We start from the raw sequence: 72089 nt of genomic DNA, 5'->3' as shown, positions 1-72089 counted from the left end.
GAAATAAAAGAATTATGCTTATTTAAACTTCCGTAATCATGATGTTTGACGTGTTGATTTTAGTTTTATGCCCATGGGTTAATTGTCCTTTGTCCTGGATTATTTAATATGTCCGTCTGGTTTTTGTCCATAACAGTCCATCAGTCATAAATATAAAGTGCGAGTGTCCTCGTCAAATTATTCTTATACCCGAAGTTAAATATTCCAACTAATTGGGGATTCGAATTGTAACAAGGTTTTAATACTTTGTTTAATGAATACACCAGGTTATCGACTGCGTGTAAACCAAGGTTTTACTACTTTGTTAACAATTACACCAATTACCCTTGAATGTAATTTCACCCCTGTTTTAATTATTCTAGTGGCTATTAATCCATTCCCGTGTCCGGTTAAATGAACGATTATTCGTACATATAAATACCCCGCCCATCGTGTCCGATTGAGTGTATATGGTAATTTATAGGGACGCCCAATTGTAAATCTTTATATTAACATTAACAAACTTTCATTTAGTTAAACAAATATAAAGCCCATTAATAGCCCATAGTCTAATTTCCACAAGTGTCGTTCTTTTGTCCAAACCCCAATTATGGTACAAAGCCCAATTACCCAATTTTAGTAATTAGCCCAACATCATGATTACTTTGTTTTAAATAAGCATAATAATAACTTAGCTACGAGACATTAATATAAAAAGGTTGAACATAACTTACAATGATTAAAAATAGCGTAGCGTTACACGGACAGAATTTCGACTTACACCCTTACAACATTCGCTAACATACCCTTATTATTAGAATTATAATTAAAATTAAAATTAAAATATAAATTATATATATATATTTTACGTATATATGAGAGAAGAGAGAAATAGAATATGAAAAATGATCAGAATTCGGTTTGCTTTATAGCCAGAGTTGATTTTTGGGGCTCCGCGACTCGCGGTGAAAACCTCTTCAAACTCCGCGAGTCGCGGAGATTACTTTTACAGCTCAGAGGAGTTTGGCTCTTTGTTTACCGACGGTTTATAATATATATATAATATATATATATAATTAATATAATTAATTATATATTATATTATATTTATATACATAGTTAACTTGTAATTTTTAGTCCGTTGCGTCGAGCGTTAAGAGTTGACTTTGGTCCCGGTTCCGGATTTTCGAACGTCCTTGCGTACAATTTTATATTTTGTACTTTGCGTTTTGAATCTTGTACTCTTGTAATTTCGAGACGTTTCTTATCAATAATTGGAACCTCTTTGATTGTCTTTTGTACTTTTGAGCTTTTTGGTCGTTTGCGTCTTCAATTCGTCGAATCTGTCTTTTGTCTTCACCTTTTATTATTTAAACGAATATCACTTGTAAATAGAACAATTGCAACTAAAAGCTTGTCTTTCTTGAGGAATAATGCTATGAAATATATGTTCGTTTTTAGCATTATCAAATATTCCCACACTTGAGTGTTGCTTGTCCTCAAGCAATATCGTCTTGAAATACTAGAATCACTTCTTTATTCTTCACACTTTGTACATCAGTGATTTCTATACGGCGGTATAAACAATGGTAGTAACGATATGGTTTACAGTCCCACATGACTATAAAAATTTAGATCCATTAAGGAAATTGGATCTTTATGAAAACATTTGATCTTTTGAAAATTAAATCTAGTTTTTACCCTAGATAAGTTTTCCGGAATAACCCTTTACCGGTGTTTGCAAAATATTTTTGTGGGTTTGGTGGGTTTCAGATTTGAAAATTTTAGCTCAAAACTTGCGGTTTTGTGTCACCCACTTGCTAACCTTGTATTTGGAAAGCAACACGTCCAGTTTACTTGTTCCGTATATTACCTTTCGGCAAACTACCGTCCGGTTGTAAAGGAAAGCGTTGAACAAGCAACTGTTAAGGCAATGTCCCGTGACATGCTTTTGATTATGGTCTATAACGTGTCGGACGCAATTACTATCCTTGGTAGGAGCAATAGTAAAGCTCACCCTTATAATTTTTCGGTCTGGCACAAGGTCCTGTCTTTGACCACTATGCAACCACCGTTCTTACGGTTGACACCCGATTTGGTTCAGGTGACCTAATGAATTCCAGGTGAATTCCTAGGTTTTTACGTTCAATGGTAATGAACGCATTGAAAATAGGGTTTTCAGAAAACAAATCGGTTTATAATTTTGATCAAAATATTTTCTCGTTCAAGCTCGAGTTTAGATATCATTGAATTCCATGAGTTTGAATTCTCAATCTTTTAGGTCAATCTATAGGATTGAGTAATATCAGTCTTAAAAGCTGATTTTTAATCTTTAAGGAGATTATCCTTTCCGGGGATCTGATTCATTAGTCTTATCCAGCTAATTTGCATGGTGCCCCCCCCATTGTACGAGATAAATCCTTCTCATGGTTAGGATAAATCCGACCACATGGCGACCCTGTTTAATGCTGAGGTCCGTGGATTTCCTGCTGATTTTAGTGATGACTTTTCTAGATTTTTCGTCAACCTACAGCTGGTCTGAACGACAACTTCATGACCTAAATCAAGAAGCGCGTTTCTTTTTCGGAAGACTTTACTTCCTTTTAATGATGGAATTGATTCATCGTGTAGATCCATCTCTTCTTTTCTTTCATCGGGTAAAACAGTTTAGTTTAGTCCAAATCAAAAGTATTTTCAGTTATTTGTTACAGATATGTGTGACATATTTTTAAAATAACTTGGTAAATTTTCCCACACTTGGCTTTTTATTTTTCTTTTTATCGTCCTCTATTCCATTTTAAATGAATTTTGACATTTTAGTTTGTTTCTTAATTTATGTCCTTTCCGAGGTAACAATAATTTCGGTGTTAAAACCTAGTTTTATCGTTCATAAATATGTATAAACATGATTTGAATTCATTTAATTGAAAATTTTGAAAAATTTTACTAGAATTGGGTAGTCAGTATATAAGACTAGGGCTGTTCTTTATTATCAGAGAGCACTAGATTCTAATACAACTACTGCTTTACTAGTATTTTTAATGGTAACCAAATGTATAAAGTAAAAATTTTTAAAATCCGAAAGAATTTAACCCCTTCCCACACTTAAGATCTTGCAATGCCCTCATTTGCAAGAAATCAGTAACAATTTAAATTATTGAGGGTGATTAGTGTGAAAATGATTAAATTTTACCAAAGTTTCCAAATATATTGGCGTTTGTTTGCTGAATGATAAATGGTGCACATCATTTGTTCATTCCGTCTTGTTGTTATTTCACATATATTTTGCATCTTGTCGTCAAAATTAGTTGCTTTTGCTGAACTTAATGCCAGTCTTTGAAAATGCGTTGTTTTACCCTGTTGTGTACATAAGATAAACTGCAAACATATATACATATTTTTGAAGTTTGGTTTATTACCCCACATTCAAAAATTATTAAAATCTAAGAATAAAAGTTAGATAATTATAAAAATGATTACAATATTAACAAAAGTATTAAACGTATCAATAATTACAAATTACAAAATAATAAAAAATAATAAGTAAACTAAGGATGATATTGGTACCAATAGGGGTTCCAGGCATAACCATAAGTGCTATAGAATGCTTCGGCAGGGTCATACGTAGGATATGGTGGCTGCATCTCTATAGACCAAGGAGGGAAGATGGGTTTCGGTGTAGGAATATAGTTTCTACCTATATGTTGGCAATGAGCTATGATCTGGTTCTGATGAACTTGCCAATCTTCAAATGCTCTCTGTCTAGCATTTTCGTATTCCTGAGAAGCTATAAACCTATGCATTTCTTGCATCTCATTCCCCCCTCCTACATTACCTTGTTGCTGGTTTCTCTCCACCTGTGGATGTCTACCATGGTATCGTACTGCGGCGTTATTTCGCCTCTTCAAAACTTTCGCACCATGGTATACATTTAAACCTATAGTATCGCGGGGTTCCGGCTCTTCTAGTAATAATCCCCCCCGACTTATATCCACACCGAGATATTCACCAATCAAAGTAATAAAAATACCACCTCATATTATGCTATGTGGTCGCATCCCCCGAACCATAGCTGATAAATAATAACCTACACAATATGGTATACTTACAGCGCTTTGTGGGTCTCGAATACACATATGGTAAAACAAATCCTGTTCATTTACTTTTTCTTTGTTCTTACCCCTTTGTGTAATCGAATTAGCTAAAAACCTATGTATCACTCTTAATTCGGCTCTATCTATATCCAAATAAGAGTAATTTCCCCCTTTGAAACGGTGATGGCTTGTCATTTGACTCCACACACCGTGTGTATCAAAATTCTCATCTATCTTTCTACCGTTTAGTATCAATCCTCTACAATCGGCAGACGCTAACTCCTCGGGCGTATATATACGTAAAGCCTGAGCCATGTCCAGTAAAGACATGTGGCGCATCGAATTATTCTTAGTTTTATGCCCATGGGTTAATTGTCCTTTGTCCTGGATTATTTAATATGTCCGTCTGGTTTTTGTCCATAACAGTCCATCAGTCATAAATATAAAGTGCGAGTGTCCTCGTCAAATTATTCTTATACCCGAAGTTAAATATTCCAACTAATTGGGGATTCGAATTGTAACAAGGTTTTAATACTTTGTTTAATGAATACACCAGGTTATCGACTGCGTGTAAACCAAGGTTTTACTACTTTGTTAACAATTACACCAATTACCCTTGAATGTAATTTCACCCCTGTTTTAATTATTCTAGTGGCTATTAATCCATTCCCGTGTCCGGTTAAATGAACGATTATTCGTACATATAAATACCCCGCCCATCGTGTCCGATTGAGTGTATATGGTAATTTATAGGGACGCCCAATTGTAAATCTTTATATTAACATTAACAAACTTTCATTTAGTTAAACAAATATAAAGCCCATTAATAGCCCATAGTCTAATTTCCACAAGTGTCGTTCTTTTGTCCAAACCCCAATTATGGTACAAAGCCCAATTACCCAATTTTAGTAATTAGCCCAACATCATGATTACTTTGTTTTAAATAAGCATAATAATAACTTAGCTACGAGACATTAATATAAAAAGGTTGAACATAACTTACAATGATTAAAAATAGCGTAGCGTTACACGGACAGAATTTCGACTTACACCCTTACAACATTCGCTAACATACCCTTATTATTAGAATTATAATTAAAATTAAAATTAAAATATAAATTATATATATATATTTTACGTATATATGAGAGAAGAGAGAAATAGAATATGAAAAATGATCAGAATTCGGTTTGCTTTATAGCCAGAGTTGATTTTTGGGGCTCCGCGACTCGCGGTGAAAACCTCTTCAAACTCCGCGAGTCGCGGAGATTACTTTTACAGCTCAGAGGAGTTTGGCTCTTTGTTTACCGACGGTTTATAATATATATATAATATATATATAATTAATATAATTAATTATATATTATATTATATTTATATACATAGTTAACTTGTAATTTTTAGTCCGTTGCGTCGAGCGTTAAGAGTTGACTTTGGTCCCGATTCCGGATTTTCGAACGTCCTTGCGTACAATTTTATATTTTGTACTTTGCGTTTTGAATCTTGTACTCTTGTAATTTCGAGACGTTTCTTATCAATAATTGGAACCTCTTTGATTATCTTTTGTACTTTTGAGCTTTTTGGTCGTTTGCGTCTTCAATTCGTCGAATCTGTCTTTTGTCTTCACCTTTTATTATTTAAACGAATATCACTTGTAAATAGAACAATTGCAACTAAAAGCTTGTCTTTCTTGAGGAATAATGCTATGAAATATATGTTCGTTTTTAGCATTATCATTAACTCTATCATTACTGCATATAGAGTGTCTTTGGTTATTCCAAATAATATATATAGATGCGTCGATATGATATGTCAAAACCTTGTATACGTGTCCCGATATTTAAAATGCGTAAATAAATAACAGGAATTAAATGACAATAAATAAAGTGCGTAAAGTAAATAACAGAAATTAAATGACGATAAATAAAATTGCGATAATTAAATTGTGATAAATAAACTGCGATAAATAAAATGTAATCAGTTAGCTAGGAACAGTTAGCTAGGATTTTGTTAGCGTGGATTCTTAATAAAATTTTCTCATAGTTAATTTGTCTGTTTCTAACAAATTTTATTTTGTCATATGTTTTCTTCATTATGCCACTTGTTGAATTCTAATAAGTCAAAATCTAATTATGAAATTGAATGAAAATGGTTACTCTGTGGTGAACGGATTCGTATATCTGTGGATGTAAGTACGATAGTAAATGACTGTTGAATCAGATTCGAATAACGTACAGTGTAACTTATTAATGTGAAATCTAAATATTCCTCGGGTATTACCTACCCGTTAAAATATTTTTACCATTATCAGTTTGTACGGAAGAATTTTTAATTACAATCTTTATGAAAATATACTTACATATATATTTTCTTCAGATGTAATCATGGATTAAATGAGTTAATATAATATTAATCTCATTTGATTCACTGTTAGATCTAGAATACATAATCTCTAATACATTAGAGATTACATAATCATCATGAAGAACGAAGGTAATTGATGTAGAACGATACGTAGAACGATGATTATATTCGAGGTACAGAATGTGATGTTGAGGCATGGATTGTTGATGGTACTGATGTTGTTGCTGATGGTATTGTTAGTGCCGATGATGTTGTTGAAGCTGGTAAATTTTGCACCATATTCTCCATATTGATTACTCGAGCGCGAAGTTCGTTGACTACTTCTATTATTTCGGGATGATTGTCGGTCGGAACGTGCGGATGAATAAGGTTTAGAATTTTAGATAGAATATAATCGTGGCGAGATATTCGAAAAATGAGGGTGAAAATGGTGTTTCGGACTAGTTCACCGGTAAGTGCTTCGGGTTCTTCGTCAAGAGGGCAATTTGGTTGGTGGAAAGGATCGCCTTCTTCGTGTCTCCATTGATTAAGTCGACTACGAACCCAGATGATGGCTAACTGATTGATTCATTCTGGTTACACTGCTTTCGGAGCTCGAGTGGAAATCCATATCGGAATAGCTGTCGGAATTACTATCGGAATAGCTATCGAATTCTGAGGGACTCGAACTGGTTGAGAGATTCATCTCGTACAATCAGATGAATTATTTTCGATATGAAATAGATTATAGGATGTAGATTAGTACCCTGCAATACATAATTTATATATGCATATATAATACTAAAATCCCATAAGTTACGGAGGAATCTACAGAAGCTGTCAGGCAAAGGTAACAATAACAAATACGCTAAGATATGAATTTATCTATATACTGTCTATGCAATAGAGGAAGTAGGACGTGTCTAGACTTTAAGGATGATAAGCAATTAATTTTTGACACTAAATGATAAGCAAAACTTTTGACATACAGACACGGTCGAAGTCCAGACCCACTAATGCATCTAAACAACTATCAGTTACACACACTAATACAAGACCTGGTTCGCTAAGACCACCGCTCTGATACCACTTGTAGTAACAGTGGGGACAACCACCGTCCCACCAAGTGCCTTCCCAGCTAACCTCCTGGTGACCACTGAGTGTACCTCAAATACTGATTTAGGGCCTGCCTCTCGGCTACTGCCAACCCTCGTAAGGGATCGCAAGGAGTAAGAGCCAATGCTTCGTCACAGGTAACACTGTGAGAACCTCCTTTACGACTAACCCGCCACACATGGACGGCGTTATACCAGCTCTGATGCCACCTGTAGTGACCCGTCCTAATCCATCTGGACGAATAAATTACATTTAGTTACATCGCGAGGTACTTGACCTCTATATGATACATTTTACAAACATTGCATTCATTTTTAAAAGACAAACTTTCATTTTATCAAAAGTTGACAGCATACACACCATTTCATAATATATCCAACTATAATTGACTTAATACTAATCTTGATGAACCCAAACACTCGAATGCAACGTCTTTTGAAATATGTCATGAATGACTCCACGTAATATCTCTAAAATGAGCAAATGCACAGCGGAAGATTTCTTTCATACCTGAGAATAAACATGCCTTAAAGTGTCAACCAAAAGGTTGGTGAGTTCATTAGTTTATCATAATCATTCATTTTCATCATTTTAATAGACCACAAGAATTTCATTTCCAGTTCTCATAAATATACGTCCCATGCATAGAGACAAAAATAATCATTCATATGGTGAACACCTGCTAACCGACATTAACAAGATGCATATAAGAATATCCCCTATCATTCCGGGAAATCCTTCGAACATTATAAAAACAACATCGAAGTACTAAAGCATCCGCTCCAACGGATGGGGTTCGTTAGGCCCAATAGATCTATCTTTAGAATTCGCGTCAATTAGTAGACTGGTTTACTAATTCTTAGGTTACCAAGTAAAAGGGGCATATTCGGCTTCGATCATTCAACCATATAATGTAGTTTCGATTACTTGTGTCTATTTCGTAAAACATTTATAAAAGCAGCGCATGTATTCTTAGTCCCAAAAATATATATTGCAAAAACATTTAAAAAGGGAGCAAATGAAACTCACAATACTGTATTTTGTAGTAAAAATACATATGACGATAGTGAACAATGCAGGGTTGGCCTCGGATTCACGAACCTATATCATTCATATATATATATATATATATATATATATATATATATATATATATATATATATATATATATATATATATATATATATATTAATACATATACTTGTAATCGAACAACTATGTATATTATTAGTAATATAATTTTTATGTTAATAATCTATATATGTCATCTTTTAATATATATATATATATATATATATATATATATATATATATATATATATATATATTAAGTAAATAACCATATTTATATAGTTAAGTTTGGTATTAAATATATATGTATATATATATTTGTATATCTATATTTATCTTATAAATATCTTGTGTTTGTTAACTTAATGATCATACTAATAACAATAATACTAATAATAATAATGATATTATTGATAATAATTATAATAATAATACTGATAGTTTTATTGATAGCTTTAGTAAAATTGATAGTAATGATAGTAAATTTTAATAATAATAGTACAGATAATGCCAATCATAATAATAATAATAGATATTAATGATGATACTTATAACAATAATAATGATAAATATGATATTAATAATTATAAGTATATTGATAAAACTAATATTTATAAAATTATAACAATCCTAATATTAATGATAATAATAATATATTTTTATTACTTTCATACTAATAATAATAATGATAATCATAATCATAATGATAATAATAATACTAAAATGATAAGTTGCTACTAATAACAATATTACTAATACTTATAATAATAATAATGATAATGATTATAATACTTTCACATAAGATAATAATATTAATAATTTTAACACTAATAGTAATAATAATAGCAATAACAATCATAATAATAATAATAATAATAATAGTAATAATAATAATTAATTTTAAATGAGAAGACTACCTCACAAAGAAAGAGTCCCAAAAAAAAAATATAGCTGCCCTCTCCGTGGATCGAACCCGAGCACTCTTGTTCCTCACACAACACCCTAACCGTCTACTCTACTTGCCTTTTCTGATTTAATCCCCCCGTCCTAAATTATATAACCCGTTATTCTAATCCTTCATCTTCTTCCTAATTTAAAAATCGAACAGACATTTTAGCCATCACCACAATCGATTTCCAAGTAATTTAAATTTGTTAATTGAGACAGAAATGACTAGTTATAAAACATTTGATTTGTTAGCACATAAAGAAGATTTAAAAAAAAAAACATCTTTAACAGACCCGTTTTTGACTGTTATGAACTCAATTCTTGTTTCGATAATCTAGGCTATTTTAGATAATAGTTATAACATGAAAGAAGTTGTAAACAACTACTAGAAACTACCTGGATCCTCAATTGATCCTAAAACGTAAAAACAAATTCGAATTTTGCTGATGAACAATTGTTGACTTTTTGAAAATTAAATTTGACTTTAAAAATTAGAACTTGATACTAAAAATTGGAAGTTCACACTTTCCAGATAGTTTAACTGAACGATTTATGACAGAATTGCATTTACAGAATTTTAAATAAGACTCAAATTCGAAATTGAGTTGAAAATATGAAGAACAGAGGAAACCGACTGTTTTCTTCAAAACTTTAGTTTAATTTTTATGTTTTAATCCAAATTGCAATAACAGAGGGTCAAATAAAGGGTAGTAAGTAGTATTACAGCTAGTGTGACTCGATTAATCTTGTTTTCTAGTTTGATTTGGCTCCACAGAATTTATTCCATCAGGTACACAAATAAAATAAAAATATATAAAGGTGATCACGACTTCTAACAGCTTCTTGTTTGTTTTTAGGGTTGAGATTCGATCATTACAACTTTACAGACAGGATCAACCTTTTAAAACAGTTTGAAATCAACTGGGAACAGAATACGTAATATATCTATATTTAATTTTATAAATTCTGTAGTTATATATATATATATACTGTACGTATTACATATCTGTATATAATACAGATTCTATCTACTGATTCCTAGTGTATCTATATATTTAAATCAGTATATATATATATATATATATATATATATATATATATATATATATATATATATATATATACATCGGTTTTTATATATATCTGCACATATTTTATCTATATACAATATATATAATCGTATTAATTTATAATTGTAATTATAATAATAATACTCTTATAAATAATAAATAATATTTAGCATAATAATAATATTATTTATAATATTAATTGAAGTGATAATAACATTATGATAATATTATTAGTAATAATAATTTTTAGTAATAATGATATAATAATATTATGAATAAAAGTCATGATAAAGTAATGATAATAATAATAATAATATCTAATAATAGTACTAATATTAATAGGTTACATATTTCATTTTTATATAATAATATTAATAATACAAATAATAGTATTAATGTGAAAGTAATCATAATAACAATTTATACATATCAAATCTCATATATATATATATATATATATATATATATATATATATAGATATATATATATATATATATATATATATATATATATATATATATATGTAACGACCCGGCTTTTTCGACTTGCTTTTATGCCTTGTGTTTTTGCGAAACTGCGTATTTGTGCGTACTGTGTTACTTTATACTCGGGAAACTTGATTTACGTGGTTTACTTCCATTTATATGTTAAAACGTGCCTTAGAGTACGTAGGATACATAACTTGATCATTGGAAGCCTTTATAACCGTTAGTGTTATTTGACGTTTTGAATAAACCGCGAACTTGCGCGCCCGTTTAACTTTTGTCATAATCGGAATATTATGACTGCGAAATATTAATTATTATTTTATAATAATAATTACCTGGGTTTTTGGATGCTTAATTACGCGTAGTAATTTAATTATGCACAATAGTTAGTCTTGTTGGACTTTCTACCTTGTTGGGCTCAAGCCCACCCTACTCTAGCTAGTGACTCAATTAATTAGCCCTTGTCCATGTCATCAATCCTTGTCAAATTTCTTGCTTATAAATACTAGCCCTTGTCCATGTCATCAATCCTTGTCAAATTCCTTGCTTATAAATACTAGCCATTTACCTCTCATTCAAATCACTTGCTCATTTGGTTTTCACACACACTTGTTCTTTCTTTCTTCCCTTTCTAGTATTGCTTGTAAGTCTTCTTTTTCTTCTTCTTTTCCTTTCATTTTTGTGGCCATCATCATCATATTATGGAGATCAAAGTTCCTTTTAGCTTTGATCTTGCTTATATCTTGTTGATTCAAGCATGAATCTTTCAAGAACATGGAAGATTCAAGCTTTCTAGCTTTGAATCTTCACCAACTTTGTAGATTCATCTTTCTTTTACTTTAATCTTGTTATTTTGTGATAAAGATTCAAACTTTTGTTTGTTATCTTCATATATCTTAAAGATCCAAGCTTTATGCTTCAAGATCTTCAAGAACACTAAAGGTTCAAGCTTTCTAGCTTTGTGACCTTATAAATTGTGTGAAAGGGATCCAAGCTCTCTAGCTTAGGGTTCCATCACCTCTTTTGACTTGGATCACAGTTGGTATCAGAGCATTGGTTGTAGGGAATTAGGTTGCATTAGTGAGTCTAGGACCGACCCAAGTAGGATTCACTAATAGGACTAATCTACAACTTGCTAGTTTACTTGTTTCTGCGGAACCTGCTGCATGCTACTGTGTTATATTACTACATGTTACTGCTTACTACTACTGCATGCCACTGCTTACTTTTACTACCGTATGAACTTACTGCATGCTACCGTTTCCTTTTACTGCTATGTAAACTCGGTGCATGCTTTTGCTTATTCTAGCTACTGCATGCTACTATCTGCTTTCGATTGCATGTTACTTCTGTTTAGTACTGTTAATATTGCCATGCTATATACTACTGTAAATGAGCTAGGTTGCTGTAGTACCTGATTACGTGCTTGCCTCATGCCTGCTATTCGCTGCACCGACTTGGAAAAACTTACCTTTCCTAGTTCAGATGTTCTTCTGAACCCATTTCCCACACGTCTAACCCTAAGGATTAGTATTGTAATCCACTTGTTACTACTGTTCCACCGTTCCAGAGATCGAAATGATTCTTCACGCAATCTAGGAGGAGTACCCCTCGGATTACACGCCCACTAAAGTCGATCCTCGGAGGAGGAGATATTGGAGGATTTTTCGGAGTAACCGCACCCCGAACTCACTCTAAATAGCCACGTACGACGTGTGAACATTCGAAGGTTATTCAGTTCCTGCAAGATGGCTCGTATCTCGTATGCTTTCATGACCGTCACTTATCAATTTCGTTCTTCACCACTGCTCGACGATCTGACGACATTTCTGGATTTAGTACCCTAACACTCTTAGGCATTGGGGAAGTCAGGAGGACATCTCCTTTCACAAGGTCAGAGTGCCTTCTACTGATGCTCAACCATACCCAAAGACTTGGGAGTCACCTCAAGACATATCGTACTACTACTTGCTACACATACAACTCGAAGCGAGACCCAGATTGAATTTCTAGAAAGGAACCTAACGATGTTACCTGAACCTGAACATTTTAAAGAAATTTCAGGACATTTAGGCATTGGTGCATGACCTACGGAACTTACGCACCCACACCGAGAAACCGTGAGATTAATTATGTAGCTTTTGTTTTGAGATAGCATAGATAAAGCACCGTTGGATGAAATTGAGTAGAACTGAAAGTGATCACGTTACATTGACCATATGGAGTGATATTGGAATGAACGTACGACTTAGTACAATATAATGACGCCAGGCCAGCGTAATTATATTGAAGTGAATTATGCAGAAGTCCCAATGTTACTACATAAGGAATATGAAGCGATTCAAAGGAAATTTTGGTAGGAACCACTTGAGTATACGCATTATGGTCTGATAAAGGCAGGAATAACCACTTAGTCTAGATACTGTACGAGAAGGGCCTGGACTGCAGAATTGATAACCCAAAAATTTGTTATAGATATAGACACCCTGGATACTTAAGGAAAAAGTTCTCAAATAGGAAAAAAAAAACTTTGAACTCACATACGATAGAGCAATCGTTATCTTAGCTATGGAGACTCGCATGGATCCTTATTTTAGTTAGGGTACGTTTCTTCACAACGATTTATCGTCTTGGAATTGTTTAATACTAGAGTGATAGAAACCTTATATCTAAGAATCCTAGTGTGATGACTAATAAGCCATTAAAAATCATGAGAGTTAAGTATTCTATAGGACAAGCTAATGGTAAGTTGGCAGAGATAGAGGAGTAATTTAAGATAGTACCTTAAAAATTAACAGGTGGGTCATTTGGAGATGACCTCATGCCAACAAAACTTGGAAGTTTTATAGTAGTAGTTGGAAAGGATTAGTTACCTGCGCACAAGCAGATGTTATTTGAGAAGGTTGATAAAAATTTTCACGGCAGTATAATAAGATTTGGTTGGAATGGACCTTAAATTAACCTAATACTCATCGAGTTAGAAAGCTTTGAGGAAATAGTTGGAACGGACTGACTTTAAAGGACGAAAGCGAAAGTTATTTATAGTAAGAAGATTATTCGTATACCTCGCGAGAATGGTGAGCCAAAAGCCATCCGGATTACTTCAACAACCCGAGATCCCACAATGGAAATGGGAAGGGATGATGATGGATTTCATTCTGAAACTACCGAAAACAGTCGGCAGTTATGACACTATCGGGGTTATCGTTGATCGCCTCACCAAATCTGCTCACTTTCTAGCCATGAAAGAAACCAATACAATGGACAACGATACATAAAGGAAATTGTATCCCGTCACTTCAGCAATTCAAATACTATACTACCCAAGAATCGTATTTGATACTCATTCTTATGCGACACTGAATCCTAACTTATTCCGAGAGAATTCTTAATCAATGATAATCACACCATCACCCTTCTTACTTCGATATTAGTCATACCAGTTCGGAATTTCCAAAATCAATGGGTAGTTAATCCCCGTCCTCATACTCTCCCTTTCGTTTCTCACTTATAAGCAACAACTTTATACTTAAGCATTTTTGGTCGAAGGACTTATGCCCTACTAATAGTCATCAACCACATTAAAATTCAACAGTTTTCATTACCTCGTAACATTTTTGCTCAAATATCACCCGAGATTTTCAAAAGTCTTTTACTCGATTCTCATCAATCTTTTTTCAACTTGTAACCTCCGAAATATGAAAATTTTGTTTGCCAAAATTTTACTTACACTATTTTACTGTGCGATCCTCTCAAAACTTAATAAAAATAAATTTATTTTATTTGTCATTCGTGCAAATTTTTGAAATCGTATACGTTATATAAAATAAAGTAAATAATTACTTCTTTTTGACAAATACATATGAAATTTTACTTTCACTTTTACAAATCAAATCTTTTATTCAAAGGATATTTTACCTTGAATGGTACGTGTTGTACATAACCCTAGTTTGCTAAGAACTTAATTTCTTTTCTTACATCGTCACCTTAAATGAATTCTATAAAATTTTCGTTGCTTGTCAATATAAAATTTTTCGTTGCTTATTCGTATCCAAGTCATCATGAAGACGGACAACTGTCGAAACTAAGAGATTCATGTGTGTGTATGTGATGAAGGCACTTACTACCACGTCATGCAGAGCCTTCGAGCATCCACAAACACTTAAACCATTCAAAATTACTGCGTTACCCCAGGGATCTTATTCTTCACATCTGTTGGAGCGATGCTCTATCTTACATAACTCAAAGTCCTGACCTATTCCAAGGAAATTCTCATCTAGCGATATTAACATCATTAGTATTCTGACTTTAATATTAGCCATAACCTGTGTGGCATTCTGCAAAGTCAAGAAGCGATTAACTTCTCATCCTCATGCTCTATCCTTCATACCTCACTTTTTAGCAACGGCTTCGGACGTAAACATTTTTGGGCCAAAGACTTAAGTTCGGATAATCATCAAAACTACATTTAATTCATTAGTTTTCATTACCTAGTAACATATCAACCGATGATTCAAAGATTTTTCACTCGACCTTTTTCAACTCGTAACCTCTGAAATACGAAAAACTATGTTTATCAAAATTTTTACACGTTGATTTACACGTTGCTTATTTGTGCGGTCCTCACGAGATTTATGGACAAATGAAAGTACTAAAAACTTTTCTATCACTTACGCGATTTATAAAATCATATATGTATAAATTTACCCTTACTTATTTTGGGTTAGTACATACTAAGTTATACCTTCAAGATGATTAAAAATCGCTCCTTTATTGAGTTGTTTTAAGTCAAATATTTTTGTGCAAATGGTACTCGTTATACATACTTCTAAATTTACCAAGAACTTCGTTCCATTTATGTTGTCGCATCAAACGTTTAAAGGTTTTTCAAAACTTCCTCGGTTGATTTTATTAAAGGTTTCCGTATTAGACTACACCATGTAGGGATCACACTTCTTCTCTCCCTCCGTTAGGGATGAAGCTTACTATTAAAATCCTTGTTAAAAATGCTTGAGCCACTTTGGGTGGCAGATTTATAAAAAAAAATTTGTTAGGAAGTCTTTGTACTCGAAAAATGTTCCTTTTAAGGTTAAACATGGCAAAATCGCGGGCCGATAAATCAGTTTTCTGAGGTACACTCAATGGTCACCCCATTGTAGGAAGGGCACTAGGTGGGTTTCTATTCTCAATATTTCACGGCTAATCGCAACATCCTTGTAAAAATCATCTCTATGAATTAGTAGGTTGAGGTACAAGGAATCGTTTTGAGATTCTTTTCACTTAGAGTAAACCGTTCTTTACGACCAAGGGTCCACGTATCTTCTTGTCCGCGCATCTCCTTAAGTATAAGGATAAATTCAGAACAAACCGCTCGAAGAGTTCACCCTGGTTCAAAGATCACACCTTTCGTGTGATTCTCTTTCAGAAATGTAAAGTAACATACTTTAGGAATCTATGAATCTTGTTATCCTCTTGGAAGGGACTGCATAAAACATCTGTAATACGGATATGGTTACTCTACACATTCCTTTCTTCGTTGGTTGCAACTATATGTTGTTCTAGTTAATGTTAACCCTAACTTCAACATGTAACTGAAAGGATAAAGTTACATTATGAAACTGTTCTTTCATTCCATCTAAGGATAAGTTCACCTGCAGTATGGTAAACTGGGTGATATCCTTCATTGTTCGTTCAGACCGTCCTGAAGGCACTATAGATAATTATGGCTTGCATTGCATATAAGTCCGATTATTCACTTTCAGCAAAAGTTTCAATTCATATAGTTAAATGAAACGTTCTTAAATATCGAGTTCTTTATGCCTATGGTCTCTTTCCGAAATCAAGGGGTTAGTAAAATCCGTGGCTAACACTATCCAGACATCAAATCGCATGGTTATGATCACCATGTTTTCCATCCTACCTGTCAGCTTTGTATTGCGACATAAGCGCTCAATATTTTAGATGAGTTTAGTAACATTCATGATGTATTTCATGCATCCAGCTTACTAAAGATGCCTATAAGGCTAAAAACATCATCTTTTCTTTTGTGGATATATTCAAACAACATACTCTTGTTAACCAGAAACGAAATCAATTTGTTGATCTCCTAAGAGACTTAATTAATAGCATATACCTATTCTTACTTTTATACGCCAGAGTACCTTTCAAGGTAAATAGCTCACTTTTTAGCCCACGAATCTTTCGGAACTTTGATACGCTACTTCTTATTTAAATACGGTACCATTTTTTTTGTCACTCCTCAAATTTCGGGACGAAATTTCCATTAACAGGTGGGTAATGTAACGACCCGGCTTTTTCGACTTGCTTTTGTGCCTTGTGTTTTTGCGAAACTGCGTATTTGTGCGTACTGTGTTACTTTATACTCTGGAAACTTGATTTACGTGGTTTACTTCCATTTATATGTTAAAACGTGCCTTAGAGTACGTAGGATACATAACTTGATCATTGGAAGCCTTTATAACCGTTAGTGTTATTTGACGTTTCGAATAAACCGCGAACTTGCGCGCACGTTTAACTTTTGTCATAATCGGAATATTATGACTGCGAAATATTAATTATTATTTTATAATAATAATTACCTGGGTTTTTGGATGCTTAATTACGCGTAGTAATTTAATTATGCACAATAGTTAGTCGTGTTGGACTTTCTACCTTGTTGGGCTCAAGCTCACCCTACTCTAGCTAGTCACCCAATTAACTAGCCCTTGTCCATGTCATCAATCCTTGTCAAATTCCTTGCTTATAAATACTAGCCCTTGTCCATGTCATCAATCCTTGTCAAATTCCTTGCTTATAAATACTAGCCATTTACCTCTCATTCAAATCACTTGCTCATTTGGTTTTCACACACACTTGTTCTTTCTTTCTTCCCTTTCTAGTATTGCTTGTAAGTCTTATTTTTCTTCTTCTTTTCCTTTCATTTACGTGGCCATCATCATCATATTATGGAGATCAAAGTTCCTTTTAGCTTTGATCTTGCTTATATCTTGTTGATTCAAGCATGAATCTTTCAAGAACATGGAAGATTCAAGCTTTCTAGCTTTGAATCTTCACCAACTTTGTAGATTCATCTTTCTTTTACTTTAATCTTGTTATTTTGTGATAAAGATTCAAACTTTTGTTTGTTATCTTCATATATCTTAAAGATCCAAGCTTTATGCTTCAAGATCTTCAAGAATACTAAAGGTTCAAGCTTTCTAGCTTTGTGACCTTATAAATTGTGTGAAAGGGATCCAAGCTCTCTAGCTTAGGGTTCCATCACCTCTTTTGACTTGGATCATGTTCATACTTGTTTGATTGATGTAAAGTTTGTAACTTTGTTTGTAAATAGGACTTGTAATTGTGTTAAGACTAAGGATATGATGTAACCTTGGTTCATCATCCATCTAAGACTCTTAAATGAGTTGTGTTACCACTTGGTCTTAACATATTGTGTATTGATGGTAGAATCTTGGTCAAAAGTGATGCTAAACCATCAACGAGTTGTACACTTGAAGCTACAAGCATCAAGGATGAGAACCGTGATGAGCATCAAGCACCAAGAACCTCACCGGAGCACTTGTACACTGATTTTCGTATCTGATCAGACCACCTGGGCTACTGGAAAGTTTATTTTCAGTTAGTTCAGTTCGAGTAGATGATTTTCCATTTAAGCCTCGTCTTAATCCGAGTTACGGTTTAGGATTTATGGCCCTCCGAGAGTCACTACACCCTATTAACGTTGTGCTGAAATTTCTGACCTACTCGCACTTAAACCGTCGCCACGGTCAAACGAAGACGAGTTAGGTTCTGAAAATTGGTCAGCGGTTAGGGGACTCACATACGGAGCCATAGCCACTGTCTATGCATCTTTTCGATTTACGTAGAGGTCGCAGCAGCTGACCGAAGTCAGCCTATTGTTTCGATCTCTATTCTTGTCGAACTTACTTAGCTTTTATGATGATGAATGATGATGATGATGACACTTAAACTTATTTTATGCACTATTAGAATTTATAAAAACAACCTACTGACCTAGTAACCCTTGATTTAGGTTGACGACCTTTCGGACCGACTTACTACTTGCGTACTTTCATTACCGACTTTACCGCTTTTATCACTGTGAGTTATAGCATTCCCTTTTTACTTTAACTTATTTTGGGAACTGAGAATACATGCGGATTTTATGTTTTACATACTAGGCACGAGTACTTAAACTTATATATGTGTGGGTTATACAACGGCATAAACATTCCCTTTAGCTCGGTAACGTTTAATCATTGGTTTTTGAACCATGAACGCGAATCTTAGATATGGATCCATAGGGTTTGACATCCCCACTCGGGCTAGTCGCGCTAGCATTTAACGAGTGTTTAATACTTCGTAGACATACGCACTTGCCAAGTGTACTTTCAGGGGGTATAAACGTTAAGTTAGTTACCGAGTGCCCACGGTTATACATATACTTTATCATACTGATTTGAATTACTGATTTGAAACGCTTGTTTGAAGCACTGAAATCTCGTGGCCTACATTACATTACATTACTGAATACAAACAAACTATAGCACACCAACATTCGTGTTGACTTTTTAAGCATGTATTTCTCAGGTGTTTAGACGTTGTTGCTTCTGCTGTTAGCCTTGCTGTTCTAGTCTCGGTGTATAGACTTGCTGTTACAGACTTGCTGTGTTAGACTTCCGCTGCATTACTTAGAGATGTCTCAAGCATGAAACTTTTACTTTGCATTCCCAACTTATGTTATTTTCAAAACAATAGCTTTGTAATGACCTTGGTATCATGTACTCATGTTAATGTTTCCTATTCATCTTTTGTAAAACGTTATCTGTTCATGAATGCAAAACTGGTTTTCAAACAGCATATAGTGTTTGACATTGTAATGATCCTGTTGTTGTTGTACCGTACACGATGATTTTGTACGGGGCGTCACAATATATATATATATATATATATATATATATATATATATATATATATATATATATATATATATATATATATATATATATATACACTATTAATAATGCTGATATCAATATTAATAATTAAAGTAATATAATAACTATATTTTAAATCATAATTAAATTTTATAAAAATATTAAATTTTATTAGTTATGAAATACCTATAATAATACATTTGAATATTTAATATTTATATGCATTAGATATATTACAACATACATATAATATTAGTTGTGTACAGAATTCATATATATATATATATATATATATATATATATATATATATATATATATATATATATATATATATATATATATCTTAATAATATTTTGCATTTTTTGTAAAATACTTTACATGTATAAATCACATGATTAATTGATACTATATTAATACAATTTAATATATACACACATATACATATTTATTTACACACAATTGTTCGTGAATCGTCGGAAATAGTTATAGGGCAAATGCATTCCTGTAAAGTGTTCCAAAGTTCTCGAGACTCAACATTACAAACTTTGCTTATCGTGTCAAAATCATAATAAGATAAGGTTTAAATTTGTTCAGAAATTTTTGGGTCGTCATAATGTACAATATTTGAAGCATTATGTATAATCTTATGATAAAACACCTCCATGACCATATGTACAAACTTTAAACTAAATTTTACAAACCTTTACAAAACACCTCATGAACACATGTACAAACTTTGAAGCATATTGTATAACCTTCATATAATAATTCTATATTAATTTTTTTTTTAAAAGTTCAAGAGGCATTTGTTATTACTAATAATTATTATTAAAAATATAAATACTCAATTTTTAAGCAAACTTTATTATTATTATTATTATTATTATTATTATTATTATTATTATTATTGTTATTATTATTATTATTATTTATTATAATTATAATTATATTATAGTTATAATTATATTGGGAAATATCTAACATGTGCCCTAAGGGCACATGATAAGACCATTATTACATGTCATAATTTATATTCCGACAATAATTTCTAATGTTTCGCCATGTTGTTTTTCATGATTTTCCATATTTGCCCCTAAATTGAGTTAATAAAAGTGATAAGATTAAGGGTAAATTTAAAAAAAAAACATGTAATAATAATTTTAGATGCAATAATGCTCTTATTGTATGCCTTTAGGGCACACATTAGACAATCCCATTATATTATAATTATAATTATATTATTATTAATATTCAAATATGTGTTCACTTTACGAGATTAATTACGTTACATATGTATGCGAAATAAATGTTTCATTGTAAAAAAAAACGACAAGTTTGATAGTCGAAATTCGTGATTTCACGGGTCATTAAACTAAATGACTTTAGCATTTACATTCACTTAATACCTAAAATATATAATTAAACTGTTTCGTTTAAACAATCTGGTGGTTCCACTGGTCATTTCACTAGTTTAGAGTAAATGACAATGTTTATTGGACCATGTTTTTAAGACAAATAAAAATAACAAGGTAAACAGTTTTTTTAGATTGGGAGACTAGTATACACTTGTAACACTAACTTAACTCTTGAAATAATAAGGTTAATTCGCTTATATAAATATTATAAGAAAAATGATAACTATAGTCCCATAAGCTATGGTTAAGCATTAATTATAAAGTTAATATTTTAAATATAAAATTATATATTTCATAAATAAATTGACTACCTAATTAATTAAGTATGAAAAATACGTTATAATATAAAAAATTAACATTTTTTTGCAATAAACCCTTAGACTACATTTAACATTCTTAAAACACATATGAATGATGTTTTCCCTGTCAGAATGATGACTGACGCCTCGAGAGCGTCAGATCTGACGCTGGGTTAGGGGCATCAGGAGCGTCAGAGCCTTGCGCCACTTCATCTAACCTAAACTTTTGACGCCTGGTTATAACCTGTTTTATAAACACATATGAAGTTACTTACATAAACCTATTTCAATTTTTTCAATTACATGGACTTGAAATCTAATCTAATAATTAAACATTTTTGCAAAGTACAATAACATTCCTCATTTAACTCCTGCTTACTACTTTCATGTATTAAAGACTTTTTAGATCAACGATGAAGCAATTTTCAATTTTTTATGTTAAGGGTGCCACAACCAAATTTTAACTTTACACTACCAGCATTATATTTGTTTTTATGTATAATATTAACCTATATACTAAAATTAAAAGGTTTGGTAAACATTTAAGTCTCTAGATATTGTTGTTTTACTACTTTCTTTTCCCTCAAAAGTACTATACATAACAAGTTTGGACTATAACAAACTTATTCATTATATATATTTTGCAGTCTATAATTAGAACAAAGATTTGTGAGTTGTTTGGACTGCGCCTCACACTTTTTCTAGTATAGATATAAATATTTTTATAGTATTTTTGTTGATTTGTAGATGTAAAGATAGATATAAATATAAATGAATTATTTTTATATTATTTTTGTTGACTTATAAATGTAAAGATAATATCTCGTGAATTAATTGGCTTTGAAGTCACAACTGTAATCGTTGTGTGTTTTTTGTTATTTACTAGGTTTTGAGCCCGTGCGTTGCACGGCTACTCAAAAACCGTTTCAAATGAGTCAGTTCTTTTACGACGTTTGATGTTCATTTTTAGATTATGTTTGTGATAGCGTTTAAAGTTGGGCATATATTGAACCAATAGTTTGAAGTATAGTTAATTTGGATAAATATTCTATTTTCAATATGTCATATCAGTTAGTCTTTGAAATGGTAACGGGTTAAAATTGACATTTTTTTGCTATTGTTATATATATTCCTTCAGTTATCGTCTACTATGATCCCAAACAGTATTTTTTTTTTTTTTTGTGTGTGATTTTAGACACTATAAAACTCCACTTATAATAAAAGAGTGTAAGCATGTTTTCAAATACCACATTTTAGGCGTACAGGAGCATAATATGCACATTATGTGCCCTTAGAAATTCAAAGAAAAAAAAAACATATTTTGCATTTTGGTTAATATCACTATGAATTACCTTATTTATTGTAGCGTTACTATCTTAAAGGACGTCTTAAAATCACCTCTATACAAGATACAACGTAAAAACAATTAGATAAGAAGGATGAGTGCTGAACATATACATCTATCACCTATTTTGTTAAACAATAATTAGATAAGAAGGATATGTGTTGACAACAATTAGATAAATGGGGTACATTCGTTTGTTAAAAAAGGTGAAGTTGATTTTGATTTTTCCAAGCATTTTTGATTTTTTAAGCTTTATAAAAGGAATGAATTAAAGCTTAAACTCTATTCAATTTATATACGGTTGTTATTTTAATGAATGGTTTCTCGATTTTGTTTATGGTTCTATATATATATTCTTATTTTCGCCGAAAAAATATACGGTATTATTAATTAATTCCATTTAAGTAATAATTTTAAATTAATAAATATTATTTAGCTCCTTAATTTTTGGATAATTATGGAAGAGATATGTGAATTTTTCACTTGTCACAATTAGCTACAATTAAGGTGCTAATGACATGTCATGTTTTTTAAACTCTATTTTATATAAATATATAGATTGTTTGCTTCTAATTATTTGCTAGAAATCTAATAAAATTGACCGTTCAGAAAAATATAAATTAATTATCAAACTACATTACCTAAATCATATGCATTTCGAAAATATACACTTATAATAAGATCGCTGTAATTCAGGGATTTATACTCCATAAACGCTACTGTATCAAATAGATCCCCACAACAAAGTGCGGTAATCACGTTATAAAATATTTTTGAAAGTATCTTAATAAAAAATTAGTTATATACGAATTTAATATGTTTTTGTAAACCTTCATTTTTACATTATCAGTTACGATAAAAATAAAAATAATATAAAAAGATTATACATTAGATGGTCTCTTAAGCTTATTAAATACTCCGTATGTTTATAGACCACTCATATTTGATACTAATAATTTTATGAGCTACCTAAATTCATACGTTGATACGTTTATTAAAAAGTCGTATAAAAATTCATTCGAGCAAATATAAATGTGCAAAAACTCATTCCATTAATAACACAATTTCAATTATTTAATTTTTCTTCAATTGAAAGAATATTTATATTCTTCTATATTTTTATGATGATTTTTTTATCCATATTTGATATAAGTGAAATAAATTTGAGTACTATTTAGGTGATTGATGAAGTGGCTAGGTGTTTTCATGTTAAACGAGCTCTCCTTAATTAGTGTTTTGTTATACAGAATTGTCGGGTCGAGGCAACGGTCCTACTTCATCTTCAATTGTTGGGAACAAAATTTAACAAGCGATAGAACGGGTGTGTGCGTACTTGTACTTATTTGGAAAAATAGAAATGAGAAAGTGTTTCGGGGTAAAATATGGAATACACCGGTGGCGATAAGTGAAATACAACTAAAGTCGTTTGATTGGATTTCCAAGAGATTGAAAAAGAGAAGTATTGATTGGCAAACTTGGCTACATAATCGTTGTATTTATCTCCATTAGTCGTGTTATCTTTATATTTCCGCGTATCATTATCCGGTTTGCTCCCTTTGCAAACCGGGATTTGTAACATGTAATTGTGTGGCATTGTTTTTTATATAATCAATATACTTGCCTTTTTAAAAAAAATTTGTCGGGTTGTAATGTTGTATCAAGGCTTAAGCCTCCTCTGTTGCATCTATTCTTATTTTTAATAAAGTTGATCTTTTTTAAAAAAATATTAAAAAAGAAAAGAAAAAGGAGGTGGCTTACGGAATCTTTTTACATGTGACTTTGGGACATAAAATGATATATTTTAGTGGTAATAAAAGGAAAAACCTTTACTGTTTCAAAACATGTGTATCGGCAGGGACATGTTAGCCCTGTGTTGACTTTGTCAAATCATCCGGCGGTCCTCTGTAGCTCACTGGAGCTGGCGAAACACTGCATTGTCATTGTTTCAATCTTCGCATGCGTGGGACCAAGGGATCATTTGGGCCTGGTAAAAATGATTTTTTATCCAATTATTTGAAAAATACTCACCTAGTGGGAATCGAACCCTCAGCTCATCTAAGGTAGAGTGAGTCATTTGCCACTAGACTATTGGCCCATTCTTGAAAAAACCTTTACTTACATAGAACTTTCCACACCACCTAGTCAACCACCATTTTTTTAATCTTCTCCGGTAAAAGCTCCGGTCTTTACCCTACACATACATATAATTATTGCGAGTATATCTGATATCTATATATATATAGAGGTTACGTATCTATATCTCACACTCAACTTCCCTTGTTCTTTCTAAACCCATAATCAGTCACATCCATATATAAACCATTTTCAATCCTTCTAACATACCCATCAATCCAATTTATCTAATTTCTACAAAAAACACATAAAGATGACTGCTTGTATTCACTCTTCAAGAACACAATTTCTTGAAAAATATGATTGTAATCATAACAATTATTCCAATTTTTGCAGACCTGATTATCATGATCAGTTTTCTTGCAAACCCATTTCTAAAAATACAATCTTTTCACAGAATCATGAAGAGTATGAAGATGATGATGATGATCTATGGCTGAAAATGAAAGATGAAGCAAGATCCGAAGTTGATCAAGAACCCATTTTGGCAAATTACTATTTTAGCCTTATATTGTCTCATTCTTCACTGGAAAGTGCTTTAGCTAATCAAATTTCAATAAAGTTGAGTAATTTAAGCTTACCAAGTGCAACCCTATACGATCTTATCATGGGTGTGCTCACACAGGATCATGAAGTTGTTATTTCTGTTAAAAATGATTTAAAAGCTGTTAAAGAAAGGGACCCTGCTTGTATAAGCTATGTACACTGCTTTTTAAACTTTAAAGGTTTTGTTGCTTGTCAAGCTCATAGGATAGCTCATAATTTATGGTTACAAGGTAGAACAATTTTAGCACTTTTGATCCAAAGTAGGGTTTCTGAGGTGTTTTCTATTGATATACATCCTGGAGCGAAAATCGGAAGTGGGGTCATGTTTGATCATGGTACCGGAATTGTGATTGGGGAAACCTCAGTTATTGGAAACAACGTTTCGATATTGCATAATGTGACATTAGGTGGTACTGGAAAAAGTTGTGGAGATAGGCATCCTAAAATTGGTGATGGTGTTTTAATTGGTGCAGGGACTTGTGTTTTGGGGAATATAATGATCGGTGAAGGTGCGAAAATTGGGGCTGGTTCGGTTGTGTTGAAAGATGTGCCTGCTAGAACAACTGCAGTTGGTAACCCTGCTAAGTTAATTGGAGGAAAAAAGAATCCAACTAAGCTTGATAAGATTCCTAGTTTTACTATGGATCATATTCAACATGTGAATGAGTGGTCAGATTATGTCATTTAAAAAGAATGAGGTTACAAGGAGTAAAACATACTCTATTTTCCAGGATAACATGAATGGCAAAAAGGAACAAATCGGATTTGTTTAGAAGACATTGAATGTGCCATTAGATTTGCACATGTATGTTCAAAAGTGTTTATTTGTAATATATGTCATAAAGTTTTTTTTTTATCTGAGTGAGAGTTATGGCTCTTCTGGTGGGAAAGAATTTGTAATGTTCTTTTTATTCAAATGAGAGTCAGGGCTCTACTAGCGGGATTATGGTGGTTTAGTGTAATGTAACTCAAAGTTGTACCAATTATATTGGTATGATCAATATCTTGTGATGAATAAAGTTCTCTTTTGTTGTTTTGGGGTTATCTTGCTTTCTTGCCCTTTGTAAGACTTCAATTATATATTACGAGTAATTACTAGTATGTCTTTTTAGCTAGATATATTAATATAATATTGTATGTATATTATGTGCATTTTTGTGTGGTATGTTTTATTTTTTGTGCTGCCAAAATTTTAATTTCTTAGAAATTTTGAATTTTGAGGTAGAGTAATATTAGTCCATAAATTAAGTTGAGATCCAAAGGACCAATGAGAGCGCGACATGTGTCGCGAAAATCTCATGTGATTGAAAAAAAAAATTCAAAATTATTTTTTTTAAAAAAAAAATTTTTAATTTTTTTTTCGAAATTTTTTTTAAATTTTTTTTTTTTACAATCACATGTGATTTACCTGCACAATCACACGTGATTGAATTGTACAATCACATGTGATTGGATTTGCCATGCATAATCACATGTGATTGAGTTTACAATCACATGTGATTAACATGCATAATCACATATGATTTTAAAAAAAAAAAAAATTCGAAAAAAAAAAATTTCGGGAAAAAAATTTCGATAAATTTTTTTTTTTAAAAAATTTTGTTTCGAATTTTTTTTTCCAATCACATGTGATTTTCGCGCCACATGTCACGTTCTCATTGGTCCCTTTGTTTTCAAGCAAATTTATGGATGCAAGTGATTACAACTCTAAAATTATTAGCCCATCAAATCTGATAGAGCTTATTGAGTTAGTAGACTAAAACTGATCAATGTTGATGTTAATAGACTAATTGCTTTGTTGATCAATATTATGCACACTTTTATGTTGGATGATAATGGTTTCCTTGATCCATTCACCGAAACATACATACATCAACATATAGAGATAAATATGCTCCGGATCTCTATACAAACAAAATGGGCCAAGACAAATACCCACTAACATTCTATAGTTCTATACTTCTATGTACTACAATATGCCCAACTGTTATGTGAAGGGAAATTGGCTCAAATACACTTTTTTTTTTTAAGTTTTATTTCAAAATACACTTTTTGTAAAAAAATTGTCTTTTTACACCATTGGGTAGACCAAAGTGTTGGTCGACCACCTCATTTTTCAAGGTGGTCGACCAAGCTTCATTGAGGTCTCGGTCGACTACTGTGTAAACATGGTCGACTACCTCTCATATTTTCATGGTCGACTACCCCCACAAAAAATAACGCGGGCGACCCAAATGGTGGTCGACTACCCATTTGGTAAAAAGACAAACACATTGGGTAGTCGACCACCATTTGGGTCGCCCGCGTTATTTTTTGTGGGGGTAGTCGACCATGAAAATATGAGAGGTAGTCGACCATGAATACACAGTAGTCGACCGAGACCCCAATGAAGCTTGGTCGACCACCTTGAAAAATGAGGTGGTCGACCAAGGTATATGGTGGTCGACCAACACTTTGGTCTACCCAATGGTGTAAAAAGACAATTTTTTTTACAAAAAGTGTATTTTGAAATAAAACTTAAAAAAAATGTATTTGAGCCAATTCCCCTTATGTGAACTGGATCATTCAGCGTTGAGTGCTGAATCAGTAAGCATTAAGCTTGTTTGACTTGCACATCTGAATGAGGGATTGGCACTGAACAAGAAAAAAGAGCGCTGAACTGTTCACCTTTTAAAAGCCTCTCTATAAGACCATCTTTAACAATGATGCACGTGTTGATGGGTAGGAGTGGGATGTTTGATGAGCGTGCTGGTAAACTGGTAAATAATGAGTGGCGTACTGAGGGGCGTGTCGATGGGTAGAGTGGAGTATTTTTATTTTATTTATTTTTTCATTTTTCTTGATTTTTTACATTTCCCTTCAATACCCTTGTACTTGCACTACTCACTTTCTGTTCTCTTTCTTATCACTTCTCTGCTTCATAAGATTTCTTCCACCGATTGATTCTTCACCAAATAATTTCTCTTTCATCTTTAATGATCTTCAATTTTGAAACCCTAATTTTAATTGTCTCTTCCACAATATAATATATAATAAAATAATAAAATAATATAATTATAATATAAATAAATTTATATTTATATAAACAAGGCAATACGAATTGTGCACCTCGTTGATTTTTTTTAATGGCGAATTTGCATCAGCGGATCATTTATATTTATTTCAACGACCCTCATCATTTGCACTCACACACGTTAAAAGTTAACTCCTACCCGGGTTGCTTGGCATCTAACCGCGGGACCTGGGTTGCTTGACAACTAATCGCAGAAAATTGGATAGAAAACTTTCCGCCCCCAGGAATTGAACCCGGATTGCTTGGCAATTAATCGCGGGCCCTTCCACACTGAGGCATGATACCATTGAAGCAAACGTCCGTTGGTAATTGTGCACCTCATTGATTATTGTTTGAATATATGCTCAGTGAATTTTTCATTAGTTTGTATGATTGTTAACATGATTTTGTTGACTTTATATTCTAGGCTATGTATGTTATTGGTTTTTGAACCGGTGAACGCGAATCTTAGATATGGATCCATAGGGTTTGACATCCCCACTCGGGCTAGTAGCGCTAGCATTTAACGAGTGTTTAATACTTCGTAAGCATACGCACTTGCCAAGTGTACTTTCAGGGGGTATAAACGTTAAGTTAGTTACCAAGTGCCCACGGTTAACATATACTTTATCATACTGTTTTGAAACGCTCTTTGTAGCACTGAAATCTCGTGGCATACCTTACATACTGTTATACTTAAACTATAGCTCACCAACCTTTGTGTTGACGTTTTTAAGCATGTTTTTCTCAGGTGCTTAAGGTTATTTGCTTCCGCTGTCGTGCTAGTCTTGCCGTAGACACCCGCTGCTCTAGTGTTATCACCGCATGAACTGTTTATCTTGCATTCAAACTTTAATACATTTGAAACTATGTTTTGTAACGACCTAAGGGTCACATAAAATTTATTCATGCTTGCTATTCGTAGAAGCATACTGTTGGTGTAAAACATTTGATGTCGATTATGACGTCACCTTTCTATCGTGAATGCAACTTCTTTTATTACAGCATATAGTACTTAACCTTGTAATGATCCTGTTGTTGATGATTCGTACACGATGGTTTTGTACGGGGCATCACATCCTTGATTTTTTTTAATGGCGAATTTGCATCAGCGGATCATTTATAACCCTCATCATTTGCACCAACACACGTTAAAAGTTAACTCCTACCCGGGTTGCTTGGCAACTAATCGCGGGACCTGAGTTGATTGACAACTAATCGCAGAAAATTGGAGAGAAAACCTTCCGCCCCCAGGAATTGAACCCGGGTTGCTTGGCAACTAATCGCGGGCCCTTTCACACTGAGGCATAATACCATTAAAGCAAACGTTCGTTGGTAATTGTGCACCTCGTTGATTATTGTTTGAATATATGCTCAGTGATTTTTTCATTAGTTTGTATGATTGTTAACATGATTTTGTTGACTTTATATTCTAGACTTCTTGATGACCCAATCTAGAAATTGCGCATCTCGTTGATTCTTTTGTGAATATATGTCTCTTGATTTTTTTAGTTTGTACGGTGGTTGTAAATGATGATTTTGTTAGCTTTATATCATAGCCTTTGTATATTGGTTGTAAAAAGTTTCAGTTGGTTTTGGGCTTATATCTTTGAAAAAATAGGTGCAAGTACAAATCATTCCGAATACGCTTTGCGCGATGGATACGAGGAGTTTCTTCCTAACGGGTGTGTGGGTGTTAAATGAGATGACTCAAAATTGTCGTTCTAAAAAAATATCATAGCCCTTCTGGTGACATGGCTTGAGATATTGCTTGCATTTTTTTTTTAGGAATTTATTCAATTGCTTCCTACTAACCTAATCTGAGATATTGTTAACATTTTTTGTGTTCTTAATATTCCACTGGTTGAGGGTTCATCCGAAATCAGTAAGGATGGACAAGAAGGAAATACCTTTCAGATGCGTTCATGGAAAAACAAGGGAAAATTATTCTAAAATGGATTGAACTTTCATCAAATCTCTATTACATTCATCCAACTTTACAACTTTAAGATCTCTTATTGTATGCATTCAAATATTTAAATTGTTCTATGGTATGTATTAACTATTAAGTAACTTGTAGAGAAAGTATCAGGTTAATATGTAAAAAAAGTTCGTGGTTGGTCCCTAGACTTAACATCCGTTAAAAATTTCCATTAAGTCTTATCTAATCCTACCATTAGCTTTGTCATCTTCAATCATCTCGTCTTCATCTCCGAAAATACCAAAAATACCTGATTCATCAATTATTTAAAAAACACATTTTTCAGATCTCTTCAAATTTCAATATACATTTATCTTATGAACTGCATCATTCCCAAATTTATATTCATCAACAAAATTAAAACTAGATTAAATATTAACACCTACAAATTAAAATCAAATATTAGTTATAAACCTACAAATCAATTCATTCCCAAATAAATAATTAAATAACTATTAAGGTGTCATTTGTTTTTCATGTTGAAGACCTTATTATGTCTTATGTCTGCGGGCGAGCAGATGTTTCTATTAAAGACGGTTTGTTTTCCTGGAGACATAAGACAAAATAAGATCTTCAAATATCTTCAAATTTGAAGCTTTAAAACACAGCTTCTAACTTCTGAAGACATTTTCATCTGTTCAATATTCTTTTGAAACCATCTCTCTTCTCTCTTCCAACCTTATTGTCTTTTCTCACCATCGTTCCCACCAACCAGGCAACCACCCACCTCCGACGGCATCACCTCCGGCCGCAATAATTGATGAAATTTGTTGTTGTTCCTTTTTGATTTATTTTGAGTAAAATAGATGGATGAAACGACTGTAAAATAAAGTGTTATCAGTAGAATTTAAAGGATTCGTGATTTTGATTTTAGATACCAAATGCATGAAGAAATATTGATATGTAATGAAGTGGGTGATTTTAGATGCAGAGAATGAACTTATGAAAAAGATAGAGTAGACATACAAGTTGGTCATATGTAAAATACGTTTCTCACTAATAACCTCTCACTAATAACCTTGTCAAATAGCTAGGATTTTTTTCTTTATTATGTAAATAATACTAGTGTGTAGTTAGTCGTATATAATACACGGCCCATGAAATAAAAGCTAAACTAATATAGCTAACTAATGTGGATGTCAAACTAACTTCATGAATTGTGTGCAATTTTGTCTACTTAACATATTTTACAATAGTCTTGTGATTCATAAGTCACTTCTAGAAAAATAAAAAGACTACACCAATAGCAAAACTACACAGAGATCAGTTAGCCTAAAATTTCATTGGCAAAGACAGCTACGATGAGGCTGCCTTCACAAAGAAGATCTTCACAAGAAGATGCCCTCGAGGCTGCCTTCACAAAGAAGATCTTCACAAGAACATGCCCTCGCATGATCAAAACACGCAGTGTGTAAATGGCAGAAGGTGGATTAAGAGAGTATTTGTACGAAGCGGCTTATATAGTTGATCAGAGGTCACCCCTACCTTGGTATAAATATACATACAGCAGGTCATCAGTAGTTGATGCAACAACAATAAATGATTTGACTTGGCCGTGCATATGCACGGCTCATGAAACGCTATTATAAATGCATGTATCACAGCTGTTACCATTCTAGCTGCTGCTTGTAACAACTATAACACCAGAAATATATATAGGAAAATAGAACATCCATAACTCACACACATTAATCAGGTCCTGCATTACACTAACCTCTAATATCACCCGGCCACAACATCATTAGAATGTAAATAATATATATATTCTTTGCGAATAAATGTCTACAAGGGCAAGACTTAAAAGGAACGTTATATTTAGTTCTTTCCACTGCACCCTAGTAAAATGAAATAGCAAAACAACAATAGCTCCATGAAAATTAATTCAACACTATATACACTCCTGCTTTCATGAGAAGCGTTCACTCGTGATGCTGCCAAGTTTGAGTTGGAAGAATAACTGTATATTACTTCCGCAAAAGTTACCAGCTACCTAGCTTCTTATGGATAGGAAGATATTTAGCTGGAGGGACTTCTCTTTTTTGCTGGGTTCTCACGAATCAAACATGTGGTGTCTTGTTTCCTCACCAAAGCTTTCTCCCCTGTCCATTTCATGAATATTAATGAAATACTCCCAAAAATGGGGAGCTTTTTTTATTAGTGTTTTAGGTTGACAAAAGATCTGGCTTCTAGTTATCAATAAAAAAAAAAAAATACTTAAAATAAATCACATAATTTTATCTTAAACAAAATATGCAACACATCTTTTGCCCAAAGGAAAACAATAAATATAAGGAAAGTGGAACATATCCATTTACCCTCATGAACACCGAGATTGTCATCATCTAAATCATATTTATCAATTTTGCAGACAGAGTTAAACCACGTTTCACAAGTTGTGAATGAGTCTGCCTATATAATATATGGTAATCTTTAAATGAAATAAAGTTGAATATATCAAAAGTAAGGTAAAATAGGAACAACCGTTAGTGTCAGATAGGTTATGATTCCAGTCCATCCAAGTGAGGTTAAAAGTGAATTGAGAAGATGTGTTTCTACAAGCAATGGTAGTATGAACAAAAACATTTTGTCTTGCACTGCTGCGCCGTCTTCTTTTCTCAACCTTGTGATTCTTTTTGAGATGGTAAACTAAAATGTACACAAAAATCCTATTATCAAGACGTTAACAAAATTCGAAAATGAAGCATAAAAGGGAACAAATTTAAGCTTTACCGACGCTTTTCTCTCAGAATTAGATCTCACTAATAATGTTCAAAACACAAATCAATAAAGGAAGTTTAGCTCATATTTGTTGGGACTAATCGATTATTTAAAGTGTTTGGCTAAAATGTTTGAATAATATCCTCGTTGTAATTATATTGGCTAAAATGTTTGAATAATATCTAGCTATTTTAGTTGTAATCCTCGTTGTATCATTTCCTTATCAATAAAATTATATTGCTTTTCAAAAAAAAAAAAAAATTTTAGTTATGCTAAATAGTTAGTCGTAGGTTTTATATAATTAATTAGTTTAGCTTTAATTCATGTTTTTTAATTAGTTTTGAATCGGTAAGTTGTTTGACCGAGTTTGGTGTGCTAGTTGGAGAGTGGTAGAAGTCTAGTGCTATTATTTAGGTGAGGATATGGGTGTGATCTGCTATTTTCAACCACACACGTTGTGGTAGTTTAAAGCTATTTATATAGCTATCTGATATCAATAAAAATGTGCAGTAGTTTTTTTGTTTCCATTATGTTCTTTTACGCCGTATTTGCATACCACAAATATAATAAAGAGTCACCTTTTGTAAAAACTTCACTTTTGAATTAAAAGTCACTTGATCCTACGATATTATGCTACCAAGACACCAGAGACGACATTGAAATCTTTCACCAGTCATATAAGACCACTCCCAACCATGACGCACTTCCTCCCAAGACACACCGTCACATCAGCGCCACATCAGCTTTCTCTCTCCATTTGTTTTTCACTTCCTCCCCATCACATACCCACTACATATTTCCTCCCCCGTCACATACCCACTACATTAATTAATTAATTAATGTATAAGTTGTTAATGGTATGGTACAAGTGAATAAAGGGGAGAGAGAGAGAACAACCTTCCTCAAAATTTCTGGGGAAGAAATGAGGCAGGGCGGACCTCTTGAGGAAGTTTGAGGAAGCTCGAGGGCGGAGTGAATGCCAACGGCGCCCTCGAGGGAGGAGGTGAGGAAGCTCGAGGAGGACGGGGCCGTTGGGAGTGGTCTAAAAGCGCACATACAAACATAAAACAATTTAAAGAGTAGTGGTGAGATGTACCTGAAAGGATCATTAACAACAACAAAATCTAATTAAAACACAAAATTCAATGTAAATCAACTGATGACGCCTTTAAAAAGGTAAAAAGTAATAAGAATTGAAATAAATAAATAGGTAACCTGTGGTTTCCTTTATTGACGAAGAAGGCGACCGTCAGAAAGTATTGTGAGAAACAAAGAATACGAGTCGACAGTATTTTGTATACAATTGCATCAAAATTAGATATGAAAGGTGGATAGGGAGGGTGAGTGAGATAGGAATGAGATAAAGAAGAGATGAATCATCAATATTTGAATAGGGCGTGGCATGTTTCAAGAAAGCTGTCAAGCCAAGGGGTAGACGTCGACTGCGGAACAAGTATCTGCGTACGCGTGTGTCATGCAAGTTAGGGCTGTTGACACGTATCCCATCAAATATATGGATTGCAAGGATACGAATTAGGTTAAAAGAAAACTTCCTAGACTAAAGCATTTATGTTGGGCCTTTGTAATGTTTTTGTAATGGGTTGGGCCTACATATGAATAAGCAATGGTTGGTTGTTACCACTTACCATGGACTGAAAGCGGATGTGTTTAAATAATGGCAGTGACCAACAAAAGGGTGACACGTGGAGCAAGGCCAGCAGTGGTCGGTGAAAACCTCCTTTTCTTACAAGTATAAGATAAGATACATACATGTACATATATACATATGATGGATCGCCTAAATAATTGTGATAATAACAGTTACGGAGTAACTTAAATGTTATATTAAATATAAATATAAATTGATTTTACTTAATAGTTAAGTATTCGATTAAACATCAAAATTACATTAATAATTTACAGACAAAAAAACAAACAGTCTTTTATTTTCAGTCTACAGACCTTCAGGTCACATTTTTTTTTACCGACATGGTTCGCAGATGACAAAAACATTGTAAAAAACAAATAGCAAAGTGATGCTAGTACCATTGTGCTTCATCACTTTGAGATTTCGTATACAACAATAAATAAATGAATAAATACGAACTACAAAATGATGGACGACACGGGCGAAGGATTTGCAATTTAAAGTGTAAAATTTTTTATTTTTTCAACTTTGACCCCGGTAAATTTTTTTGTGTGTCCCAAAACCTACATATTTTGCCCAAAAATCTTTAAATATTGGCCAAAATTCTACAACTTTTGCTCCAAAATCTTCAAATTTTGCTCAAAAACCTCCATAATTTGCCTAAAAATCTCAATTTTTTCCCCCCAAAACCTCCATATTTTGCCTAAAAAAATTACTACGGTTTTAAATTTTTTTTTGGCCCAGGTAAAAAAAATGCTAGTTCCGCCCCCGGACGGCAATCTTTTCCACCTGCTTCCGCCCTGTAATCGCCTTTGATAAAAGTTGCAAAACCGAACAACTTAGGTTACAAAATCGAACCACTAAATCGGATTTGAAACTATGGACAACAATAGAGCTACATTTGACAATGGTGGATAAAACGGCGACGTCGAACCTAAAATTCCAACCGGTGGTTGATTTTGACGAACACCATATCTGTTGGAGATCGGTATTAGAGCACCAAACCTGTTGGAGATCGGTATTGGAGCACCAGATCTGTTGGTGACGAACTTATGATGATACGTTTCCCTTCACCGCTGCTTCCGATTCAGCCATAAAAATATCGGTATTTTCTTCATAAGCCGCAAACCACCGTCGCCTCCGTCCAAAGAACCCTTCTGTTGGTGACGGTCTATGAGTATTGTTTCAGATTTGTAAGTTTGATGTCTGATTAAAAAAAGTTTGAATATTTATGCATCGAGTATTTGAGTACTGTTTATTATGCTAATAATGAATTTTAAAGATGTCAAACAAATTAAGTAGTATAGTTTTGATGTATGTTGAATGGAAATAGATCCATGTTTTCCATTGTTTATAAACTGGTAGAAGAAATCACATGAAAGAAGACGTAAATTAAAGTTTGTGTTTTGTTATAAGAGCACCGCGACCGAAGTCACTTGGTATGTCAGGCCTGACTTGCTGAGTCAGAAAAAGTGGGGAGTGGTGACCTATGTCAGTTGGGGTATGTCACTTATTAAAATAATATTATTTTTATATATGAATATGCCTCAAAACACGTCGCGGGAGAGACTGACATGAGGTAAATGGAGGTGACTGACATGGGGTAAACGGATGTGGGGAGTGGAAAATTTGGTGACTGGGCGTGGGACGGAGGTGGGACGAGCCTCCACTCCCCTTGCTCTAATTGTTTTTGAGGGATCAATGGCATCAAAAATTAACATAAGTGACTAGCCTGCAATGTATGAGAAATATGAGGGACCAATGATGTAAGTTTGTCTAGCAGGTGACCTGAAGTTTACCTATTATAACAGGTTAACTACATACAGTAGAACAATTTAAATAGTTGAATTCATACAATAGAAAATCTAAAAGTTGAATGCATACAATAAGAATTTGGTGAAAATTCATTGCATTTTCAAACAATTTCCCCTAAAAAAAATTGGAGAAAAGCTTAAAGAAGAACATGCTTTTATTGCGGATTAACGAAAAATGAAGAATTGTTTTGACTATCTTAAAGAAAATTTTAAGTGTAGACAAAGTTACAAAAATCAGAAATGTTTATGATCCAGTAACAAAGACGTTCATCAATGTGCATAATTATTGGGGTTGATGTTACAAAAGAAAACGATTGATGTATCATGATCTTATGCTCAACTATTCGATGGAGCAACTGTTACTGGGCTTGATGGTGTGGGACCGACATCTACCCTATCTAATCTACAAGAAGTCCATGATGATCTCGATCTAAATGATGTCGATAGTCACAATGTAAAAGAACAACTGTCTTCAACAAGTGCTTACTTTAGGAGACTTTGGTTGGTATTAAAGGTTGCGAGTTGCGAGAGTCGGATTATGAATGTTGGGAAAAAATATTGTTAGTTTGATTTGATAAGTTGTATTAGGAATGGGGCACTTTTACTTTTTGATTCTCTGAATGCAATTGCTAGGCGTTTTGGGTCTTTGTTTTATTTTAGAAACCTGGTTGATTTGAATGTACTATATTGAGTTTTATGTTAAGGAAAATTCCCCAAAATACACTTTTTAAAAAAGTTTTATTTCAAAATACACTTTTAGAAAAAAAATTGTCTATTTACACCATTAAGTCGACCACCCTTTGGGTCGACTACCCCTATACCCGGTCGACCACATCAAATTTAAATGTGGTCGACCACCGTTTATAACTGGCAAGGTCGAATTCTGTTGGCTATCGGTCGACCACTATATTCGACCCCAAAAAACACGGGCGACCTTAATGATGGTTGAGTATACAAAACGACACTGAAATAGCGAGTTGGGATAACAAAATTCAAATTTCAACTCTAACATTGCAGATTCAAACCTGATTCATCAACCCTCATTCATTGCAGATTCAATCAAGAGATCACTTCAATAGTTTGTAGATAAACCCTAATTCCATCGTCAGTGTATCTATTTCGTCCCTAGATTCAATCAAGAGTTCCCTTCAAAGATGACAGATATTGAGGTAAAACCTATTTCGTTGTTGTATGTATATGTTAGTTTATCTGTATGTGTATATATGTGTATATATGTATATCTATGTATGGGTCCCTGTATTTATATATATGTGTGTATGGATGTATTTGTATGTGTGTACATGTCAGTATATGATAAGTATCTGTAATTGTATATGTATATGTAAATGTATATGTATATGTATATGTATACGTATATGTATATGTATATGTATATGTATATGTATATGTAACTATAGATATACAATTCTCCCATTGTTTTTGCTAAAGTGTATATATCTGTATATGGTTATGGGGATGCCTTAGGTCAGAAGATCACTTGCATACTCGACCGTTCAAAGGGTCGACTTCCAAAAACATACACTATAGTCGACCCCATTTTGGGTCGCCTATAGTTGAATAAAACTTTAGTCGACAAAAAAGAAGGTCGACTATAGTGTATTTGCTTTTCAATTGTATGTACCTGTATGTATGTGTATGTATATTAACATTTATGTATAATGACATTATCATTGTCTGATTACAGGTTTGGTTCGAGGCCAAGGTCACCATTCGAAGCAAGATGTCTCTTATAAGGGAGATTAAGAACAAACTCACTCCGGCTCAGACAAAGATTTTCAGAGAGACGTGTTTCGATCATTGGTTAGATATAAAGTGTGATGACAATGATCCGGGATACATACATTGCTTATTAATGAATCAGACTGACCGTCCGAAAAAGTTTGTAATCAATGGACGCGAAATATGTGAGGAGCCAGAAGAGCTATGGTTTCGAGTTACCCGAGACCATATCATTAGGTGTGGTAGACGTGAGTTTTGCTTGGTTACCGAGATGCGGTTTGGTCCAGTTACATCTTTTATAGATTGGATAGGTCAAGAGAGGTCAGATTTTGACCACTCGATTTCATCTCGTGTTTTTATTAAACGACATAGTGGTCAACGTCATCTTTCGGAGTTTCACGACGCCTTTTTTAAAGATGAGTTGAAAGGAACTGACAAGGATAAGGTCATAGTCGCCATTGCGTTGATAATTAACTTATGCTTCCTTGGGAAGCAGTTGCGGGATAGCGTAAACGATGACATGCTTCTTTTATTAGAGGACTTTGAGTTGATGAACAAGTATCCGTGGGGTTCTTTCTTATGGACCAAACTTTACAATAGTTTGCATCACGTGTTAGTACCTTATAAAGAGAGGGTAGCAGATAAAACCCGAAAGGGGGTAATGACATACCATTTGAGCGGCTTCACTTGGGCGTTTAAGGTAGTAATCCGTACTTATGAATTTTAAGCAATTAACATGTTTCATATTTAACCAAATTTGGTTTTTGTTTGTAGATGTGGATTTGGGAGGCATACAAACACCGAATAGAAGCATATGCTTTCAAGCCGGAAAGTGAAGGCATACCTCGTGGAATCCACTGGAAACGGAAGAAGAAAGTCATGGGCTGGAATGAGTACGTTGAGTTGATGCAACTCCCGGTGAGTATAATTATACCAAAATATTTATGTATGTGTTATGTTTATATGTATGTGTATATCTATATGTATATGTAACTGTATATGTATGTGTATATGTAATTGTATATGTATATGTATATGTATCTGTATTTGTATATGTAACTGTATATGTATCTGTATATGTATATGTAACTGTAACTGTATATGTATATGTATATGTATATGTATATGTATATGTATATGTATATGTATATGTATATGTATATGTATATGTATATGTATATGTATATGTATATGTATATGTATATGTATATGTGTATGAATATGTGTATGAATATGTGTATGACAGGATGATATCCCAGACGAAGAACGACCTCTCAATCGTTTGAGGCCCACCAAGACAAAGGTTAAGTGTGAGTGGTGGGTTGCTAGTGTAAACTATTTCAAGAACCCCGATGCTAAAGTACCGGTGAAGAAAGTTGATGATCCGAAGAAATTTGATGATGAGACGAAGAAGGAGTTGACGGATATGATTAAGAATTTGACAAAGAGATTAGATGACCAGGAAAACAAACATGCCAAGGAGATTAAGGAGATGAGTGATCGGGTTGAGGCTGGATCCGTGTTACACGTGAGACACTAAAGATAGTGCAGAGTTTATATGTTTCTAGAGACTACCACAAGACAATGATTTTAAAACTCCATTCTATGATACAAAACCTACAACAACATATCCGTCAACAAGAGCAGGTAATTTCTTATTATATAATTCATTTATGCAAGTTGGTAAGTTATATAAACTGTCCAGTGTGCAGATGAGTAGTCGACCCTTCATTGGATCGACTATCACCACGTTTACATTGTAGTCGACCATTAATTAGGTCGACTATATTACATTTATACTATATTCGACCCTTGTCAAGGTCGACTATATATATGACTTTCTGATGACTTACTGCTGCGTGTTTCTGTGACAGGATGATGGTGGTTTCATTGGTGGATATGTGTCAGATGTTGAAGTTCAGACAACCAAGAAAGATATGTTTGATAATGTGAAGGTTGCTTCACCGGTTTATGTGAGGAGAAGCAAAAGGGACCGTCGGGTTGCACGGGCAAGGATGTCTCCCTTCGTTACACCGTCACAAATGATCAAAAAGGGTGCTAAAAGAAAGCCTGACATGCCAGAGAAAGAAATCCCGATAAAACAACAGAAGACGGGGAGACTGAGTGCTCCGGTAGTGCCTGATAATGTTATTCTAGAAATCATTGACGATTTGATTCATAAGTCTAGACTTATCTATCCTGGCCCTTCCACATTATATCATGATGAAAGGAATCTGGACGGCCCTAAGACACCGGAAGAGATGATGACTCCACATTATGAGTGCTTATCGGTATTTGTTCGGGGCCTATCCGACGGATTTATATTCATCACTGACGAGTTTTGGGAGCGGATCTACAACAAATTTGAAGGCAGTTACTTAGATAACTTTGTAAGTGTTTTATAAACTTATTATTAAAGTGGTCGACATTTAACTCCGCTAACTTGAGATTGACTAAGTGATTGTTAATTTCAGAATATTAATGGTTGGGGATCTATGTTGTTGTGGTGGAGCTACCGTTGAGATCAAATGGATTTTCAGCCACTAAAGGACCGCCAAATATGTACGATCATGTCGGTCGACATGATTAAGTGGATGGGGATTTTTAAAACGGGTGTAACACTTGACCCGAATTACACCAAACCCAATATTACTTGTTATGCAGACGGATCGAGACTCCCTTTCTCACATTGGTCGAAGTGTCAGAAGGTTACAATATCAAATACATATACATATACAGTTTAAATATACATTGACATATACATTCAGGTGGGAGTTATCTGTATAACTTTCTAACGTTAATTGTAGGTCATGTTCCCAACATGTTTGGAAGATGCGGATCACTGGGTGCTTATTGTGCTTGATCTTAAGGACTTCACCGTCGTCATTTACGATAGTTTTGTCAAGCACAACTCAATTGACCACCGCGCTTATTATGTTTCCGAGTTGGGTAAGTGTCTGCCAGAGTTTTTGAGGGCAATTAACTACACTCCTCCACCACACGTCTCGATGCCATCTACATTTACGTATATCGACTCACCTCAGCAGTCAGGATATTATGGTGACTGTGGTGTATGGGTTTGCATAAACATGGAGCTAACCTACCCATTCGAGAAAGATATTGCGAAGGTTGCATTAGAATACAGACATAGGATGGGGAAGACATTCTTTAGATCTCGAATCGAAGTACATAAAAGGTAGCTCTAATGTTTGTGTTGGTATTGTATTTTGAACAGGCTCCACTGTAAAAGGTAGCTCTAATGTTTGTGTTGGCATATTAGGTCAGCAGGTTGAACATGCTCCACTGTAATCTTTTGACAGTCACCAAATGACTGGTCAACCACTGGTGTAAAATGTGGTCGACCACTTCTTAAATACACTGTGGTTGACCCTGATGTGGGTCGACCATTTAAAAAAATGACATAGTCGACCACCATATATGAAGTAGTCGACCACAGAGTAAAATGTGGTCGACCACTGCTTAAATACACCGTGGTCGACCCTGATGTGGGTCGACCACTTAATAAAAATGACATAGTCGATCCCATATATGAAGTAGTCTACCACAGTGGACTTTCATGATTAAAAAGGCAACCTAGGTCCCACATGTAGTGACTAGAACTTTTCCATGTTTATATATATTAAATGAAATTGATATTTACATGATTAAGTGTTTCCAACATGTTAAGCAATCAAACTTATTAAGACTTGATTAATTGGAATAGGTTTCATATAGACAAATGACCACCCAAGTTGACCGGTGATTCACGAACGTTAAAACTTGTAAAAACTATACGATGACATATATATGGTTATATATATAGTTAACATGATTTTATTATAAGTATGTATCTCATTAAGTATTTTAACAATGAGTTATATACATAAAAATGAGACTATTAAATTAAGAAACTCGAAAACGATATATATAACGATTATCGTTATAACGTCTTACCAGGTACATATGAATCATATATAACGAAAACTCGCAAATAAAAGTTAATCCTTCTAACTTGACTTTTAAAATCAACTAAACACATGTTCTATATCTATATGATATGCTAACTTAATGATTTAAAACCTGGAAACACGAAAAACACCGTAAAACCGGATTTACGCCGTCGTAGTAACACCGCGGGCTGTTTTGGGTTAGTTAATTAAAAACTATGATAAACTTTGATTTAAAAGTTGTTATTCTGGGAAAATGATTTTTATTATGAACATGAAACTATATCTAAAAATTATGGTTAAACTCAAAGTGGAAGTATGTTTTCTAAAATGGTCATCTAAACGTCGTTCTTTCGACTGAAATGACTACCTTTACAAAAACGACTTGTAACTTATTTTTCCGACTATAAACCTATACTTTTTCTGTTTAGATTCATAAAATAGAGTTCAATATAAAACCATAGCAATTTGATTCACTCAAAACGGATTTAAAATGAAGAAGTTATGGGTAAAACAAGATTGGATAATTTTTCTCATTTTACCTACGTGAAAGTTAGTAATAAATCTATTCCAACCATAACCTAATCAACTTATATTGTATATTATGTAATCTTGAGATACCATAGACACGTATACAATGTTTCGACCTATCATGTCGACCCATCTATATATATATTGCGGAACAACCATAGACACTCTATATGTGAATGTTGGAGTTAGCTATACAGGGTTGAGGTTGATTCCAAAATATATATATAGTTTGAGTTGTGATCAATACTGAGATACATATACACTGGGTCGTGGATTGATTCAAGATAATATTTATCGATTTATTTCTGTACATCTAACTGTGGACAACTAGTTGTAGGTTACTAACGAGGACAACTGACTTAATAAACTTAAAACATCAAAATATATTAAAAGTGTTGTAAATATATTTTGAACATACTTTGATATATATGTATATATTGTTATAGGTTCGTGAATCAACCAGTGGCCAAGTCTTACTTCCCGACGAAGTAAAAATCTGTGAAAGTGAGTTATAGTCCCACTTTTAAAATCTAATATTTTTTGGATGAGAATACATGCAGGTTTTATAAATGGTTTACAAAATAGACACAAGTACGTGAAACTACATTCTATGGTTGAATTATCGAAATCGAATATGCCCCTTTTTATTAAGTCTGGTAATCTAAGAATTAGGGAACAGACACCCTAATTGACGCGAATCCTAAAGATAGATCTATTGGGTCTAACAAACCCCATCCAAAGTACAGGATGCTTTAGTACTTCGAAATTTATATCATATCCGAAGGGTGTCCCGGAATGATGGGGATATTCTTATATATGCATCTTGTTAATGTCGGTTACCAGGTGTTCACCATATGAATGATTTTTATCTCTATATATGGGATGTGTATTGAAATATGAAATCTTGTGGTCTATTGTTACGATTTGATATATATAGGTTAAACCTATAACTCACCAACATTTTTGTTGACGTTTAAAGCATGTTTATTCGCAGGTGAATATTAAGAGCTTCCGTTGTTGCATACTAAAATAAGGACAAGATTTGGAGTCCATGTTTGTATGATATTGTGTAAAAACTGCATTCAAGAAACTGATTTCGATGTAACATATTTGTATTGTAAACCATTATGTAATGGTCGTGTGTAAACAGGATATTTTAGATTATCATTATTTGATAATCTACGTAAAGCTTTTTAAACCTTTATTTATGAAATAAAGGTTATGGTTTGTTTTAAAAATGAATGCAGTCTTTGAAAAAAACGTCTCATATAGAGGTCAAAACCTCGCAACGAAATCAATTAATATGGGACGTTTTTAATCAATAAGAACGGGACATTTCAGTTGGTATCCGAGCGTTGGTCTTAGAGAACCAGAATTTTGCATTAGTGTGTCTTATCGAGTTTGTTAGGATGCATTAGTGAGTCTGGACTTCGACCGTGTTTACTTGAAAAATGATTGCTTAACAAATTTTGTTGGAAACTATATATTTTTAACATGTGAATATTATGTGATATATTAATCTCTTAACGTGTTTGATATTATGTGATAGATGTCTACCTCTAATACAAGTCCCATTGACTCACCTAATAATAATGAAGAGTCAAATGTAATTTGGAATGATTCGTGGACTGATTCACAAGTTCCCGAAGAGGAACCGGAAGAAGAATCGGAACCGGAGGAGGAGGAACCGGAAGAAGAAATAGAACCGGTGGGGGAAATAATAAAACGGTTAAGTAAAAGAAAATCCTCAACCAACCGACCAAGGTTAATTATGGTCAACGGTGTTTCCGCCAAGGAAGCAAAATATTGGGAGGATTACCAATTCTCCGATGAATCGGATCCCGACGAGGATTCCGATGATGTTATAGAAATTACCCCAGCTGAATTTAAAAAGGCAAAAGAGAACAATAAGGGAAAGGGCATAAAAATAGAGAAATCTGATTTCAACCCCGATGAACTTTATATGTATCGTCAACACCCGTATTTCTTAAGTTGTAACAATAACCCGGGAACCTCTAAACCACCAGGTTTTTCTAGACCAATGTGGAAAACGACGGCTCGTATTAGGGGAACATCATATATCCCTAAAAACTTAGAAAAAAGAACCAAGTTCGAAAAAGAAGAAACGAGTGAGTCGGAATAAGATAGTTGTATTTGTGCGGTGTAATATATGTAATATAGTGTGCTTATGCTTTACGATATATGTAAAAATTGCTTGTATTAATAAGTATCTTTTATGAATCTAACTCTTGTCTATTTTACAGTATAAAAACACAAAATGGATAGACAACCCAATATTTTAGAAGACTTACCCGGAGACATGATTGATGAAATCTTGTCTAGAGTCGGTCAGAATTCCTCGGCACAACTATTTATGGCAAAATCAGTTCGTAAGACATTCGAAGAACGTTTCAAGAATGCCTTGGTTTATAAAAGGCTTTCGTTTGAAAGATGGGGGATATCACATTGGGAAACCCATAAGTTACGATGTGTTTACTTTGACGCATATATTGCGGGGAACCCAAATGCTATTTTACGCAACGGGTTAAGAAATTATTTTGACTCAATGTATCCGAATATAGAACTTCATGATTTAGAAAAAGCGGCTAACATGCAACATAAAGAAGCATGTTATGCTTACGGGTTAGTAATGTTCGCTTCTCACCAAAGTGAGAAAAAGAACATCGGGCTACAACTATTAAACAAAACGTTCCCACAAGTGAAGGAGTTGGTAATTGGGGTAAGAAATGAGGTTTTTATGTTATTACGAGACTGTTGGTCATTACGTAACCTTCGTCCTTTTGACGACGTTACAACACGTTGTCATACTATGGGTCACAACGGTTACGTTCCACAAGATCAAGGATGGAAAGTGGTATTAGTAAAACCAGAATGCATGACTTGTTTCTGGACGTATGAATTACGTGTCTTTGTTGCCTTTGCTGAACGCCTTATTTATTAACTAGAATTATCTTCGCAACTACTTTGTATCAAAGTTTTATGTGCTATATTTCATGCTATATATAAAATAGTGGTATTGTAAGTTTGCAAGTTATTGTATAAATGTTTGAATATGATATATATTTTTTTGTGATTAGTTTTTCATATAGAATTGTAGTAGTTGAAATGGTATGTTAGCTACTAAGTATGAACTTAACGGGTAGGTACTACCCGAATTAAAGAGTATAAAATGCTAATATGAAGAAAGAGCTTTTATAAATAAGTTCATATTACGCTACAAAATACTATTGACTACTCTTGATATTCTATATGATTAACTCGTTTCATTTGACTATTTTGAAGAAAATGGCACCGACTACTCGACACACCTTGAATATGAGTGAAGAGGAATTTTGTGCCTTTCTTGCTTCAAACATAGCCGCAGTACAGGCCGCGCTACATACCAACAATAACCTTGGATCTAGCAGTACAGGAAATCGTGTAGGATGCACCTACAAAGAATTCACTGCCTGCAAACCTTTGGAATTTGATGGAACCGAAGGACCGATCGGATTGAAACGGTGGACCGAGAAGGTCGAATCGGTGTTTGCCATAAGTAAGTGTACTGAAGAGGACAAAGTGAAGTACGCTACACATACCTTCACAGGTTCTGCGTTAACATGGTGGAATGCCTATCTAGAGCAAGTGGGACAAGATGATGCTTACGCACTACCGTGGTCAGCATTCAAGCACTTGATGAACGAGAAGTACCGTCCCAGAACCGAGGTCAATAAGCTCAAGACAGAACTTAGAGGGTTACGAAACCAAGGATTTGATATTACCACGTACGAAAGACGATTCACAGAATTATGCCTATTGTGTCCGGGAGCGTTCGAAAATGAGGAAGAGAAGATCGACGCGTTTGTGAAAGGATTACCGGAAAGAATCCAAGAAGATATAAGTTCACACGAGCCCGCCTCCATACAACAGGCATGTAGAATGGCTCACAAACTAGTTAACCAGATTGAAGAAAGAATTAAAGAACAGACTGCTGAAGACGCCAATGTGAAGCAAGTCAAAAGAAAGTGAGAGGAAAACGGTGATAAGAATCACCAATACAACAACAACAGCAATTACAACAATAATCGCAACAACTATCCTAACAATCGTAACATCAATCGCAACTACAACAAACGGCCCAACAACAACAACAACAACAACAGCAACAGTAACTACAACAATCATCTTAACAACAATAAAAACCGCAACAACAACAACAATCAGAAGCAGCTATGCCAAAGGTGTGAAAAGTATCACTCGGGGTTCTGCACCAAATTTTGCAACAAGTGTAAAAGAAATGGTCATAGCGCGGCGAAGTGTGAGGTCTACGGACCAGGGGTTAACATAACGAAAGGAACAAATGGTGTCAGAACGAGTAATGGCGGAGCAAGTTGTGTCGGAGCAAGTTATGCCAATGTAGTTTGTTATAAATGTGGAAAACCAGGCCACATTATTAGAAATTGCCCAAACCAGGAGAACACGAATGGACAAGGCCGCGGAAGAGTTTTCAATATTAATGCGGCAGAGGCACAGGAAGACCCGGAGCTTGTTACGGGTACGTTTCTTATTGACAATAAATCTGCTTACGTTTTATTTGATTTGGGTGCGAATAGAAGCTATATGAGTAGAGATTTTTGTGCTAAATTAAGTTGTCCATTGACGCCTTTGAATAGTAAATTTTTACTCGAATTAGCAAATGGTAAATTAATTTCAGCAGATAATATACGTCGAAATTGAGAAATTAAACTGGTTAACGAAACATTTAAGATTGACTTGATGCCAGTAGAGTTAGGGAGTTTTGATGTGATAATCGGTATGGACTGGTTGAAAGAAGTGAAAGCAGAGATCGTTTGTTACAAAAATGCAATTCGCATTATACGAGAAAAAGGAAAACCCTTAATGGTGTACGGAGAAAAGGGCAACACGAAGCTACATCTTATTAGTAATTTGAAGGCACAAAAACTAATAAGAAAAGGTTGCTATACTGTTCTAGCACACGTCGAGAAAGTACAAACTGAAGAAAAGAGCATCAATGATGTTCCCGTCGCAAAAGAATTTTCCGATGTATTTTCGAAAGAATTACCGGGATTACCCCCACATCGATCCGTTGAATTTCAAATAGATCTTGTACCAGGAGCTGCATCAATAGCTCGTGCTCCTTACAGACTCGCACCCAGCGAGATGAAAGAACTGCAAAGCCAATTACAAGAACTTTTAGAGCATGGTTTCATTCGACCAAGCACATCACCGTGGGGAGCTCCTGTTTTGTTTGTCAAGAAGAAAGATGGTACATTCAGGTTGTGTATCGACTACCGAGAGTTGAACAAACTTACCATCAAGAACCGCTACCCACTACCGAGAATCGACGACTTATTTGATCAACTACAAGGCTCGTCTATTTTTTCAAAGATTGACTTACGTTCCGGGTATCATCAAATGCGGGTGAAAGAAGATGATATTCCAAAGACTGCTTTCAGAACACGTTACGGTCATTACGAGTTTATGGTCATGCCGTTTGGTTTAACTAATGCACCAGCTGTGTTCATGGACCTTATGAACCGAGTGTGTGGACCATACCTTGACAAATTTGTCATTGTTTTCATTGATGACATACTTATTTACTCAAAGAATGACCAAGAACACGGTGAACATTTGAGAAAGGTGTTAGAAGTATTGAGGAAGGAAGAATTGTATGCTAAATTTTCAAAGTGTGCATTTTGGTTGGAAGAAGTTCAATTCCTCGGTCACATAGTGAACAAAGAAGGTATTAAGGTGGATCCGGCAAAGATAGAAACTGTTGAAAAGTGGGAAACCCCGAAAACCCCAAAACACATACGCCAGTTTTTAGGACTAGCTGGTTACTACAGAAGGTTCATCCAAGACTTTTCCAGAATAGCAAAACCCTTGACTTCATTAACGCATAAAGGGAAGAAATTTGAATGGAAGGATGAACAAGAGAAAGCGTTTCAGTTATTGAAGAAAAAGCTAACTACAACACCTATATTGTCATTGCCTGAAGGGATTGATGATTTTGTGATTTATTGTGACGCATCAAAGCAAGGTCTCGGTTGTGTATTAATGCAACGAACGAAGGTGATTGCTTATGCGTCTAGACAATTGAAGATTCACGAACAAAATTATGCGACGCATGATTTAGAATTAGGCGCGGTTGTTTTTGCATTAAAGACTTGGAGGCACTACTTATATGGGGTCAAAAGTATTATATATACCGACCACAAAAGTCTTCAACACATATTTAATCAGAAACAACTGAATATGAGGCAGCGTAGGTGGATTGAATTATTGAATGATTACGACTTTGAGATTCGTTACCACCCGGGGAAGGCAAATGTGGTAGCCGACGCCTTGAGCAGGAAGGACAGAGAACCCATTCGAGTAAAATCTATGAATATAATGATTCACAATAACCTTACTACTCAAATAAAGGAGGCGCAACAAGGAGTTTTAAAAGAGGGAAATTTAAAGGATGAAATACCCAAAGGATCGGAGAAGCACCTTAATATTCGGGAAGACGGAACCCGGTATAGGGCTGAAAGGATTTGGGTACCAAAATTTGGAGATATGAGAGAAATGGTACTTAGAGAAGCTCATAAAACCAGATACTCAATACATCCTGGAACGGGGAAGATGTACCAGGATCTCAAGAAACATTTTTGGTGGCCGGGTATGAAAGTCGATGTTGCTAAATACGTAGGAGAATGTTTGACGTGTTCTAAGGTCAAAGCTGAGCATCAGAAACCATCAGGTCTACTTCAACAACCCGAAATCCCGGAATGGAAATGGGAAAACATTACCATGGATTTCATCACTAAATTGCCAAGGACTGCAAGTGGTTTTGATACTATTTGGGTAATAGTTGATCGTCTCACCAAATCAGCACACTTCCTGCCAATAAGAGAAGATGACAAGATGGATAAGTTAGCACGACTGTATTTGAAGGAAGTCGTCTCCAGACATGGAATACCAATCTCTATTATCTCTGATAGGGATGGCAGATTTATTTCAAGATTCTGGCAGACATTACAGCAAGCATTAGGAACTCGTCTAGACATGAGTACTGCCTATCATCCACAAACTGATGGGCAGAGTGAAAGGATGATACAAACGCTTGAAGACATGCTACGAGCATGTGTTATTGATTTCGGAAACAGTTGGGATCGACACCTACCGTTAGCAGAATTTTCCTACAACAACAGTTATCATTCTAGTATTGAGATGGCGCCGTTTGAGGCACTTTATGGTAGAAAGTGCAGGTCTCCGATTTGTTGGAATGAAGTGGGGGATAGACAGATTACGGGTCCGGAGATAATACAAGAAACTACCGAGAAAATCATCCAAATTCAACAAAGATTGAAAACCGCCCAGAGTCGACAAAAGAGCTACGCGGACAGTAAAAGAAAAGATATAGAGTTTGAAATTGGAGAAATGGTCATGCTTAAGGTTTCACCTTGGAAAGGCGTTGTTCGATTTGGTAAACGGGGGAAACTAAATCCAAGGTACATTGGACCATTCAAGATTATAGATCGTGTCGGACCAGTAGCTTACCAACTGGAGCTACCTCAATAACTCGTAGCTGTACATAACACTTTCCACGTCTCAAATTTTAAGAAATGTTTTGCTAAAGAAGATCTCACTATTCCGTTGGACGAAATCCAAATCAATGAAAAACTTCAATTCATTGAAGAACCCGTCGAAATAATGGATCGTGATGTTAAGAGACTTAAACAAAACAAGATACCGATTGTTAAGGTTCGATGGAATGCTCGTAGAGGACCCGAGTTCACCTGGGAGCGTGAAGATCAGATGAAGAAGAAATACCCGCATCTATTTCTAGAAGATTCGTCAACACTTTCAACAGTTTAAAATTTCGGGACGAAATTTATTTAACGGGTAGGTACTGTAGTGACCCGAACTTTTCCATGTTTATATATATTAAATGAAATTGATATTTACATGATTAAGTGTTTCCAACATGTTAAGCAATCAAACTTATTAAGACTTGATTAATTGGAATAGGTTTCATATAGACAAATGACCACCCAAGTTGAACGGTGATTCACGAACGTTAAAACTTGTAAAAACTATACGATGACATATATATGGTTATATATATATTTAACATGATTTTATTATAAGTATGTATCTCATTAGGTATTTTAAAAATGAGTTATATACATAAAAATGAGACTATTAAATTAAGAAACTCGAAAACGATATATATAACGATTATCGTTATAACGTCTTACTAGGTACATATGAATCATATTAAGATATTGATACACTTGGTTAATTATATTAAATGATAAGTAAATATATCATTAAGTGTATTAACAATGAACTACATATGTAAAAATAAGACTACTAACTTAATGATTTTGAAACGAGACATATATGTAACGATTATCGTTGTAACGATATTTAATGTATATAGATCATATTAAGAGATATCCATACATCATAATATCATGATAATATAATAATTTAAAATCTCATTTGATATTATAAACATTGGGTTAACAACATTTAACAAGATCGTTAACCTAAAGGTTTCAAAACAACATTTACATGTAACGACTAACGATGACTTAACGACTCAGTTAAAATGTATATACATGTAGTGTTTTAATATGTATTCATACAATTTTTAAAGAATTCAAGACATTATCAAAATACTTCTACTTAACAAAAATGCTTACAATTACATCCTCGTTCAGTTTCATCAACAAATCTACTCGTATGCACCCGTATACGTACTCGTACAATACACAGCTTTTAGATGTATGTACTATTGGTATATACACTCCAATGATAAGCTCTTAGCAGCCCATGTGAGTCACTTAACATATGTGGGAACCATCATTTGGCAACTAGCATGAAATATCTCATAAAATTACAAAAATATGAGTAATCATTCATGACTTATTTACATGAAAACAAAATTACATATCCTTTATATCTAATCCATACACCAACGCCCAAAAACACCTACAAACACTTTAATTCTTCAATTTTCTTCATCTAATTGATCTCTCTCAAGTTCTATCTTCAAGTTCTAAGTGTTCTTCATAAATTCCAAAAGTTCTAGTTTCATAAAATCAAGAATACTTCCAAGATTGCAAGTTTACTTCCAAGTTTTCTAAATCCATTCCAAGTAATCATCCAAGATCAAGAAACCTTTGTTACTTACAGTAGGTTATCTTTCTAATACAAGGTAATTATCATATTCAAACTTTAATTCAATTTCTATAACTATAACAATCTTATTTCGAGTGGAAATCTTACTTGAAATTGTTTTCGTGTCATGATTCTGCTTCAAGAACTTTCAAGCAATCCAAGGATCCTTTAAAGCTAGTTCCATTTTTCTCATTTCCAGTAGGTTTATCCAAGGAACTTGAGGTAGTAATGATGTTCATAACATCATTTGATTCATACATAAAAAGCTGTCTTATTCAACGTTATAAACTTGTAATCACTAGAACATAGTTTAGTTAATTCTAAACTTGTTCGCAAATAAAGTTAATCCTTCTAACTAGACTTTTAAAATCAACTAAACACATGTTATATATCTATATGATATGCTAACTTAATGATTTAAAACCCGAAAATACGATAAACACCATAAAACTGATATACGCCGTCGTAGTAAAATCGGGGGCTGTTTTGGTTGAGATAATTAAAAGCTAAGAAGAACTTTGATTTAAAAGCTATACTTCTGGAAAAATGATTTTTCTTATGAACATGAAACTATATCCAAAAATCATGGTTAAACTCAAAGTGAAAGTATGTTTTTCAAAATGGTCATCAAGATGTCGTTCTTTCGACGGAAATGACTACCTCTTTCAAAAACGACTTGTAACTTATATTTCCAACTATAAACTTATACTTTTTCTATTTAGATTTATAAAGTTAAGTTCAATACAAAACCGTGGCCACTGGAATCACTCAAAACGGATTAGAAACGAAGAAATGGCGAGTAAAACAAGATTGATAAAAACTACTCATGTTACCTACGTGAAAGTTAGTAATAAATCTATTCCAATCATAACCTAATCAACTTATATTGTATATTATGTAATCTTGAGATACCATAGACACGTATACAATGTTTCGACCTATCATTTCGACCCATCTATATATATATATTGCGGAACAACCATAGACACTCTATATGTGAATGTTGGAGTTAGCTATACAGGGTTGAGGTTGATTCCAAAATATATATATATAGTTTGAGTTGTGATCAATACTGAGATACGTATACACTGGGTCGTGGATTGATTCAAGATAATATTTATCGATTTATTTCTGTACATCTAACTGTGGACAACTAGTTGTAGGTTACTAACGAGGACAGCTGACTTAATAAACTTAAAACATCAAAATGTATCAAAAATATTGTAAATATATTTTGAACATACTTTGATATATATGTATATATTGTTATAGGTTCGTGAATCAACCAGTGGCCAAGTCTTACTTCCCGACGAAGTAAAAATCTGTGAAAGTGAGTTATAGTCCCACTTTTAAAATCTAATATTTTTGGGATGAGAATACATGCAGGTTTTATAAATGATTTACAAAATAGACACAAGTACGTGAAACTACATTCTATGGTTGAATTATTAAAATCGAATATGCCCCTTTTTATTAAGTCTGGTAATCTAAGAATTAGGGAACAGACACCCTAATTGACGCGAATCCTAAAGATAGATCTATTGGGCCTAACAAACCCCATCCAAAGTACCGGATGCTTTAGTACTTCAAAATTTATATCATATCCGAAGGGTGTCCCGGAATGATGGGGATATTCTTATATATGCATCTTGTTAATGTCGGTTACCAGGTGTTCACCATATGAATGATTTTTATCTCTATGTATGAGATGTGTATTGAAATATGAAATCTTGTGGTCTATTGTTACGATTTGATATATATAGGTTAAACCTATAACTCACCAACATTTTTGTTGACATTTAAAGCATGTTTATTCTCAGGTGAATACTAAGAGCTTTCGCTGTTGCATACTAAAATAAGGACAAGATTTGGAGTCCATGTTTGTATGATATTGTGTAAAAACTGCATTCAAGAAACTGATTTCGATGTAACATATTTGTATTGTAAACCATTATGTAATGGTCGTGTGTAAACAAGATATTTTAGATTATCATTATTTGATAATCTACGTAAAGCTTTTTAAAACTTTATTTATGAAATAAAGGTTATGGTTTGTTTTAAAAATGAATGCAGTCTTTGAAAAAAACGTCTCATATAGAGGTCAAAACCTCGCAACGAAATCAATTAATATGGAACGTTTTTAATCAATAAGAACGGGACATTTCACCACATTTAGATAACATTTCTTATACTTATTAGCTACGGATAGGAAATCCACCTTTCATGAATTTAATTGGATAACGGTAGATCCTTTTATTCCTGTTATCCATTTGTACTCTATAAGTAATGGGATCCCATAAGTAATTCCCATATTTAATAAATACCATACTTGATCGATATTCAAACACACCAGATTCATAATCACAACAACTTAGTAGTTGAAGTTAACTCTTTGCGCAGTTTGAGGTCATCACTTATTGGTGAGTAATCCCTACTTTTATATGTCTTTACAATTATAGTGATGAGTAAGTTAAAGATATATATTTGTTCAGGAGGTTATTTTGAACATGTCAATCCCCACTTAATTGTCCCAGAGTACCTTTGAAACTTACAATCTCGCCAAACAAACCCTTAAATCGTACGCTTTTGTTAAAATATGTGTTAAAAAAATCGATGTTTCACAAGATTTAGTTATATCTATGAAATACGTTGTCGATAACTGTGTCTTGGATATCACTGATGATGAAGATGATTTTAATGATTTTATGAATTTCGCCATCTCAAATCAACCCGTTCACATATATCTAGAAGATATTACGAATTCAATGCATGTTTTAGGTCGAAACCTTACTAATCCTAATGATCAGTTCAACCTACAACAACAATACAATAATCGGTTAAACCTACAACATCCGACCAATAATCAGTTCAACCTACAAAATCCTTACAATAATCAGTACAACCTTAATCATCCATCCAATAATCAGTTCAGCCTACCTCAGCAATCCAATAATCAGTTCAACCTACATCATCCATACAATAATCAGTTCAACCGACAACAATCATCCATCAATCAGTTCAATCTACAACAGTCAACCATCAATCAGTACGACCTAGAACACCAAAGTAACAATCAGTTCAACCTACACCACCCATACACTGATCAGCACAACCAACCACATCCATACACAAATAATTCGAACCTACAAAATCAATCTGTAAATCAGATCAACTTACAAACTCAAACCACGGATGAAATCAACCAACAAATACAATACACCAATTTGTTGAATGATAAACAACCACCGTTTGAAGGTAACGAAGATCATTACATCGTTGACCTACCTACATCTGATCAAAGCGGATCTGAGCATGATGATATGGAAAATGTGAATCCAATCAAACCAACAAAACACCCTTTTTCTAACTACATAGTTGATGAGGCTGATGTTCCTGATAGTGATGATGAATACGAAGATGAATACGTCGACCAAACACAAACTTATGACCAGTCAATTAAGTATAATCCCCAACCAGATGATATATTTTGGAACATGCCACCGTTACTGTCGAACACCCAACCCGAAATGAAACCTAGATCAATGACAATATATGAAACTTCAGATCTAGTTAAATTAAATCAGACTTTCGAAAACAAGGAAGATTTTCTTATGCAATTACGTACAAAGTGTGTTACTGAAGGGTTCCAGATAAAACCAAAGTACTCAGACAAGTCAAGATATACAGCTACATGCATATCACCAAATTGTTCATGGCAAATTACTGCTAGGTGTATACAAGATAGCAACAACTTTCAAGTACGGAAGTTGAATGATCTACACACGTGCTCAAATATCCAAATTCTTTCGAACAATAAGCATGCCACCAAGAAGGTCCTAGGTAATGTACTGAAAGAGGTGATGAAACAAGAAGGTCGTGTGTATCGACCGAATGATATAAGGACTGATATGTCGGCGCGATTTAAAATAAGTCTATCATACCACCAAGCATGGAAAGCCAAATGTTACGCAATTGAGATGTTGAGGGGTAGTCTTGAAGATTCCTTTCAAATACTACCTAATTATCTATATAATCTTAGATTGTCTAATCCAGATAGTGTAACCAACATTCGAACGGACAACAAAGGCAGATTTGTTATGAGTTACATGTCCATTGGTGCAGCGGTATGTTTAATGCTTTCTTTATTTACTTATTAATTTAACTCGTATTTAAAAATAATGTTTCAATACTTTAATATGCAGACACGTTCGTTTGTTAACTATGCACGACCAGTAATCATAGTCGATGGGGCTCATTTAAAAAGTCGTTACTTGGGGACTAACTTGATTGCTGTCGCTATGGATGCTAACAATGGAATCCTTCCATTAGCCTACGGTATTGGAGCAGGAGAGACCACCGATCATTGGACATGGTTTTTTGGTAATCTAAGAGACTCTCTACAGTCTTCGGGGTGTTGTATTGTTAATCTTACCATTATATCTGACAGGGCACCTGCAATAGCTGCTGGCATATCAAACGTATTTCCAGAAGTATTTCATGCACTATGTGCTAGACATTTATTGGGAAACCTCAAAAGTGTGTCTAAAAGGGTTAAAAGTTACGAGTGGCACTACTGGAAAATGTGCAAAGCGTATAGAAAATCTGATTTTGATCACCACTATGGTATACTAGCACGATGTATCCCAGACAGTGCACGTATACTCACTACTGTTGGGTTCAACAGAATGTCTAGACATCATGCAGATCGTGTTCAGTATGCTTACCTAACTTCTAATATTGCAGAGTCAATGAACGTACTGTCAGTTCATGCGAGGAAACTCCCGATTACAATGCTTCTTGAATTCTTTAGAGCTTCAGTTCAACAATGGTTTTGGGAACACCGAAACACTGCTGATGGTTTAACAACCCCTGTCACACCATATGCAGAGCGTAAGCTTGGTAAAAGAAATCGTAAGTCTATTAGTTGGACTGTCAAACCGATATCACAAGTTAAGTTTGAGGTATTGGATATGAAAAAAGGCGGTAAAGTCAATCTACAAGATAAAACTTGCACATGTAAACAATGGCAGTTTTCCGGTATACCCTGTGGACATGTAATGGCAGTAGCAAGGTATTTTGTCCTACGTAACGTTACTACACACGTTCAGAAGTATTTCCACACTGAAACGTACAAGTCGGCATACATGAAAGATATTAACCCGCTAGATCATATTTCTGAATGGATAGATCCAGGACACCTACAAACCGTCCTACCGCCATTGGTTACAAAGTGACAATCGGGTAGACCGAAGAGTACTGCTCGTATACCGTCCCAAGGAGAGGACAAAGACAATTTCAAATCTAAAAGAAAATGCAGTCGTTGCTTGGAATATGGACATACTAGATCAACTTGCACCGCACATTATGATCTTTCTGAAGGTAAACAAAAGTCCAAGTGTAACTCAAAAACAAAGGCAAAGCCGAAGGGGTTGGTAAAGGGCAAGGGTAAAGGAAAACGTGAAGACTCATGCTCAACACAATTTGGCTCCACTTACAATTTGAGTGATGATTAGCTTCTTCTTTGTGTTTTAAATGTGTTTAACTGCCATGGATGATAGGTATGTGTGTTCGTATGTTTTCCGCCGTTTAACTGTCGTGTATGTGTTGTGTCTGTAACTTGTGTTATTTGTTGTGTAATCAATAAATGTAGTATGAGATAATATATAATATTTGTTGTTCAAATTAAAGTTTATTTCACTAATATAGTCGACCCACTAATCGGTCGCCTACAACGCAAGTATGGTCGAATAGGGTTAGTCGACCCACTTATGGCTAACAAGTCGGTCGACCTTGAAGTCGACCATCTCATTGAAGTAGTCGACCAACATCAATGAAGAATGTTGGTCGACTACCTTGAAAACTAAAGTGGTCGACCAGGTAAAGGGGTAGTCGACCCAAATGGTGGTCGACCTAATGGTGTAAATAGACAATTTTTTTCCCGAAAGTGTATTTTGGAAGAAAAGTTTTTAAAAAAGTGTATTTGGGCGAATTTCCCTTATGTTAATTCTGTAATAAACTTATTTTGGAAAGATACTCATCTGTTTTTTTTTTTTTTTTTTGGTGGCATTGTTTGGAAACTTAGTGCATCAGTAACCAATGGCATGATCTACTGTTTGTATTTTGCATATTATTATTTATACTTGAATTAAATGGGCAAATGGCCATGCGTAATGCCTTGCATATTTTGTTGTTTCTATTCTAGGTCCATTTATAAGTTAGGGTGTTTTTTATACATCATTTGTGTGCTTACGAAACAGGCTATAAATGGGTATGGAGGATGAGGTAATGCTAAATACTCTCTCCGTCCCAAAATAATTATCTTATTTTGATTTTTTGAGTCTTTTTTCTTCAACTTTGACTTTAAATATCTTTCTTTATATGATATAATATCGAATGAAAGTTATACCAAATGAAAACATATACGAAAATCAGTCTATTCATATAAAGTTCATCAAATATCCTATAGCAGAAATCAACAAATGATTAAAGTTAAAACTTAATAAATTGACTTTGAAAAGTCCAACAGGACAATTATTTTGGAACGGATGGAGTAATAAATAAGGCTAAAAGTGGTAATTTTATATTATTTAGGGTGTTAAATTCAGTCATTCAGAGTTATTATCAAAGTGAACTTTTATTGAACTTTTATTCAAAATCATATTCATTCGTAGCTTTTGAACCATTTAGTGTTCCGAAACATTCAGTATTAAATTATTCATTTTTAACAAAGGCAACCTAAAAGTATCAACAATTCACTCTATGTACGGCATCATTAATACGCAATCATCTAAAGGTAATTGCCCCTCACATTTTTTTCTTTCGGAGTTATGATAGATTAATAAAACATCAAACTTAAATTTGTCTACAAAAATAAAAAATAAAATAGGAAGTACGGAGTAATAACTAGGGAAAGCATAAATAAGTAGTTTAATGAATTAAATAGTTACTTTTCTCATTAATATACACTTATTTGGACTAACAGAATTAGTAATGTGGACGTGGACTAAACATGGGTATTTCGTGATCTAGATTGAATTCTCGGAAATGTTAGTACCTATTTTAGCCCAACCCAATATGTTCACTTCATATCATTGAAGCGATATTCGCCAAAATACATTTTTTTTTCTAATTTTCGTTCAAAATACACTTTTTGAAAAAAAATTGTCTTTTTACACCATTAGGTCGACAAACATGGTCGACCACCCTTTTACTTGGTCGACCACCTTATTTTTCAAGGTGGTCGACCAAACTTCATTCAGAGCATGGTCGACTACCGTGTAAACATGGTCGACTACCACCTCAACTACACATGGTCGACCACAAAGCAAAAAAACAACGCGGGCGACCAATGAGTTGGTCGACTTCCCTGGAAAAAGTGTGGAGACATTAAACAAGCTGGAAAAAGTGTCACTAAAAAGTGAAATCTGGGAATCAATCATATCTACGTCAAATGATAAGATGAATCTACACTTACTCATTTCACTCTTCTATGTTAGCTTCATTCGTACTCTTCATATAAATGAATTGTTTATCCAAATTATTCGCTGATGATAAAACTCTAATTTTCAACCCGTATGCATCATGAAAACATACTTATTATCATTCACGACCTTTCCACTTAAATTTCGGGACGAAATTTCTTTAACGGGTAGGTACTGTGACAACCCGAAAATTTCCAACCAAATTTAAACTTTAATCTTTATTTGTTTCCGACACGATAAGCAATATTTGTTAAGTTAAATTGCAAGAATTTTAAACTATGTTCATACATTCATTCAACCTCGACCAATTTTCAACGATTTACGAACCATTAAACGAATATGATTATATATGTATATGTGTATATATATTATAACTTGAAACGTAAACAAAATATTAGATTAAATACTTTATATGATTGTATCTGTTTCAAAATGTTTATCAATGAAATTAGAAGATAAGATCAAATGATTGAATTATCAGATATATTGAATTATGATTACAAGTCTCTGTTGAAAGGCCCACGTTGATTTGAGAAATCTTTCCATTTTAACAATATTCGGAAAATGGTAAAGTGATTTATAAATAAGAACAAATTGTCAATAATTGAGAACTAGACAAAGGATAGTGAAAGATTGAATCTCATAAAGACTCGATTGATCTATTTAGTTTCAAACGTACAAAAATGTTTTCAGTTTAAAAAGAACTTTATTATTAAAAAGTATATAACTTTTATAAATATCTAGAACCACTTTTGACAACTCATTACTTAACTAGTATGATAAAGATAACGATATTTATATTTTATTTTATTAAATATGTATAACGATTTAAATTAATATTATATATATTTATACGCGTATTATACGTACATAGTTTTATACTTTTACTATACTTAAACTTTACCTTTATTTTATTTTTACTTTACTTTAACTTTAATAATTCATACTTTAATAATTCATACTTTAATAATTCACTTTAATAATTCATACTTTAATAATTCACTTTAATAATTCATACTTTAATAATTCACTTTAATAATTCAAAAATATATTATAAATAGAATTCAATAGGTTTCATTATTTCATAGAAACTTGAAAATATTTTTCTCTAAACTCTCTCAATCGATTTACATATATATATTTACTCCGTATTATTTCAAGATATTATTAGTATACATAAAATATTACGACGGAGTGCTGTCCGAGTGATTTCGAAATTGTTTTTCGAGTAGGATAGGATTTAGGAAATTATGGGTTATAGCTATGGAGGTGATTGAGCATGGTTCATGGGTATGCTCGTGAGGTCAATATAGTGTTTATCATTTCCGTTGCGTCTACGTACCTTTCCTGCAATATTGAATCTCAATATTGATACGTTCGTGAATCCGAGGCCAACCTTGCACTTGTTCAATGACGTTATATGTATTTTTACTACGAAATACAGTATGGTGAGTTTCATTTGCCTTTTTACCCTTTATATTTTTGGGACTGAGAATACATGCGCTTTTATAAATGTTTGACGAAATAGACACAAGTAATTGAAACTACATTCTATGGTTGAATTATTGAAATCGAATATGCCCCTTTTCATTAAAGTCTGGTAATCTAAGAATTAGGGAACAGACACCCTAATTGACGCGAATCCTAAAGATAGATCTATTGGGCCTAACAAACCTCATCCAAAGTACCGGATGCTTTAGTACTTCGAAATTTATATCATGTCCGAAGGAGGATCCCAGAATGATAGGGGATATTCTTAAATGTATCTAGTTAATGTCGGTTATCAGATGTTCACCATATGAATGATTATTTTTGTCTCTATGCATGGGACGTATATTTATGAGAACTGGAAATGAAATTCTTGTGGTCTATTAAAATGATGGAAATAAATGATTATGATAAACTAATGAACTCACCAACCTTTTGGTTGACACTTTAAAGCATGTTTATTCTCAGGTGTTAAAGAAATCTTCCGATGTGCATTTGCTCATTTTAAAGATATTACTTGGAGTCTTTCATAGCATATTTCGAAGAACGTTGCATTCGAGTCATTGAGTTCATCAAAGATTATTATTAAATCAATTTATAGTTGGATAGTGGATATTATGAAATGGTATGCATGCCTGTCAATTTTCGATGTAAAGAAAGTTTGTCTTTTAAAAACGAATGCAATGTTTGTAAAATGTATCATATAGAGGTCAAATACCTCGCAATGTAATCAACTATTGTGAATCGTTTATAATGTATATGAACGGGTCCTTTCAGTTGGTATCAGAGCGGTGGTCTTAGCGAACCAGGTCTGCATTAGTGTGTCTAACTGATAAGTCGATAGGATGCATTAGTGAGTCTGGACTTCGACCGTGTCTGCATGTCAAAAGTTTTGCTTATCATTTTGTGTCGAAAATTAACTACTTATCATCCTCAGGAAATTACCTGCTTATCATTTTTAGTCTAAGACACGTCTTGCTGCATTGATTGCATGAATAGTGTATAGACAAAAATTCATATCTTAGCATATCTGCTAAATCATATCTTATCGTATCTGTTACTTTAAACTTTGCCTGACATATCCCGCAAAGTCCTTCGTAATCTACGAAATCTTTATATATATATATATATATATATATATATATATATATATATATATATATATATATATATATATATATATATATATATATATATATATATATATATATATATTCTATGTAATTAGAATACCATCCGTTAGCCAAAATCATTTCATATCGAAAAAAAAATCCTTTATCCAATCGTACGAAATGGAATTCGTCATCATTTCAAGTCACTCAGATTCCGAAATGGAATCCCATTCAAGCTCCGAAAGCAGTGTGACCGGAATAGATCAACCAATCAGTCATCACCTATTCTGGATGAATTGGGGATGGGTTCGTAGCCTCCTCAATCATTGGAGACAAGAAGAATGTGATCCCTTCCATCCACCACATTGCCCTCTTGACGAATAACCTGAAGCACTTACCGGCGAACCTGTACAAAACACCATTTTCTCGCTCATTTCTAGAGTATCTCGTCACGATTATATATTACATCAAATTTTAGATTTTATTTATCCGCTCGTCCGAACCGACAATCACCCCGGTGTAATAGAAGAAGTCAACGAGCTTCGCGCTCGGGTAGTTGCTTTGGAGAATATGGTGCAGAGATTACAAACACCAGCAGCAGCATCAGCAACATAACCAGTACCACCATCATCAACGCTAATAGTACCATTACCACCTCCAACCACAACCGCGTCGTAAACTTCAACTTCACAATCTGTCCCACGAGCATCAACGTCATACGCACCATAGATACCAAGGAGTATCAACAACAATAACTGATGAAGTATTAATTCATAACTTCGTTGGAGAAACATTTCGCGGTGATTATGTAATCTCTAAAGTCTTAGAGATTATCTAATCTAGCCCTAACCATAAATCAGTTAAGCGAACCAAAATGATAGAAGGAAGAGTAGAAACCCTGACAAAAATGGTGTGTGATTAACAAGCTAAACTTGCTTTACCAACAGCATCAACAGTACCGTCAGCGTTACCAGCATCGTCAGTACAGTCAACATCCGAATCAACAACACCGATAATATCACAAACTCAGTCAGTTCAAGAATCACTGTGGACATCATTACGAATCAATAACGTGTATATTGTATCAACGAGTTATGAAGAATTAACTCATTCCCTCTGAAGAAATTATATGTATATTATATATATATATATTTTGAAATAAATCTTTCCGTGCTAAGCTATTGTGTGTGAATCTTAACTACTCGGTTAATTCATATTACAAATATGCAATAATGTACGTCCTTCGGCCGCAACTTAACCAGCGTTAACTACAATCTCTGTCATAATTCAACAAATTCCAATTCATAATAAATCAAGTATATATTTGATTTTACACTTTCATCATCGATGTACCCGAAAGTTTTCAGATAACATCATTCGTACTTTGCGAAATTCACAAGAATTCCACGAACCGAACATCATACATCAACAAATAATGAAGTATTGATTCATAATTTCAATGTCATTAAAGAAATACTGCGTAAAAGTTATGTACTTTTTAAAGCCGTTAAGGATTATTCAATTCTAGTTTCAACCGTAAATCAAATGAGTTTAATTTAACATTAACTCATTAAATCTATGTTACGTCTGAAGAAAATATACATATATATATTTTCATAAAGACTGTAATAAAATTCTTTTGTACAAAATATTAATTGTGAAATTTTTTTTAACGGGTAGGTAATACCCGAGAGATATATAAATTCACAATTAATATGTTACATTCTTCGAACCTGATTCAACAAATCATCCATTATACTCCCTACTTTCACAACAATATACATTCTTTTATAGAAATCAAAACAACCATACTCATTCAAAATTTAATTACATATTCTGATTTTGAAATCTCAAAATTCAACTTGAGATATGACCAAAATCATCACTCTTAGATCCTTACATCTTTCACAAGCTATATTTTGACTTCAAAACTGTGTTAGAACATCAAATGTATGTTAACGATTACAATCTGTGTTCAAACCCTTCGAAAATTTCTGAAGACACTTCGAATGATGAGCAATCGAGATGATGATCCAACCACATGTTACCCACAGTTATGTACCCGAAAAACTCTTGAAACCAAAGTAAAAGTTTAAACAACGTATCCGCGTCAGATTCTTTGGCATTTATTAGCAAAAATAACTTTGCGACTCCTATTCAAAGTAGCCAGTTTTGTCACAGCTCCAGCAAGTCAACTTCGACTTTTCAGTCAGACTAACCTTATTATAACCTTGAGATATACACCATCGTTACCAGAGAACCTTTTACATTCCACCACATTATTAGCAGATGTACCAACAACTTCATTACCCTTTGACTTTAGCCTCTCCAAAAAGTCATTATAATTATTCATTGAAACCCCATCATTTACTCATTCGCATCTTGTAATGAGAATTGCCATACGAATCATTGGGAATTAGCAATCAGTATTTTGAAATCTTGCAGGATGTCTACGCCAACAGTTATATGTGTATATATAACGTCTATCTTCTGGACTTAATTTGAATGTGAAGTTTCTGAAAAACACTCCGAACTACGAACTGGTTCTCCGAAAATGGAAAAAAAAAATGCTGATGAAGAAGCAAAAACTATAAACGAATTTAAACGGTAAAAGCTGGATGATAATGATGAAGTGTGCTGGCAAAGCGCCGAAAAAGAGAAGTTTTGGAACTGGAAAATAGATTGAGCAAAGTAGGAAGGAGGCTGTGGACAAATTACAAAGACTGAACCTGACTTCAAAGGATCTAAATGATTCAGTACCTGCTGAAATCATTAACGAATACCTTGCTCCTGACTCTAAACCTCTGCGGACAATATTCTTCATCATACTTTGATATTAGAAATTCTAAAATATCATCATATCTTTCATTATAAATATCCTCCATATTTCTGAAGATATTTTCTTAATTTTTCTTATTTGAAATCATTTACCTCTTCGCGCTATCTGTATTACATCATAAAAGAAACTATTTTAGTTTCTAAATTCTGAAACATTCAAATTTAAAATAGGAATATTTTGAAGTAATGTTGGGAACTGAAGCATGAATTAGTATAATATAATGACACTTGATCAATGTGATTATATTACAGTAAGTCATGCTGAATTTCTAAATGGAACTTGATGATTCACAGATCATAACATCATCATGTGCCATGTTATACGACTCTTATATTCTATTTAACCTCTAAAATATCAAGAAAATATTTCTTGATGATTCGGCCTTTTCCAAGGTATTCTAGTAATTTGACAAGTCAAGATCGTGCCATCACAATTTCCTTCCTAGAACATTAACAATGTTCATTCTGAAATTCATATCTGTGAATTCTGGACCGTTACAAGCGGTGCTTAATCGCAAGAAGAAGAAACGAAAGGACAAAACTCTGAAATAGAAATTGGGGTATAAATTGCAGCAAATAAAAGAGAGCATTAAATGTGAATGATAATGATTATAGAAGACAGAAGCAGAGACTTTGAAATATAAGGGAACATATAAATCCCAACGACAAACCAGAAATTATAAACCATATATATCGATGCATATAGCAATATAAAGACACGGGCGAACTAGAAACACTATAAACCCAAGAGTATAGTAGAAGTAAATAGATTCTTCCGGCGGTAGATGAAAAAGAAGAATGACCGATATGAAAGTTAGAAGTATATCGAGAATCAGAACTGGATGGAGCATATTGATGAATACTTTAAAATATGAGTTGGGGAGGAAAGAATAGAAGGTGATGAAACATGACTAGGAACTTAGAAATCAACAGATTTAACTCACACAATGGCGGAATAAGTGAATCAAACCCTCTAGTGAATAGGTTAAGTTTTTTTTGATTAATTTAGTCAAACCACAACTAAATCAAGTGTGATTAGATCAACACCTAGAGTTATTATTCACCACCTGGGTGATTTGGACTGAGAGAAAATCGGAGGAGCTTACTAGATCTGAGTGTGTGTAACAAATGAGAGGCTTAACCTAAAATGAAGAACATAAGACTTTATATACCCCTGCTGTTGACTCACCCATACGATTCATTCATCACACGTACGAGTTGGCTTCATCAGCCGTACGGGTGATCACTCACTCGTGTCTTCTCATTTAGGTTGTAATTGTGACTTAGCTCAGCATCAACCGTGCGTATGAGCCTGTCAGCCGTACTAGTGAGGCTTCACTCGTATGTCTGACTAAGTCTAACATAGTCAAACATCTAAATCTCGTTCCTGCAGTTCCTGTAACCACATACAAACACGGATAGGATAATAACGAGTAATCATGGTGGCCTGTAAACTGTTGTACCTGCAATGGACATGGGTAGATGTCTAGGGACTTGCATAAAATGTATCAACAGAAGGTGTGAGTTGTAAGGAAACGAAGGAGGTGAATTTATAAGAAAATCTTCGACAGAACAATTAAAATGGACGATCGCATTTAAAGCGGATCCTAATTCCCTTGATTACCGGAGAGTCAAATCTTATTAAGAAGATTTTCTTCAAATCCCTTAAAATCTGGGAATCAATCATATCTACGTCAAATGATAAGATGAATCTACACTTACTCATTTCACTCTTCTATGTTAGCTTCATTCGTACTCTTCATATAAATGAATTGTTTATCCAAATTATTCGCTGATGATAAAACTCTAATTTTCAACCCGTATGCATCATGAAAACATACTTATTATCATTCACGACCTTTCCACTTAAATTTCGGGACGAAATTTCTTTAACGGGTAGGTACTGTGACAACCTAAAAATTTCCAACCAAATTTAAACTTTAATCTTTATTTGTTTCCGACACGATAAGCAATATTTATTAAGTTAAATTGCAAGAATTTTAAACTATGTTCATACATTCATTCAACCTCGACCAAGTTCCAACGATTCACGAACCATTAAACGAATATGATTATATATGTATATGTGTATATATATTATAACTTGAAACGTAAATAAAATATTAGATTAAATACTTTATATGATTTTATCTGTTTCAAAATGTTTATCAATGGAATTAAAAGATAAGATCAAATGATTGAATTATCAGATATATTGAATTATGATTACAAGTCTCTGTTGAAAGGCCCACGTTGATTTGAGAAATCTTTCCATTTTAACAATATTCGGAAAATGGTAAAGTGATTTATAAATAAGAACAAATTGTCAATCATTGAGAACTAGACAAAGGATAGTGGAAGATTGAATCTCATAAAGACTCGATTGATCTATTTAGTTTCAAACGTACAAAAACGTTTTCAGTTTAAAAAGAACTTTATTATTAAAACGTATATAACTTTTATAAATATCTAGAACCACTTTTGACAACTCATTACTTAACTAGTATGATAAAGATAACGATATTTATATTTTATTTTATTAAATATGTATAACGATTTAAATTAATATTATATATATTTATACGCGTATTATACGTACATAGTTTTATACTTTTACTATACTTAAACTTTACCTTTATTTTATTTTTACTTTACTTTAACTTTAATAATTCATACTTTAATAATTCACTTTAATAATTCATACTTTAATAATTCACTTTAATAATTCATACTTTAATAATTCACTTTAATAATTCATACTTTAATAATTCACTTTAATAATTCAAAAATCTATTATAAATAGAATTCAATAGGTTTCATTATTTCATAGAAACTAGAAAATATTTTTCTCTAAACTCTCTCAATCGATTTACATATATATATTTACTCCGTATTATTTCAAGATATTATTAGTATACATAAAATATTACGACGGAGTGTTGTCCGAGTGATTTCGAAATTGTTTTTCGAGTAGGATAGGATTTAGGAAATTATGGGTTATAGCTATGGAGGTGATTGAGTATGGTTCATGGGTATGCTCGTGAGGTCAATATAGTGTTTATCATTTCCGTTGCGTCTACGTACCTTTCCTGCAATATTGAATCTCAATATTGATACGTTCGTGAATCCGAGGCCAACCTTGCACTTGTTCAATGACGTTATATGTATTTTTACTACGAAATACAGTATGGTGAGTTTCATTTGCCTTTTTACCCTTTATATTTTTGGGACTGAGAATACATGCGCTTTTATAAATGTTTGACGAAATAGACACAAGTAATTGAAACTACATTCTATGGTTGAATTATCGAAATCGAATATGCCCCTTTTCATTAAAGTCTGGTAATCTAAGAATTAGGGAACAGACACCCTAATTGACGCGAATCCTAAAGATAGATCTATTGGGCCTAACAAACCCCATCCAAAGTACCGGATGCTTTAGTACTTCGAAATTTATATCATGTCCGAAGGAGGATCCCGAAATGATAGGGGATATTCTTATATGTATCTAGTTAATGTAGGTTACCAGGTGTTCACCATATGAATGATTATTTTTGTCTCTATGCATGGGACGTATATTTATGAGAACTGGAAATGAAATTCTTGTGGTCTATTAAAATGATGAAAATAAATGATTATGATAAACTAATGAACTCACCAACCTTTTGGTTGACACTTTAAAGCATGTTTATTCTCAGGTGTTAAAGAAATCTTCCGCTGTGCATTTGCTCATTTTAAAGATATTACTTGGAGTCTTTCATAGCATATTTCGAAGAACGTTGCATTCGAGTCATTGAGTTCATCAAAGATTATTATTAAATCAATTTATAGTTGGATAGTGGATATTATGAAATGGTATGCATGCCTGTCAATTTTCGATGTAAAGAAAGTTTGTCTTTTAAAAACGAATGCAATGTTTGTAAAATGTATCATATAGAGGTCAAATACCTCGCAATGTAATCAACTATTGTGAATCGTTTATAATGTATATGAACGGGTCCTTTCATATACCACCGATGCCACAATGATTACACCCGTGCCACCTCGCTCTGATACCATTTGTTGGATCAATTTAGGCGCAACAACATGTCTTGTATATAAGTTTGAGTTTTCTGGTACCCTGAAATTAATTGGTGATAGAGCAAGATTACCATAAGTTTATATGTAGAAATTTGTTTTTTAAAATTTTTGATGTGAGATACCCAGTAACCGATTAGCTTTAATACATACCATTTAAAAAAATAAGGCCGGGTTAGTTGTGTCAGCTGGACCGGCTAAACTGGATGGAATAGTTGCGGTTTGATGCGTCACACCTTTTTGCGTTCAAGTATGTTTCTCTCTTTATCCCTATGAAATTTATAAATTTGTATGCTTTAATCACGAAAAATACAACTACATTTAAATCATTAAAACGATAAAACACACACACACCTATGAAAATTGAAATACAGAGGTAAAGACAAACTAGGGGAGGACTCCTCGTTTCGCGTCGGGCTCCATTTCCAATATAAATTATTGCGTTTAGTTCGTAAAATTATTTCAAGTTTAACGATTGTGTCTGTGAAACGTAACTCGAGACGAACAAAAAGATAATTCCCGGTAAAGAATATGTGGCTTTTAGGGGAGGTTTTATGTAAAATAGCGTCGTTTGACTTCCTGAATTTAACTTTTGCACCACTATTAAGTTTTGATTTCCCCCAAAAAAGTTATGTTGTTGCCCCTGAATTTACCCAAAGTTGTCAAGTAGTAGTGTACCTTAATTATAAGAGCATGAGGTGTGGAAGAGGTCACCTCGGCGTCAGTTTCGGAGACGGAGGTGACCGACGGTCGGCCGACACCCTGCCGCCGTCGGTTCACCGTTTTCAAGCCCAAAGTCGCGGGTAAGACGTCGAATGCGAAGGTATAAGTGGGTCCCAAATTCAAATTTATATCCGTTGCTCTTTTTTTTCTTCTTTTTCTTCCTTTTCCTCCATTTAGATGGTTTTTGGGTCTGGTTCGAGCTGAAACAGAAACAGAAAAAAAAAAAAACGCAGCAGGAGCGAGTTGCAGTCGTGGGTGGGTTTATGGTGGTGTTTTGCGACGGTTATAACAGAAACAGAAAAAACAGTAGCGACAGGAGCATGTTTCGGTGGTTTGTGGTGGTGGTTTGCGACGGTTTTCGAACAGAAACAGAGAGAGAGAGAGAGAGAGAGAGAGAGAGAGAGAGAGAGAGAGAGAGAGAGATATGGTGGTTGTCGATTAGGGTGAAGGTGGTGATATGTTGGGTTGTTTCTATTTAATTTGTTTTATATAAAACTTTTTTTTATATAGAAAATATTTATTTAAGTAAAAAGGATAAAATAAATGATAAATAATAAATATTTTCTCTTTCCAAGACACTGAATTGACACTGAACTGACATTCTTCCCAATTCCCTTGTTTTTTCACCAATGTCAGTTTACAATGTCAGTCCAGTCAGCGTCCAGTCATCAGCAAGACACTGAATTAACACTGAACTGATGCGTCACCACACCCAGTGCTCTAAGCACAAACTATCAAGCTTGAGCTACAAACTTTCAAACCACAATTTGATTCGTATTCATGATTTTTGGCTTTTAGGTAAAGGTGGATTATACAATTGTAGACCACGATATATTTATTTAAATTTTTTAAAATTAAATTAATTAATTGACTGTTATAGAAAGGGGACGTTCAAATGAAGTGGGCTTGTCTCGTGTTTCAACAACTTGGGAAACACGCTCGGTAACGAAGTTAAATAAATAGACTACAAAATGACACAATTTAATTAATTATTTTTTTTTTTTTTTTTGCTTCGATCACCCAGGAGACTTAATCACTCACGCTCGCTCTTCAACTGTGTGTCCAAGAAGAAACTCGCACCAATTTCATACGGGACATGAACAGTAAAACCCCCCTTATCTTTACCTCTCCAATTAGGAAAGATGTCATGAGTGAAACTTCAAGGCATGGATGAAATTATGGGTTAATACGTATCCAATGGGGGTCGAACTCCTGACCTCCCATAAAGTAGACAGGTCACCAATCGCTGAGCACTTTAATTAAGGGATTTAGAAAAAATTAAAGGTGTGAGACAACCCCATAGAACTCACAAATTCACCTTCAATCTGCATAGATTCCACTTCAATCTGTACACAGATAAAAAAAATTTCTTTTTGATTTTTTTTTCAATGTTCATAGAATGAAAGAAAAGTTAATTCTCAAAAAAAAATTTGGGAAAAAAACTTTCAGGGAAAAAATATATTTTGAAAATTTTAATTTTTTTATTAAATTCCACGTGAGCACCGACTGACTGCAACGTTAGCGCAGACTGACACGTGTCAGTCTCTGTGGTACAGACTGAGCCACGTGTTAATCTGCGTTAATGTGGCAATCAGTCTGCGCTGACGTGGCAGTCAGTCTTGACGTGACAGTCAGTCCGCGCTGACGTGGCAGTCAGTCTGCACTAACGTGGACTTTAAAAAATATATATTTAGAGATTTTTTTTTCAAAGAGTAGGTACATATCGTAGGTGCATGTACATTCATATGTGAGTTCTCTGAGTTCTCTCACAACCTTATTTCTCTCTGAATCACCTCACTTAGTAATATATATATATATATATATATATATATATATATATATATATATATATATATATATATATATATATATATATATATATATATATATATATATATGCCTTTTAGAAAGAGCTGCTAAATTAAGTTCTCTTTTA

At 33.7% G+C, this 72089-nt stretch overlaps 2 protein-coding genes and 1 long non-coding RNA gene across 4 annotated transcripts; 2 read left to right on the top strand and 1 right to left on the bottom strand.

Annotated features, from left to right (window-relative positions):
• The first annotated feature begins 25426 nt into the window (after window positions 1-25426).
• Window positions 25427-26844, top strand: LOC139891213 (serine acetyltransferase 1, chloroplastic-like). Its single transcript, XM_071874163.1, has one exon. It carries the CDS (start codon window positions 25516-25518, stop codon window positions 26494-26496), a length of 981 nt encoding a protein of 326 aa, XP_071730264.1. The 5' UTR covers window positions 25427-25515; the 3' UTR covers window positions 26497-26844.
• Window positions 26845-32473: 5629 nt separating this feature from the next.
• LOC139891212 (uncharacterized) lies at window positions 32474-35139 on the bottom strand. 2 transcript variants are annotated; one of them, XR_011773571.1, is made up of 4 exons: window positions 34775-35139; window positions 34138-34655; window positions 33323-33487; window positions 32474-32940 (listed from the first exon to the last, which is right to left on the bottom strand). It is a non-coding gene; the product is annotated as an uncharacterized lncRNA (long non-coding RNA). The 2 variants fall into 2 exon arrangements; XR_011773570.1 differs by lacking the exons at window positions 34138-34655; window positions 34775-35139 and adding an exon at window positions 33572-33700.
• Window positions 35140-57014: 21875 nt separating this feature from the next.
• Window positions 57015-57947, top strand: LOC139888123 (uncharacterized). Its single transcript, XM_071871157.1, has 2 exons — window positions 57015-57505; window positions 57779-57947. Exons 1-2 carry the CDS (start codon window positions 57015-57017, stop codon window positions 57945-57947), a joined length of 660 nt encoding a protein of 219 aa, XP_071727258.1.
• Window positions 57948-72089: the final 14142 nt, after the last annotated feature.

This window comes from Rutidosis leptorrhynchoides, chromosome 2 (assembly GCF_046630445.1).
Source record: "Rutidosis leptorrhynchoides isolate AG116_Rl617_1_P2 chromosome 2, CSIRO_AGI_Rlap_v1, whole genome shotgun sequence".
NCBI lineage: Eukaryota > Viridiplantae > Streptophyta > Magnoliopsida > Asterales > Asteraceae > Rutidosis > Rutidosis leptorrhynchoides.
The sequence above is the reverse complement of the archived record's forward strand: the minus strand, read 5'-3'. Positions and strand labels throughout refer to the sequence as shown.

What these genes read in the sequence shown, in the direction of transcription:
- LOC139891213 (XM_071874163.1), top strand. Translation starts at nt 25,516, where the DNA reads ATGACTGCTTGTATTCACTCTTCAAGAACACAATTTCTTGAAAAATAT.
- LOC139888123 (XM_071871157.1), top strand. Translation starts at nt 57,015, where the DNA reads ATGTGCAAAGCGTATAGAAAATCTGATTTTGATCACCACTATGGTATA. An exon ending in CATGTAATGGCAGTAGCAAG is followed by an intron (nt 57,506 to 57,778) that starts GTATTTTGTCCT and finishes TGGACATACTAG; the next exon opens with ATCAACTTGCACCGCACATT.